Genomic DNA, 72,089 nt, shown 5'->3' with positions numbered 1-72,089 from the left:
CACTAAAGTCAATTTATAAGGTTATGCCTTATTTGGTTTTTCATAAAGTAGTTCAGGAAAGTCCAGAATGCACATATGGCCTCGAGATCTCTTGGTAGACAACTGATTCACAGGGAGACTTTGAAAGTTTCTTCCCTCAAGGACCAACTGAACTGCATTTCTCTGACTCCTTGCTTGACTGACATCAAGGAGAGAAAATTGGGCTAAAGGGGACAGATGGTGACGAGAGGAGAATAATAACAGGGTAGAAAGCTGAGCGGGCAGGAGGGTGAAGGTATGGAGTCTTAAGAGGAGGCTATCCAGGAGCTAAGACCTGTGCGGTGGACCAGATATCTCCTAGAAGGTAAAGGAGGTCAGGGTCACTTACAGATCTGATGTCAGATGGTGATGTATTTGAAGCAGGCTCTGTGACTGTGTAAGACGCAATCGTTGCTTTAGCTCCAAGTTAGTCCTTGCCTTCTTCAAAACATCATGTGTCCTGGTCACTGAAAGAAGAAAAGAGCCCCACAAAGAAGGAATTTCCAGCTAGGCTCTACTTGCTGGGCATGCATTTTCTAGAGCATTTTCTTCTCACCCCTCAATCATGGCCTATTGCTGACCCCTTTGTCCCTGCTTCCGCTGCAACCACAATTGCTGTAGTCTAGCCTTCACCACACAAGATCTAAGGTGCCAGGACTTCCTTCTCATATCATTAGCGTATATATGTCACACAGAAAAGCAAAAGTTAGCAGATTGATATGTTTCTATTATTTAGGAAAAAAATGTTTGATGGATGGATATTCCACATGAATGTAACTTCCAGTAAAAACTTGTGAGGTACAGTTTCATAAACCACCTTTATGTATAATTTTCTATGTGCTTTCTAGTACAATGCCTTGTAGTGAAACTTCAATATGCACAAAATCACATGCATATATAAAATACATATACATATGCATATATGTGAAATATGTATATGTTAAAATATTTATCAAGGGCTAGGGTGCAGTTCAGTGATAGAATGAAGAAAAAGAAACCACTCTATAGAGTATGGCAGGTCTGGCACACATAGAAGAACTTGGGTTCAAATTCTCTGTATTACAAAAGTTCATCAAAATGTAAACTATCAATAAAAGGAGTTCCTGCTAAGAGGAGAGTGGGTCAGAGCCAGGTTCCAGTTCAGGCCTCTGGGGCTGGGAACAAGAGGAAGAGCAGGGACTGAGCCATGCTGCTGCATCTCAGCTGGTACATGGGAAAACAGTGACAGGGAAGCCCTGTCAGGAGGAAGTGAAGAGGAGACTCAACACCACACCCACCATGGCAGCTCCAAAAGGGCAAGGCAGCAACCTAATGTATGCTGAGCACTTCCTGCCAGCTGGGTACTGTGCTTAGCAGTTTATAGATATCTCTTACTTACAGGCCACAATAAAAAGTCCATGAAATAGTCCACTTTCATCTGACACTTGAGGTCATTATCTGAAAAATGTGTATTCAGCGCAACAGAGAAAATAAGGATTAACATGACCCAAGAATATCTGGCATGAGAATGTCAAGGCTCAGACTTAGAGAAACCTGAGCAGAAGTGATTGAGGATATGGCCATGGAGGTGATTGGAGAGCGTGAATCAATTGGTGTCCCCAAAAGACAAAACAGAAGACACAGAGTGGAATGTTGTGTCAAGAGGCTGGGGAGTGGGACCTCTGTTAACACTCAAATTAAAACTAGGGAGGCAAGATAGAGGCTGGATATTGAAGAGAGCCAGAGAAATCTGGTGAACATGCTTATCTGAAGAGGCAGGCAAGAGACTGGGGCACAAGTGGATGTCTACCACGTGGAATAAATGTGCCTGCCACCCAGCACATTCCCACAGCCCTGGTTTCCTTAGGGACAGGAGCATTGTGCCACATACTGAGGTCCCCCTAGGTGAAGAAAAGGAAGCCCTTCTAGAGAGTGTGGAAGGTCTGTGATACTGAGACGGAGCCTAGTGAGGTGGAAGGAAGAGCAACTAAAAAGCCAAGCACCTGATTAGGTCTCTAAGCCGTGTAAACCCAGCTTGTCTATTAATAAGTCTCAGTGCCCCTCTTTGCCAGTTGGATCATGTAAAATATAAAAATGTAGTAAAACCTGTCCTACTATAAATGACATTGGAAAACACAGGCTCCAGGCCAGTATGTGTCTCCCACTTATAGCCAAACTTCCATAGAAATTTGTTTTTGCCTTTTTAGGTTTCATAATGATTTTCTTACCTATATTTCTTTTTTAAGATTAGAACTGTGTAGTTATACATAGTAGTGGGTTCATTCGGACAAAATCATACACACATGCAATTTGACTTCAGTTCATGATTGCCCCCTTCCCTCTCTCTTTTTTCTCCCATTCCCCCTAACATTTCCCAAATCTTTTTCATCTACTCTACTAAACTTCTTTTTGCTCATCTATTAATTTATATTTGATTGCTTCTTTCTACCTATGCATAAAGGTGGCGTCCCCTGTGGTATATTTATATGCCCACGTAACAACTTTTTAAGAATTCATTCTGGGGCTGGGGTTGTGGCTTAGTCGAGAACACTTGCCTCAAATGCCTGAGTCCCTTTGATCAATCCTAAGCACCAGGTTAAAAATATATATAAATATATTGCGTTCATCTATAACAACAACAAAAAACAATCATCTGCATTGCCTCCCCTTACCCATCTCTGCACTCTGCCTCTCAATCTTCTCCATTACTGCTCTTTCCTTTATCTGTATGATATCCTATCCTGCCCTCCCCATTTCCTTTGTTTTACTCTAGTTTCTGCATGAGAGTAAACATTCAAGTTTTGAGTTTTTGTGTTTGGCTTATTTCACGTAGCATGATATTCTCATTGCTATCCATTTACCTGTAAATGTCATTATTTCATTTTCTTTTATGCCTTTGAAGAACCCCAGTGTGTGTGTGTGTGTGTGTGTGTGTGTGTGTGTGTGTGTTTACACACATATCATATATATGTGTCAGAATTATAAAATTTATTTATCTATTAAGGTGATTCCATAATTTAGCTATTGTGAAATGTGCTGCTATAAACATTGAGGTAGCTGTCACTGTAGTATGCTGATTTTAGAAGTTTTGGCAAAATACCAAGGAGTGGGCAGATCCTCATAGGATGTTTACATCTCTAGTTTTTTGATGAATCTCTATAGTGGTTTCTGGACTTGTACTAGTCTGCAGTCCCCTTAACACTATACAAGTGTACATTTTCCCCACAACCTTGCCTGCATTTTTTTATGTATATTCTTGAACATTGCAATTCTGGAGTGAGATAAAATTTTAGTATTGCTTTCATTTGCTTTCCCTAATTGCTAGTGATGTTGAACCTTTTCTCATCTATTTGGCTATTTGTAATTTTTTTGTTAAGAAGTTTCTATTTCATTTTTTCTACTGCCCATTTACTGATTGGGTTATTTGGGATATTTTTGTATGAAGTGCTTTGAGTTATTTATATATTTGGGGTATTAATCCCTAATCAGATGAGTAGCTAACCAAGATACTTTTCCCATTCTGTAGGCTCTCTCTTCACACTCTTCTTTCTTTCCTTTGCTGGGAAGAAGTTTTGTAGTTTGATGGCGTCCCACTTATTTATTCATAGTTTCAGTTCATGTACTTTTGAGGAAGCTGGTGCCAGCAATAATATATAGAATGTTGTCCCTACGTTCTTTTCTAACAGTTGTAAGTTTTCTGGTCTAATTCCTAAGTGTTTGATTCATTTTCATTTGAGTTTTGTGCAGGGTGAGAAATAGGGTTTTAGTGTTATTTTTCTACATAGTTATCCAGTTGTCCCAGAACCATTTATTAATAAAAAGGCTCATTTCTCCAATGTATATTTTTGCACCTTTGTTAAGTACCACAGGGCTCTAAGTATGTGGATTTGTCTCTGTCTTCTATTCTGACCTATTGGTCTTTGGGTCTATTTTTGTGACAATATCATGCTTTTGTTACTAGAGCTCTGCAGCATTACTTATTGTCGGGTGTTTTGTATTTAACAGTGGTACCAATAATAAAAAACAAACTGAAATAGAAAATTAGTTCAAGAATTAGATAGTAGGAGACAACTATGTAGGCTAATATATTAACATCCCAACTTGAAGTGGTGGGAATTACAATATATATATATTTAGGAATACAGTATTTTTCTTTTGGCAGAGCTATTTTTGTTTAATACTTTTACTTTATTTATTTTTACGTGGTGCTGAGGATCCAATCACTGCCTTACACATGCTAGGCAAGTGCTCCGCCACTGAGCTACAACCCCAAATCTAGGAATACAGTATTTTTATTGAAAATTCTTTTTGAAAATATTATTTTTACATAATAGCATATTTTGGCATACTATACATACATAGAATAATTATAACTTGTTGAAAATAGGATCCCCCATTATTGTGGTTGCACATGACGAAGAACTTCATTGTTTGTATATTCATACATGAAGATAGGAAAGATGTGTCTTATTCATTCTCCTGTCTTTCCTATTACATGTTCCCCCCTTCTCTTCATTCCCCTTTGTTTAGTCCAATGAACCTCTAATCTTTCACTCCCTTGTTGTGAGTTAGCATCCACATTCTGCCTTTGGGTTTGGGACTGCCTTATTTCACAAAGCATGATAGTCTCCAGTTCCATCCGTTTACTGGTGAATGATATAATTTTATTTTTCATTATGGCTGCGTAGTATTCCATTTTGTATGTATACCAAATTCTTTATCTATTCATCTGATGTAGGACACCTAAGTTGGTTCTGTAGCTTGACTATTGTGAATTGAGCTGCTATTAAATATTGGAGTGGCTATGTCACTGCGGTATGCTGATTTTAAGTTGTTTGGCTATAAAGTGAGGAGTGGGATAATGGGGTCAAATAGTGGTTCCATTCCACGTTTTGTAAAAAAGCTCCACACTGCTTTCCAGAATGATTGTACCAATTTGCAATTCCACCAGCAATGGATTAACTGAATCTCTTTCCCCACATCCTTGCCATCATTTACTGTTGCTTTTATTTTTAATATTTACCATTCTGAGTGGGGTGAGTGAATTCTCAGTGTACTTTTGATTTACATTTTCTAATTGCTAAGGTTTTAAATACTGCAACCTCTGGATCAACCAAGTTTAGGCAGCTTTTCTGATCTCAGGTTTTTCTGTACTAAATCTGTGTTTCTCTGTGTTCTCCCCTCCATTTGTGGGGAATCTTTGCTGCTTTCGGTACCCATGTGGCAGGTGCGTTGGCGTCTATATATTCTTATTCTTTGTTTTTGTACTCAAATTTCTGATTCCCTAGTCCAATTGAATGTACACTATTATATTTTGTGAAATTCCTTTTTCATCAACCTCAGTAAGTGGATATATTCCTGCTGCTAAGCTATGGATTCAACCTAGGTTTTGATATATATATACACACACATGTATTGCTCAGCCATAAAGAAGAATAACTTTATGATATTTGCCAATATATGGATGAATCTGGAGACTACCATGCTAAGTGAATTAAGTCAATCTCCCCAAATACAAGTATGAAATGTTTTCTCTGACATTCGGAAGCTAATCTACACTAAGGATTAGGAGGGAAGAGGGGAAGAATACAAGTTCCAGTTATTAGACAAAGGGAAATGAAGGAAAAAGAGTACGGCAAGGAAAGGAAATGAATGGTAAGAAAAGGAATGAACCTGACATAATTTTGCTGTGTACATATAGGAACACAATGCAGAGAATGTCACCTTGATGTACATCAAAAGCCTGGGGTCCTAATTAGATTAAGATATATTCCATGCTTCTATATGATATCAAAATGGGCTCTACTCTCATGAATAACTAAAAAGTAATAAAAAACAGAATAAAAAATGACACTTTAATTTGCATGTTTAAGTTAACAATCCAGGGGGCTGGGTTTGTGGCTTAGTGGTAGAGCACTCGCCTCGCATGTACAAGACCCTGGGTTCGATCTTCAGCACCACATAAAAATAAATAAGTGAAATAGAGGCATTATGTCCAACTACAACTAAAAAAAATATTAAAAAAAAGATAACAACCCAGGTTTGAGTTAGACTTGTTCCCTATGAAAACCCCCAGAGAGAGATCCATGTGCTAGTAACTTCGGAAAGACTCATTCCCAGCAGAAAGAGGTAATGAAGTCAAGGAAATCAGGTACAGAAGGCAAAAAAGTCTAGAAAGTATAGAATTTAAGGGAAGGTAGCATGTGTCTGAAAGATGCTCTTCATAAGGTTGGGACCCTAATCTGACTGGGCTTCCCTGTGTCAGTTATCAAGAATATTAGGAGACCAGGTGTGAGAACAGAGCAGAGTTCAGAATGTAAACAGGAAGTGTAGATGGAAGGGCAGGTCAGGGCTACAAGGCCATGGGAAATACAGATAAGACCCAACAGAGGCTCCATCTGCTGTTGGAGACAAGCACAGGTGAAGAGAAATCACTGCAGAAGGATGAGCTCCAGTCTTATAGAGTTAAAAGGAGTCAAGTGCATCCCAGAGCCAACATACCTGAAGCCTGAAGGCCAGGGAATCTGCATGCTAGTTTCCTCTTGCTCATCAGAATTTTTCTTACAATTATCCTTTGTTTGCAGACAACTGTGGCATCATTGAGGACATGCTCTGTAAGTATGTGCAAGAAAGACAGGATTTGTAAAATCCAATAGCACCCAGATATATTTGCCAAACACTAGAAAATCAGAGTGGAGGTAGGTTGTGCTTTGGGGAAGAAAGAGATAATAAAAATCAAGCAAAATCAAAGGAGAAACAAACACATTATTAAAGAAAGGAAAACTCATCCTAAGGAATTAAAAAGTATGCATAAGAATGATATACTTCATGTATACCCATTATATATGATAAAGCACATGTATAAACAATGTGTAATACACACAGGAGGGATCTCTATATTTATCTGATGGACAACTGCTCCTTTGGGCTCTTGATTCCACCTGTGCATGGGAAACTTGCATCTATGATATGTATGGGCTCACATGTCCACTCAAAGGCCCTTGGGCCTTCTCTGAGGAAGTTGAAAGGAAAAGAGGGTTCAGTAACAATCCCAATTCTTCCTTTGCTAACCACTCCTGGAAAACCCATTTTTTATGTCCCTGCAAATTGACCCAACCTAGCGACCCAGGCACAGTGACAGAAATCATGTGTCCAATGGACATGTCATCTTTTGTACATGTGCCTAGGTATTCTTGGGTGGGTGGTGCCCATACAAAACTTCCTAAAATAAAGTAATCCAATTGACAAAGAGGGCTTTGAAGTAACAATGTGTTACAGCAGAAGGAGCTACATCCTCATAGAGAAAGCTAAAATGGGAAAGTGCATCCCAGAGCCACAGAAGCTGTCACCACTCTACCCGAAGCTTGAAGTGCTGGGAATCTGCATGCCATTCTCCACTTGCAGAAGAGTTGTTTTCTTTTCATGATCTTCTCTTTCAGGACACTCATGGTATCAGTGAGGACATGCAGCTCACATCCAGGTGTTTTGACAGCCAAGCCCCCAAGGGCATCACCCTCAAGTGTGGGAAGGTTCTGCAGTTCAATGCAAGTATCCAAATTCAGTTCTGAAAATAAAACAGGAACTGTTATCCTGTGACATACCTATTGACCCCAAAGAGTCACCTAATCAAGAAGGCAGCCTTGCACAAGAAAGTCTAAGTATGGATGTGTAGCTTATAGAGACTGATACTTTCAGGGCTGGGGTTGTAGCTTGGAGTTAGAGCACTTGCCTCAAATGCATGAGGCCCTGGGTTCTATCCTCACTACCACATAAAAATAAAGACATTGGGACTGATACTTTCATTTTGTTGATGATTCTGGCATATCCAGTATGATAAACTTGACAGGAGGCAAGTGTGCTTCCAATTCTTGAAAATATTCAAGAAATATGGAAGTTATAGACACCTATAGCTCCCCAATATAAAAGGCAATCATAACACACACATGTATTGCTCAGCCATAAAGAAGAATAACTTTATGATATTTGCCAATATATGGATGAATCTGGAGACTACCATGCTAAGTGAATTAAGTCAATCTCCCCAAATACAAGTATGAAATGTTTTCTCTGACATTCGGAAGCTAATCTACACTAAGGATTAGGAGGGAAGAGGGGAAGAATACAAGTTCCAGGTATTAGACAAAGGGAAATGAAGGAAAAAGAGTACGGCAAGGAAAGGAAATGAATGGTAAGAAAAGGAATGAACCTGACATAATTTTGCTGTGTACATATAGGAACACAATGCAGAGAATGTCACCTTGATGTACATCAAAAGCCTGGGGTCCTAATTAGATTAAGATATATTCCATGCTTCTATATGATATCAAAATGGGCTCTACTCTCATGAATAACTAAAAAGTAATAAAAAATAATAAAAAATGACACTTTAATTTGCATGTTTAAGTTAACAATCCAGGGGGCTGGGTTTGTGGCTTAGTGGTAGAGCACTCGCCTCGCATGTACAAGACCCTGGGTTCGATCTTCAGCACCACATAAAAATAAATAAGTGAAATAGAGGCATTATGTCCAACTACAACTAAAAAAAATATTAAAAAAAAGATAACAACCCAGGTTTGAGTTAGACTTGTTCCCTATGAAAACCCCCAGAGAGAGATCCATGTGCTAGTAACTTCGGAAAGACTCATTCCCAGCAGAAAGAGGTAATGAAGTCAAGGAAATCAGGTACAGAAGGCAAAAAAGTCTAGAAAGTATAGAATTTAAGGGAAGGTAGCATGTGTCTGAAAGATGCTCTTCATAAGGTTGGGACCCTAATCTGACTGGGCTTCCCTGTGTCAGTTATCAAGAATATTAGGAGACCAGGTGTGAGAACAGAGCAGAGTTCAGAATGTAAACAGGAAGTGTAGATGGAAGGGCAGGTCAGGGCTACAAGGCCATGGGAAATACAGATAAGACCCAACAGAGGCTCCATCTGCTGTTGGAGACAAGCACAGGTGAAGAGAAATCACTGCAGAAGGATGAGCTCCAGTCTTATAGAGTTAAAAGGAGTCAAGTGCATCCCAGAGCCAACATACCTGAAGCCTGAAGGCCAGGGAATCTGCATGCTAGTTTCCTCTTGCTCATCAGAATTTTTCTTACAATTATCCTTTGTTTGCAGACAACTGTGGCATCATTGAGGACATGCTCTGTAAGTATGTGCAAGAAAGACAGGATTTGTAAAATCCAATAGCACCCAGATATATTTGCCAAACACTAGAAAATCAGAGTGGAGGTAGGTTGTGCTTTGGGGAAGAAAGAGATAATAAAAATCAAGCAAAATCAAAGGAGAAACAAACACATTATTAAAGAAAGGAAAACTCATCCTAAGGAATTAAAAAGTATGCATAAGAATGATATACTTCATGTATACCCATTATATATGATAAAGCACATGTATAAACAATGTGTAATACACACAGGAGGGATCTCTATATTTATCTGATGGACAACTGCTCCTTTGGGCTCTTGATTCCACCTGTGCATGGGAAACTTGCATCTATGATATGTATGGGCTCACATGTCCACTCAAAGGCCCTTGGGCCTTCTCTGAGGAAGTTGAAAGGAAAAGAGGGTTCAGTAACAATCCCAATTCTTCCTTTGCTAACCACTCCTGGAAAACCCATTTTTTATGTCCCTGCAAATTGACCCAACCTAGCGACCCAGGCACAGTGACAGAAATCATGTGTCCAATGGACATGTCATCTTTTGTACATGTGCCTAGGTATTCTTGGGTGGGTGGTGCCCATACAAAACTTCCTAAAATAAAGTAATCCAATTGACAAAGAGGGCTTTGAAGTAACAATGTGTTACAGCAGAAGGAGCTACATCCTCATAGAGAAAGCTAAAATGGGAAAGTGCATCCCAGAGCCACAGAAGCTGTCACCACTCTACCCGAAGCTTGAAGTGCTGGGAATCTGCATGCCATTCTCCACTTGCAGAAGAGTTGTTTTCTTTTCATGATCTTCTCTTTCAGGACACTCATGGTATCAGTGAGGACATGCAGCTCACATCCAGGTGTTTTGACAGCCAAGCCCCCAAGGGCATCACCCTCAAGTGTGGGAAGGTTCTGCAGTTCAATGCAAGTATCCAAATTCAGTTCTGAAAATAAAACAGGAACTGTTATCCTGTGACATACCTATTGACCCCAAAGAGTCACCTAATCAAGAAGGCAGCCTTGCACAAGAAAGTCTAAGTATGGATGTGTAGCTTATAGAGACTGATACTTTCAGGGCTGGGGTTGTAGCTTGGAGTTAGAGCACCTGCCTCAAATGCATGAGGCCCTGGGTTCTATCCTCACTACCACATAAAAATAAAGACATTGGGACTGATACTTTCATTTTGTTGATGATTCTGGCATATCCAGTATGATAAACTTGACAGGAGGCAAGTGTGCTTCCAATTCTTGAAAATATTCAAGAAATATGGAAGTTATAGACACCTATAGCTCCCCAATATAAAAGGCAATAATAACACTAAAGATCTAGACAGAGCTTTTAATCAGATAGAGATTATCAAAGTTAAGCAAAATCATAGTAGAAGGAAAACTATATGAAAGTAGAGAACTGGGGAAGAAACATCCCTGGAATATTTTAAATTTTACTCTGACTGACTTATTTTATATACAGGCATTATTACTAATAGAACTACTGTATATGCCTAACATATAATGGATACATCTGATGAACAGAATATTATGAACATTTACATGTGGAATTGTATAATATCAATATTCTGGCCACTAGAAGTCAGAAATAATTTAGAGACCTGAGGGAAAAAAAGAGAAGTTTGAAAAGCAGATGTTCAAAAATTCCCTGTGAGACACTGCACTACATCCCCAGGCCTATTTTGTATTTTATTTAGTGATAAGGTCTGAGTTGTTTACTGCCTTGCTTTTTTCTGAGGCTGGCTTTTTAAATTTTTTTTAGTTTTAGGTGGACACACAATATCTTTATTTTTTTTTTTATGGTGCCGAGTGTTGAACCCAGTGCCTCATGCATGCTAGGTGACTGTCCTACCACTTGAGCCACATCCCATGCCCTCTGAGTTGGCTTTAAACCCAAGATCCTCCTGCCTCAACCTCCTGAGCAGCTGGGATTATAGGCTTGTGCTTGTAATCAAAGGATCAAACATGAGCAAGAACACTGTAGGAGAGATCAGTTGTCCTAGGTTGTAAGAATAAGGTCATGCAGAGCCCTGATATGCACACACATAAATGGTACCTGTGAGTAGGTTACAGTCTCTACAACTTCCCTGCTCTTGTTAGTTCTAGGTTTACCATCCTGAATTTGTCACTGGACCCTCAGAAGTATAATTAATAGGAGTGCATTTGTGTTTTAATGGGGTAGTCATGAGCTGCAGCTAGACAAACGGAGACTTCATGCTCACCCAAGAGAGCAGCACTGAAGCACGGGGGCTGGTGGATATCTGATGATTCAGAGTGACTGGGGCAAGTGTTACAGCCCTCATTCAATACGTCCTGCAGGATTTCTTTCTCCTCCTGTGGGGCTTGTCTCAGACTGGAGGGATAAAGAGTACGATTAAATGAGAGTAGTAAATATGAGTCCCAGTTGGTCTAAATAGAGGCCTAAGGGAGTGGTCACAGAAGAACAAGAGGGTACTCCTTTCAAAGAGAAAGAAAATGATCCTCCTAGGATGTGGGCAGGGTGCACGTGTCTTCATGACAGGAGATAGGAAGAGGGGCTCAATCTACTGACTAGAAAAGAGCTGAGGACAGAGACTCCACTCTCCCTGTGTGATACAACCATGAGCCACAGCATACACAGAAAATGGACTTTATGTGTTTGTGTGTGTGTGTGTGTGCACGCATTTTTATATGTGTGTGTGTGTGTGTGTATGTGTATTCCCCCCACCCAAGGCTATGACATTCCTGCCAAAAAGTCTTATCAACCAGAAAGAAACCAGATTTATATCTCATACTCAATGGACCCATACAAGACAGGAGATGTAGATTCTGTGAGGTAAAAAAACAAACAAACAACAACAACAAAAAAAACCGAAACATTCAGTTAGTTTGATTACTTCTAGTTGGATACAGACAGGAACGACAGAGAAAAGAAAAACACCTCCTTAAAAGATGGACCTTTTCCGTGATTGAGGAATGCAGTCATACCAGCAGCTTGTGTTTGCCTTTGCATGTGAATAGTGTGGACACTTTGTACCTCTTGGTTTGCTCATCTGGGGACCCTCCTCATATTTAACCCATCCTCTTCCAGGCTCTTAACACTCATTGTTACCTGGGAGCCAGCAAGTCCTGTTCTTTTCCACTCTCCTCCTCTGCACCACTCCCTGAAATCAAATTCAGAAACATCCAGTCAGTCAATGAGTAGTTTCTACATCACTCACTACAAACACAGGGGAAGCCTGAACTGAATGGAGAATCATTAGTCCCAGACCTTTACCAACACGGCTGTTATATGTCTGTGGATCTGATATGGTACAAGAGAATACTGTTAAAAAAGGTTTGAGCTATTCTTGAGGATGAAAAGGCATTTTCATGTCTCCAGTAGAAATCAGTAACTGGGAATTAACCTATGCCCACCCTACACTTCCCTGTAAACTAAAAGTGGCTGTAGTCTTTGTGTTTCATTATTCCATTGTTAGTAAACTGAAGGCAAAATAACAATATCTTTACTTCTGGAAATGATGGATTTCCTTTTGATGAAAGAAAAGAGGAGAAAAAAATTTGGAGAAAATCTTTTTTCTCAGAGGGGAAACAGACAATCATACCTCACTTTAGTGACCATAAACCTATCTGCAACTTACGATATTTCTGGAACTGGTTGGTAAGGGTATACACGGTAGATTGACATAAGATGAATTTTTCTTCCAGATCTCGGAAATTCCGTTTGTGTTCTTGTAATTCAGCTTGTAGTCCCCGTATGATTTCTTTAAGTTTCATCTGAGGCTCTCCATCAAGGTTCATTTCAACCCCTCCATCAGGGGAAGGGCTGAAGAATACTGCCATGTTTGTACAGTAAATGTACAGCCAGGACCTGCAAAGAAAACCCAAACATGTTATGGGTTAAAAACAAGAGAATCCAAGAGCTGGCTGCAGTGGCAAACGCCTATAATCTCAGAGGCTCAGAAGGTGAGACAGAAGGATCTAGAGTTAGAAGTCAGCTTGAGCAACAGCAAGGTGCTAAGCCACTCAGTGAGACCCTGTCTCTTAATAAAATACAAAAAAGGGCTGCATATGTGGCTAAGTGTTTGAGTGCTTCTGACCCAAATATTTAAAAAAATAATAAAATAACCCAAGTAGAATTCATCAGGACTAAGGGAAGACAGCAGCTGTCATGATTCACTTACTGTTGAGAAACAAGTACTCAGCAGTCCACAACACTTGAAGCTCCTTCACCTTTCAAACAAGGATTCACACACCTGAGTCTACAGCGTGGACTCAAGACAGAAATGAGGAGGTAGGGCTGAGTGCGCTAGGTAACAGTCTAACAGAATTAGAAGGTTGGAGATGTCATGGAATGTGGGAGCCTCTGCCTTCCGATTGGCTCATGATGGCTGATCCACTGGTTTCTTCAGAAGGTCAGTACAGACGTAGACCACCACTCATTGGGCAGTCTCAGTACTTGTGTACCCTCATGCCAATATTACCAACTTTTCTTTGTTCCCTTCTCCAAACACCATATTTCACATTACTCCTATAGGTATATGTTGAGAATCCTTGAAGTAGAAATGGTTTCCCAACAAGTTAAAATTATCTACAGGACTACCCAGTGGTCACCTCATTATTTCCTTAATAATAAAGTGGATCATAAGGTTTTTCCTCAAGGGAACAATGCAAAACTGTCAATGTAATAGAGCCATAATGTTCTTCTCTGAATATGCCATTATTTCAAAATCCACTAAAAATACAGAACAAAGAGTAAACCATGAGTGTTTGAAATTGTTTTCTGCACTCTCTCAATATTATTTTGTTATACTCCGTTTTTATTGTGGCTTCTTTTCTCTCACTGGGACATCTGTTGGTGTACAGGACTCTGAAGGAATTCCTTACTTATTACAAAAGTTCCAATTGGCTCAGGCAATAGGAACATGGAAAGGAGAATAGAAACATGGAGGGGAGCCATGCTAAGTCTTTGTGAACCCTCAACTGTGGGACGCTCATTGGAAGAAGTTTTCCAGATCCCTCTTACTAAGTCCAAAGCAGATAATGTCCAGTGTTGACTCTGCTCTTCATGGCAATCCTCCCTTCACTAGGTCAGGCTACTGGTGTCTGCAATCAATGTTCTCACCTACTGAGAACCATGGCTGAATCTGAAGCAGATACATTAAGCTCTTTTCAGTAAGGATTGGATACCCTTCCTAGCATGCTGCAGGGAAATGAGCCCAGTGCTTTACCTGTCCAAGCTCAGCAAATGCATTCATTTGCTTTAACTCACTTATAATGTAAGTTCTCTATATACATGGAGATTTTACATTTTATACACACCACAGGGTAAACTGAGGAGCAAAGCAGGGGAGTTAGTTTATTCTGCTCCTATGAACACAAGAGTCATCGACTCTCATCCACTTGAATGTCAGAAAGCCAGGCTTTTAGCCACACCTTCCTCCCTTTGGACTGCAAACCTGAAATTTACTTCAATTATTTACCTGCATTTGAAATGAAGTTTGAGTAAAAACAAGAGTTGAACTTTGAGGAATGACAATATTAGTTTGTTTTGAAGTGGACAGAAAATGCTGAGGTCTAGAGAAAACATCACAATAATCTTCGCAAGGAAGAACTTATGTGTCTTACTTACCCTGCCTCTTTCTCCAGCTGGCTAGAACATACTCAGTATCTATTGATGTCATCAAAATCATCTTCGGATCTTGAGAATATGGATTTCTATGAGCCAAACTGGAGAGCAGGTGTTGGTCTGAGAAGTCATCCATCATTATGCTGGGACCTGTTGGAAACAACTAGTAGGGGGATCAACCTAACTACCAACATTTTTTTGATACAGCACTGGCTACACTCACCAATGAGTCCACTATCAGTTCTTTCACTTGCTGTTTACAAGACTGATAGTTCTGTATAAGCTAAGATTATGTTCGACCCATCTCTGTGTTCACAGTTTCCAGTGAGGCCCAAGCACTGAGGCAGGTTACACTCAATGAATGCATAAAAGTGGTTGCATACCACAGTTATTACAATGAAGTCCCTTTACAGTGTCATCTAAAGCCTTCTAGTTAGTGTCCCCTTCAATGAGTCCACAAGTGCCACATACAGAGTCCTGCACATAACTCTGCAGATGTGAAGTAAAGAAAACTGTCTTGAGAACAGTTTGTTTCCCACCTATAATCCACATTGCACTCTAGGGTTTGTAATCAGTGCTTCTGTCAGTTTTAATTTTCAAATGTAGAATTTTCTGTTACTAAAAACAAATTAACAGCTTTCTCACCACACATCCAAAACTAGTTATGATAAAGATATAGGGATTTGCTAAGGGGATCCATTCTAGATCTGAATAAGGTTTTTGTCCATAGAATTATTTCTCAAAGGCATATTAAAAACAATTTAACTTTAAAAATGAGTACCTAAAATAAAAAGAAAACCCAGTTGCAGGTGCCCTCTGCTCTTTTTTGTAATACAAAGAACTTTGAACTTACAACAGTATATGTGAATGATTAATTAAAAGTTCAATACCTGAATACAAAGAAAGAAAAACACAGCTTTAAAAAAATTGAATAAAAGACACTATGGGGTTAGAAATGATGGTAGAGGGGCTGGGGTTGTGGCACAGTGGTAGAGCACTCGCCCCACATGTGCGAAGCCCTGGGTTCGATGCTCAGCACCACACATAAATAAATAAATAAAGATATTGTGTCCAACTATAACCAAAAAAATAAATATTTACAAAAAAAGGAAAAGAAACAATGGTAGAATGATTTGGCCATTACTAATGCATGGGCCCACATGATTACATGAGTTTTGTAAATCTGCTTCATGGACAACCAGATGAAGGAGAAATTACACTTCACTGATTTGGGATGTGTCAAAGCGCATTCCACTGTCATGTGTAACTGATCAGAACAAATGAAGAATATATTTGAACAAATTAAAAAGCAGAAAGCAAGCTTACCAAAGTTCTGGGGCTGGTGTAAGTAGCAGATGCTCCTCTGCTGTCTGCATGTGTGGAAATTCTGGCTGGTGCGTGGGTCCTGGTCACAGGTGCTTGTGTCTTGATGCCAACAGCAATCCTTGTGAGCACGCAGGCATGTGTGTGAACACAGACAGCAGCTTCCACTTCGAGGGTCCTGAGGGCCATAAGGCACCTTGCTGGGAGATGTACATCAACGAGTGTCATTCAGAGCCCTGCCACATATATGTTCCCCATGATAAACAAAAACTAAATAATTTACAACTAGAATGCCCACACCACACAACATTCTCAACAAAATATTTCATGAGGATGAATTAAAAACAAAACAGGAAAGGGAGGATCTACACTAAATACACAGTCAACCAAACTAGAAACTAAGTCACATTAATAAGCAGATATAAGTCAAAATGAGTGGGAACCCAGATCATATCTCAATAATAAACTTGAATATTAACAGCCTGAACTCATCAATCAGAATATGCAGACTGGCAGATTCATTTCATGGGGAAAGACATCCACAGGCTGAGGGTGAAAGGATGGGAAAAAAACGTCACATTAATTGTGTAAACAAGCTGGGGTTTCCATGCTCATCTCAGATAAAGTAGACTTCAAGCCAAATTTAATTGGAAGAGACCAAGAAGGATATTTCATACTTCTTAAGGGAAGTATGTATGAGGAGGACATAACAATTATAAACATTTGTGTCCCAAACAATGGACGTCTGCATGTATCAAACAAATCCTTCTCAATTTCAATAGTAAAATAGATCATAACACAATAATACTGGGTGACTTTAACACACCTCTCTCACTACTAGACAGTCATTCTAAATAAAAACTAAATGAAAAAACTATAGAGGGGCTTGGGTTGTGGCTCCATGGAAGAGCACTTGCCTAGCATGTATGAGGCACTGGGATCAATTCTCAGCACAGCATATAAAATAAAATAAATAAAATAAAGTTCTAAGAAGTAAAAATAAATATTTTTTAAAAAGAAACCATACAGGTCGGCGCTCGGACGGCGGGCCGGCGGCGGCGCTGGCCGCGAGCTGCTGGGGCCGAGCGCGAGCCCGGCCCCGCCCTCGGCCGCGCGGCCGCCCAGCAGGGTGCGGGTCCTGTGCGGGTCCCGGCCCGCCGCCGCCGCGCTAACCCCGCCTCCCCTTCCCCCTCTTGTCGCCCCGCGCGCAGGGCTTCCTCAGCCGCCGCCTCAAGGGCTCCATCAAGAGCACCAAGAGCCAGCCCAAGCTGGACCGCAACCACAGCTCCGCCACATCCTGCCGGGGTTTCGGAGCGCCGCCGCCGCCGCCGCCGCCGCCGCCGCCGCCGCCAGCGCCGCCGCCGCCGCCGCCGCCGCCGCCAATGAGAGGCCTGTGAGGCGCGTCCCTCCGGACTGGGAGACTACAAGTCAGGCCCGGACTTGATGGAAAAAAGAACTTTATAAACAAGGAATCCAATCTCTCCAACATTTTCGTAGGAGCTGCTTAAAAGTCAAGCAACAAAAACCAGCAAAGTTTTGACTGTAATTTACAACGGCGTTATTGGAAACTGGGAGGTGAACAATTAGAAGATAACCCACCTACCCCCAATTGGGCAGTTTGCTCCACACTGATAACTTTCCTACAACGATAGGAAAAGCTGGTCAGTGCTATTGGCAGATTAAGGTTTCGCAGCAGTCCCGGACAATTTTTAAAACTTACCTAGTGGTCACAAATGAAAAACATATTCAACACACAGTGCGATTCTTTCCTTGATACTATGCACGAGGTTTAAAAGTTTCGTGTTATTTTCAAACTTTCTTAAATGATCCCATGAAATAAAAGTCGATAATAGAAATTCAAACAATACGGAGCAAAGAATGAGCTTACAGGAAGAGAGAAGCAAATAGAGGTAAATCGAAAATCCTTGAGCCAGAAATCTCCAAAGAGCTATTTGTAAATTCAGTTACCTCCTGAACTCCAGCCAATAGTCTCTTCGGCTCTGGAGCGCCCCCCGCGTACCGGTGGTCCTCCGCCGCCTCCGCTTCCATCATCGCTCGGCCTCGGCGGCCCCAAGTCCTGCCTGCCCCGGGGACTGCTTCCGTGCTGCCGGCGGAGGAGCAGAGGCGCCCCGCCTCATTCAGGATTTGGTTGCCGGAGCCGAGCCATTTAATAGAAGCCTGCCGTGAAACAAAAAAGTCGAAAAATCTCCCCGGTCGAGCTCTCCATCTCTTGGTTCTGGCTTGCCGGTCCCAAACAGTTAAAATGATGTTGGCCAGGCTGAGGGCGATCAAGCTCTGTGCGACTGCTGGGTGGAGTGGCTGGAGAGAGGCTTGGAAGGGACTGGGAAGCTAGGGCGCAACTCCTGGGTAGTCGCCTGCTGGACTTCTCCGCCCGCATGTTGCACTGCGCGCTTCAGGTCCAGCTAGTCAGCCTGGCCGAGACTTCCAGTTGCCCGGCAGTCGAGGTCAGTCACCGTGGCACTGGGGCGCATCAGGTCCGGAAGCCCCAGCCTTCCTGGCTGTCACTGCCCTATGGCCTTTCCCCGGCGTGATGGCGCTCCTCCCTCCTCCCTCTGCAACCCCGCGGGTCCTGGGTCCGCTCCATACCCCCAGTCTGGGAAAAGGCCCGGCACTCCAAAGTTTCGGGAGGGGGCGCCGATCTGGTTTAAGAGACCAAGTAACAGATGGAGGAGAACTCGTGTTTGAAAAGTTTTTGAACAGAACATTCATTCGCTCGATTGGACGTCTCCGGATGTAACCGAAGGGTCATTTAATCTGGATGTCAGGTGAAAGCAAGGCCTGGCAGTGTGGCGCACCTCAAAAGGAATGAGAACATCTTTTTATCGTATCTGTTTGCCATATTCTAAAACTAATTTCAAAGAAGGGGTTGAACTGAGTATGCCCTCCAAAAACATTTCACGTCCATTGTCGTGTTATGTGTCTTGTGTCACACCCACCTAGGTTCCCTGCAAATCTTTTCTCAGAAACCCTTTGACCATGGCTTAGTAGTTGGTGTCTCCTATGGTCCTTGGGAGAGAATTTCCTAATTAGATTATTCCATAGAAGACCCGTCTCCATAAGGAAACCTTAGGGTCTTGGTCCCACCCTCCAATTTGTCCTGGCGTTCCCATTCCCGAGTTCTGTGGGTCAATTCCTGCCCTCTCCGGAAGAGGAGATGAGATTGAGGTCCACCGAGGGCAAAAACCCGAAGCCACACCCGACCTACTTCCAGCAGCCCCTGAGGCGAAGGAAGCAACCAGGCTGGCCAGCGCCTTGTGGGTGAATATCCTTCTGCTGTACCCACTTGGGGCATTTAGTCCTCTCCCTGACCCCATCCTATACTCGCGGTGTGTAGGCTTCAAGGGTTCAACATCCACGCTAAGAAAATCCCAATAAGACCGAGAAAAAAAAAAAAAAAAAAGAAACCATACAATTATACAATCAATAATTTATACTTAATAGAAATATATAGAATATTTCATCCATTAACGAGTAAATATACTTTTTTTTCAGCAGCACTTGTCTTCTTCTCTAAAATAGGCCATATCTTACACTGAAAAGCAATTCTTAGTAAATACAAAAAAAGCAAAGAAATTACCCAGCATTATATCATATTAAAATGGAAGAAATTAGGAATCAGCGCTCAAGTAAAAAACAGAAGCCACTCTACCAAAGGGAGACTACATTATACATTACTTAATGAGGAATGGATAGTCAAATAAATCAAGGATGAAATAAAAAAATTGTTAGAGGTAAATGAAAACACTGATATGACATATCAAAATCTCTGGGACACTAGGAAGGCAGTACTAAGAGGAAAGTTTACTGCACTGTGCATGAATAAAGGACCTAACACTACATCTCAAAGCCTGAGAAAAAGAAGAACAAATCAATACCAAAAGCAATAGAAGACAGAAACTAATGAAAATCAGGAAAGGCAGCAGAATACAACAGACACTAGTATGGAAGTATGTATAAACGTGGATGTATAACCAATGTGATCCTGCAATCTGTACAAGTGGTAAAAATAAGAATTCATAACCCACTTGAATCAAATGTATGAAATATGATGTCAAGATCATTGTAGTGTTTTGAGCAACCAATAAAAAAATAAAATAAAATCAGAGCTGAAATCAATGAACTCTAAAGGAAAAAAAATTGAAAAAACACAAAGTTGGTTCTTTGAAACAATAAATAAAATACATAAATCCTTGGCCATGCTAACGAAGAGAAAAAGAAAACTAAGATTACTAAAAAAGAAGATGAAGCAAGTAATATCACAAGGGACATGTCTAAAATGCAGAAAGAAATTAGAAACTACTTTGACAATTTGTACTCCAAAAAAGTAGAAAATATAGAATACATAAACAAATTCCTAGAGTCATAAGACCTACTCAAACTGAATGAGGAGGTCATACACAATTTAAATAGATTAATTGCAAGTAATGAAATAGAAAACACCATCTAAAGCCTACCAACCAGTCTGGGGTTGTGTGGTAGAGTGCTTGCCTGGCATGTGTGAGGCACTGGGTTTGATTATTAGCATCACATAAAAAATAAACTAAAGGCATTGTGCCTATCTAAAACTAATAAAAATATATTTAAAAAAGCCTACCAACCAAGAAAAGCCCAGGACCAGACGGATTCTCTGCTAAATTCAATGAGACTTTCAAAGAAGAATTAATACCATACTTTTCATAGTATTCCATGAAACAGGAAAAGAGGGAAGCCTTCTAAACTCATTCTGAGACTAACATCAATACCAAAACCAGACAAAGACCCTTTAAGAAAACTTCAGACCAATATCCCCGATGAACATACATGTAAAAATTCTCAATAAAATTCTGACAAATTACACACAAAAAATACTAAAAACATAGTTCACCATGATCAAGTGGGGTTCATCCCAAGGACCCAAGGTTGGTTTAACACGCAGAAATCAATAAATGTAAATCATCATATTTTGTTGTTATTACAATATTTGTGTCAGTGGTATACTACATCATGAAATCACTCAAAACCGATGTTGAGTCCCCCTTAACACACTGGTTCCATCTACTCCCCATAGTTTCCTTGAAACCTCCTTGGGGGCATTCAGTCTTTGGTCATTTCAACTCACTCACATTCAGAAGCTTTCACCTGGCCTACGGCTAACAGGGAAAGGTCAGGGGATTTCAGGGTCTAACCCAATTCATCACTAGAGTCAACAGAATTGAGCTGGACTCCTGAGAACAGAGTAGCCATCCAGGACTCTACCCAAGAATTCCCGGACTCACCTGGAGGATGACACCCAGCTGCAGCTCCCAGCAGAAGTCCTCTCAGCAGGAGCCACCTAGCAGCTGTGCGGCACTCCCAGGTCTTCTGTGGCACTCCCAGGATCCTGCGCGCGCTCCCAGGGTCCTCCATGGCGCTGCCACTGTCCTCTGCAGCACACAGGAGAGGCTGTGTACCCAGGGTGCGCGGGGCGGAGGCTCTGGCCGCCACAGGGAGGGCGACCTGTTGGGCTTCTTACCAGCTCTCCAGGTGAGCAGCAGACCCTCAGAGGTATGGACGCCGGCACAGGAGCAGGACTCACAGAGTAGGGCTTCGAAAGTGAGAAGCCACCTGGTGAAGGACGGCCCAGAAGCCAACTCATGGGAACTGCCCTTTGGAGCGGGTCTTGAGGGTTGTGTTCCCCACAGGCGCCTGGGCCTTCCGGGGTCCTGGAGAGTGCGGAGCACGTGCGTGCCTGTGCGTGGGGGGCGGAGCTAGGCGTCGGCCACATCCGGGGTAGGCAGGCGGGTGGGCGGGGAAACTTTCAAATTTGGGCGGGAAGCACAAGGCTTCAGAACCAGCAGGATGTGGTGCCCAAGGGTGTGCGACGGCACTTTTAAGTTCCCATCCTTTGGAGGCCTCGCCTGCGTGGTTTTATTAGTTGCTTCAGTCAAACTCTGAAACTCATCTCCCCCACAGAAGGTAGTAGTGCAGCAACTGAGTGACCGAATAGCGCTTAATAATAATATCTTCGGAGCTGGAGTTGTGGCTCAGTGGTAGAGCGCTTGCCTGGCATGTGTGAGGCACTGGGTTCCATTCTCAGCACCAAGATACAGGCCCATTTTTTTTTTAAAAAAAAGAGATCTTTTAAAAAATAATAATATAGTCATTTATTTATCGTTTTATTGAAATGCTAGTGAGAGCATACTGTTGGGTGTTGGACACAAAACAAATACGGGCCCTGTCCACCGAGTTTCTAGACTAGTGAGCCAGTGCTTTTCAAAGTATAAAATCAAGCATTCATTAAGCTCATACGTATGTGGTAAATACCAGGGAAGGGTGAGGTTTTCTTGTTCTCTGAAGGAAACAAAAGTTGTGGTTCTGTGTTTCCCTTAGAAGAGTGATGGACGCAGAGGAATGGAGAGGGTGCATATATGAAGCGTACAAGTCTGAAAGAGTGGATATCCAATCTAAGTATGAATTTATGTACTAGACTTTGTGTGTTCAGCATATCTCGACTGATGTTGATATGTTTAATTGCATGCCTGTCAACAGTGTGTTCACATTGATATTCAGCTGCAGATAATCTATCAGGAAAAACCTACAGGTGGACATGAGTTATTTTAGGGAAAATAAGTAGACAGTAGGTTTCAAGTTTGAGAGGATGGGATCAGATATGCAAAAGCAGAAGTGGGGGTGTTTATAATCTGGTATGAAAGTAGCCATTTTAAAATTTGTGAATGCACAAATAAATATGCATATATAATATATATGCAAATATATTTTTGATAATTGAATATATAGGTCTTGTTACCCATGTATATTCACAATTTTATGTATGCTTTATATTAATGTAGATTCAGGTATACGGTTATATTTAGGTTTAGTGTTAAATTTTCTGTAGGGTAAGGGTTAGGGTGAGTGAAAAAAATGCATATGGAAAACTAAGAATACTCATTAGAATAACCCATGAATACATGTATGAAAATATAAATAAATATGTTTTGAACTAGGGAAGGTTTTATTTTTTTATTTTTAAAAAAATTTAGTTGTTGATAGACCTTTATTTTATTTATTTATATACAGTGCCGAGAATCGAACCCAGTGCCTCACACATGCCAGTAAAGTGCACTACCATTGAGCCACAGCCACAGCCCTGAACTGAGAAAGGATTTAATGTGACACATATGAATACAGGTTTTTTAAAATAGTGCTTCTCTGCCTTCAACACACACACTTGCGCTGCCACTCCCTTGTCAGAGCACAGCCTGTGCAAGGCACCTGAGGCTGCTAGGGCTGCTATATAACCTGAAGGCTGCAGGAGGAAGGGGACCCAATAGGGGGTCTGGCTGCCCAAGCCTCTGGGGACCAAGTTGGCGGTCACTTCTGAAGGCTCCCTCTCTTAGCCCTTGTTCGCCCATTCCTGTTGCCTGGCTGGCCTGGGTGACTATCGCCCCAGTTCCTACACTCCATGGTGACGATTGATTAACTGGGAGAGATGGACTGCAGTGTGCTCAAAAAGCCTATGAAGTTGTGCGAGAACCGCTAAGGCAGAGGCTGTAGCTGTGGCGGCCTCAGAGGCAAAGAGGTTGGGAGATGGTGGTTGCCCTGGGTTGCATGTGAGGGGTGGAGACTGCAGTGCCTGGCGGCAGCTGGGCTGACACCAGTGGCAGCCCCTGAACCCTGGGGCTGGGGAGCGCCAGCAAGGGCTTGCTGCTCGACTTTTTGCACACCTTTCCTATCAGACAGAGGTTCTGTCCACCTTCTTCAATACAACACCCAGGAAAATAGGCAGGCCAAGGGCTCCAGGATCCTGGAGTCCATCCTGCACGCTCAGGGGGAAGTGCGCCCTCTTGTGCTCCAGTCTCTACTTGGCTGCCATCCTCTACTTTGAGTGGAGCCCAGGCGCCAGGGGCTCAGGGAGGACCTCACCTTGACTCTAGTAGTGCGGACACTCCATCCTAAGCCCCAGTGAAGAGACGTCTGCTTGCTCAAAGGTGGCTGTGAGAAGTTTTCCTCTGCTTACCCAGAATTCTGTTCCAAAACCAGCGCCCCGGCAGACTTCTCCCCAGTGCCATGGAGTCCTTTCACCTGCATTGCAGCTCCACTGGAGCCGCTCTGCACAGGCTGCGGGGACCCTTGGAGATTCTTCAGTTCCTCTACTTCCAGGTTGCCTTCCACGCTGCCTGGAGAGACATGCTGCACGCCCTAGGGATCACAGTCCTATTGAATGTCTCCTCCGAATGCCCAAACCACATGCAAGGATGCTACCAGTACAAACGCATCTGGCGAAAGATAACCACAAGTCCAACATGGGCTCCTGGTTCATGGAAGCCATGGAGTAGGACTGTGCGGTGAAGGACTACCGCAGTCCAGGGATGGTGCACTGCTAGGAGGGCATCCTCTGCTCTGCTACCATCTGCTTGGCTTAGCAGATGATAAAGGAGCAGCTGAGGCTAGAGAAGGCCTTGAGCCGCATGGAGCAGCTGTCCCAGGTGCTGGCCACATCCTGCTCCTCCAGGCCTGCCAGCCCTTCAGGCCCCTTAGGGGTACTGCAAGCCCACTCCCACCCTTACCTCACAGTTTGTCTTCAGCTTCCCTATCTCCCTGGGTGTGCAATTGGCCCCCAGCAGACTGCAGGACCAGCACAACCCCAACCTTACCTCCCCAGCACTCAGAGCCACTCACCTAACCCCTGAAACTAAGGTTGCTGCCAGGGATGCCTCTGTGGGACTGAACAAAATATAAATTTGTATCAAGAGTATATAATGAGTCTAATGTCTACTATGGTAGATGTCTTTTTCTCCATTTATCATACCTTCTACTACTGCATAGACTGATAATATATAAGTGCAGTTTCCAAGTCTCATCTGGAGTAAGGATTGCAGTTGGCACTGATTCTTCAATGAGATGAATTCATGTGAGACAAACCTACATGTGCATACGGACTGTCGCGACCCCCTTGCCCGCAAGGAAGACGCAACACCGGGAATCTTCTTACAGCTGTTTATTCAAGCTCTCGAGAGTTCTTCTTCTCCCCCAGAAGCCCCTCCCAGCCTTAATAAAGTATCCAAACACCCAATGCGAAGCTGCCACGTGGAGCTTTCTCGTAGGGTGTCAAAGAACCATGTGCCAACTCTCCCAAAGAAGGAGTTGTTTATCACAGACCACCACAAGGCCAGCGCCATCTTGTAATGGCGACCACAGTCCGCAGAAGCGGCTCGCCACAGTTCCCCCTTTCGTTTACTAAAAACAAAACAGGCAAGAGTAGAGGTGAATCGCCATTACTCATACGAAGCCTTCAACCAGGAACCTCATCAGACCCAAGCAGGTCAGGACGTTCCCACATGACCGTTATTGGCTGAATATGAAAACAGACACCACAAAGCTGTTAAGGCCCTGTGAGCTGGCCTCCTTGACGTGCATACAAATCAGGGCTGGATCCAAGCCCTGGGGGCCGGGGGGAATCCACTGCCAGCAGTTTTTTCCTTCTGTTTATAGCACGTCAAAGGGAATCAAGTAGCCCCTGTCTTAGGTCGTTCACTGTCCTTACATTGCTTACCCGTCTTTGGGGAGGCCCCATTCCCCTGTCTTAGGTTGTAGTGCAAGCGTGAAAGTTGCCCGTCTCTGGGTACTACAAGATCAGCTCGTTGTTGCCAAGGCGTTTAATGGTATCTACTCAGCCAGTCATGATTAGGTCTCTGAGGCTGAACTGTGGCTGTATAGAAATACAACGACAAACAAGTTGGCAACACCCTAAAAGAAAGGCACGGGTCATAGAGCGATAGAAAAGTACTAGCGTGGAAACCCATCTGTGTGCAATGGCAGTAAAGCCGGCAGAGTGCAAGGGCTTTCCAACACTAAGAGAATAACAAGGAAGGACATGTCATTCCCAGTGCAATGTCCGTAAAACTTGGGGTGCAACGACCATGTCAAAGGTTTACTGTTTAATTTGTGCAAGCCAAACTTGAGGTGAGTTGCCAGTTTCCAAAGCTGCAAGAGCTTGTATAATCATAGCTTTATCGCGAGCATTGCGGGCCTTAAGGCGGCAGAGAAACCACAAGCAGAGAACCATACCGAAGCAACACATTGCGCCAAAAATGCCTACCCCCACCCACTCTTTAAAAAAGGAAAAGGCAGAAGATATCCAATCAGTGAATTGACCCAACGTTATGGGATCAACGTGGGTACTATTCAAGACAGCTATCTGGGTTAGTTGAGACTGGATCATGTCTTCCGCTGTCATGGACCAATTTCCGGCCAAGTATTCTCCGATGATACGGGAGGCATTCCTGGAATCATTAAATCTGACAGAGGTTATGCATAAATGTGCACGTTGATCAACACAGCCCAAAAGCACCAAATCAGCCAATTCTTCTACCTGAGCTTGGAGTAAATCTATTCTTTGGTTGGCAGCTAAGATCCCTGACAAAATATGTTGATTAATTGCATTTTGGGACTCAAGTATCATAGAAGTTTGTTGAACAACTTGATTAACGGAGGCAGCAGTCTGCACTTGATTGGCCATGGCCACTCCGGCCGCGACCGCTGCAGCAGCAGATACCGCCACGGCTGTCACTATAGCAGCTGTGATTCCAAAATCCCTGCGGACTCTAAGTAGCTCAACAATGGGGAATTTATCAGGGTCCGCAATAACTGGGATTGGAACAAAGGTTGGAATTTTTATAACCACTGCTACAGCCGAAGAACCATCCCAACATTCAGATAAGAAACAATTAACATTAAAACAATCCAGCATTTCTGACGAGGTGTCATTAGCCAAAAGGAGTAAGAACGGAGATTGAACACAAACCGCTGCAGGGGGCAATGTGGCATTATCCAACAGAGAGTTGAACGAAACAGATGTGAGTCTACTACCTCGCTCACTCTCGTAAACAGTGCCAAAAACATTAGCCAACCAACTTTTGGCTCCCAGCAATTGAGCCAGTGCAGAAATATCAGCTGAAGCCCCCTTTGTGTTGGAAATCAGCCATTGAAACCAGGACCAACCCACTCCTGTAGAGGAGTTGGCACTGTTGCTAAAGTCATAAACATACCTCTTAAGAGAGGGGGAAAGGGAGAAACCTTTAGCAACTTGACGTTTCTCCCAAGAATAATCCTGACAAGGCGTGAATGTTGGGGGGAAACCAAGATTAGGGGTACAGTAAGGAGAAGCCTTAAAATGAGTGGCATAAGGAAGTCCACTAGAATATGGGGGCATTGGAATTAGTACCTCGGAGATACTAGCCAAGGTAGTTATGGTTAAAGCAGAGCTATTTACGGAGGTTCCTGAGCCTGATTGTTCCCCTGAGACTACTTGGCCCAATACAGTACTGAGAATGCTCCCTGAGACTTGACTGGACTGCAATGGATTGTCCCAGTTAGTCAAATTCTTGGTCTTAAGACGGATACAATGAGCGTTCCCAAGGCTAAAACAAAACACTCCTGTGAGATTAACTTGAGATTGATTGTAAATGCGTTCCACGTCCCCTCTAGGAGAGGCACAGGGCGCAGACATCTCACACGAGGTAGAGAAAAGAGTGGGAAGGACACTGGAATTACCGTGAACCGGCATCGGCATTGGCCAAGCCCGTGCCACCGCCCACCATTGCATTGGTGTCGTCTGTGTCATCGGCATCAGCACCAGAGCCAGAGCACTCAGCAGAATGAAGATCCTCATCGCGGGATTGCCGTGGTAATTCTTGTTGCTGAGTAGCTGGCGTCAGGACTCTTCTTGTCAGGCGTTCAGGGACCCACAATGGTTCCGTGCGATCCTGGGGAAAAACACATACGGATCCTCGTGCCCATGTCAGCACGGGGTCGGGGCCGTTCCATTGGCCCGTAAGAACATCTTTCCACTTAACATAGCCAATCACAGAGGGCTGAGGGAACACATGTCTATCGGCCGCAGAGCGACCATGAATATCCAAATTCAAAAAATTAATAGTAAAGAGAGCTAAGGACAAGCATTCTTTAGGAGTATGTCCAGCTCCTATTCCCCCTTTTTGTTTTTGTAAAGTTTCCTTTAAGGTGCGATGAGCACGCTCAACAATGTCTTGTCTTTGAGGATTGTAAGGCAGACCATGAGTAAGTTGCACTCCCATAGTAGAACAAAAGGACGTGAATTGTCTGCCAGTATAAGCAGGTCCATTGTCAGTCTTAAGGGACGTGGGCGCACCCCACGCCGCCCAGGCTTCCAGGCAATGAGTGATGACATTACGTGTCTTTTCTCCTGATAACGCAGAAGCATGAATAACTCCAGAGTACGTATCAACAGAAACATGGACATACTTGAGGTTACCAAAGTCAGGTATATGTGTCACATCCATTTGCCAGACAACCAGTGGCTTTAACCCCCGTGGGTTCACTCCATAAGTAGGGGGATGAAGAAATGTGACACAATGGGGACAGTGCAATACTATCTGTCGAGCATCTGCTCTAGAAATGGAAAAACGCCTGCGCAGTGTTAAAGCATTAACATGGAAATTTTGGTGAAACAATTTAGCCTCTTCTAAGGAGGAAGCCAAACAGATCAACTGACCTCGAGTGGCTGAGTCCGCACAGGCATTACCCTGTGATAATGGACCAGGGAGAGAGGTGTGAGCCCGGATGTGCATTGGATAAAAGGGAGCAGTGCGGCTACAGATAAGCTGTCGAAGCTGATTAAAGTAAGCAGATATATTACGGGCATCACTAATAGCTCCCACAGCCTCTAGGATTTTTAGTGCTTGCACCACATAGATGGAGTCCGAAATGAGATTAAAAGGAAAAGAACACTGTTTAAACACCTCAATAACAATTTGCAGTTCTACCCATTGTGGATTTCCAGGAGTAAATTGATGCTGGACAGGGGGAGAATCATTAATGACATAAGCTCCCATTCCAGACTTGGAACCATCAGTAAAAATATTAACAGCCCCCGGAATTGGACTGGATGAAGTTACTTTAGGGAAAATAATAGGATGTTCCTTAACAAAATGGAGTAACGTTTGAGAAGGGTAATGATTATCAATATCCCCTTGAAACGAACAACATAGAATAGCCCAGTTATCTAGAGTAGCACACAAAACATTAAGTTGAGCTTTAGTATAGGGTATAATAAGAGAAGAAGGTGATTGTCCGAAAAATTGAATGCTTTGTTGAATCCCTTTAAGTGCTAATGCTGTAACAGCATCAGGATAATATTCTAAGGATTTTCCTGGGGATACATGTGGGTGTATCCATAGCAAAGGTCCATCTTGCCATAGTACTCCAGTAGGCTGTCGCATAGTGGCAAGCACACATAATTGAAAAGGTTTATCACTCTGGAGCCTGCATAAAGTGGCATGTTGTATAGCTTCTTCTACTGTCATAAGGGCTGCTCTAGCCTCTTTGGTGAGGCTACGAGGGGAAGTAAGATCTGGATCACCTTTAAGAGTAGCATACAAAGGCTGTAGTACAACATTAGAAATATGTAAATATCCTCGTATCCAATTAATATCTCCCAGTAGTTTCTGAAAATCATTTAGAGTTTGAAGATCCTGAGTTCGTATGGTGATTTTTTGTGGTTGTAATTTGTCATACCCAATTGTTGTTCCCAAATACTTAATAGAATCTCCTGTTTGAACCTTTTCAGGTGCTATATGTAGCCCACATTGTGTTAACAACTTCACGAGGTCGTCATAGGCCTCATGAACTGTTTGTTCTGATTTAGCAGCCAATAATACATCATCCATATAATGAATGATCTTGATGGAGGAGTACTTTTGTCTGAGGGGCACAAGTGTCTTCCCTACATACATCTGACACATTGTGGGACTATTAGCCATTCCCTGCGGCAACACTATCCACTCAAACCTTTGATCTGGTTCCTCGTGGTTACACGAGGGAAGGGTAAAGGCAAAACGCTGCGAGTCTTTAGGATGTAAAGGAATAGAAAAGAAACAGTCTTTAATGTCAATAACAATAATGTGCCAGCCTTGAGGAACAGAAGAGAGCAGAGGCAGCCCTCTCTGAATGGGCCCCATAGGTTGCATTTGAGCATTAACCGCTCGTAGATCATGTAGTAGGCGCCACTTCCCTGATTTTTTCCTAATGACAAATATGGGAGTATTCCATGGAGAAGTAGAGGGTTGGATGTGACCCAAGTCAAGTTGTTCTTTAACTAGAGCATGGGCTGTTGTCAGTTTAACCGAGGGAAGAGGCCACTGAGGCACCCAAACAGGCTCCTCGGTGAGCCATGTTATGGGTATTTGAGCCTCAGCGGCCCCTAGGAAAAACCCAGACCAAATCTGTCAAGCTTTTGATGACCTTGTACAGGATGCTTACGTCCCTGTAAATGTTTTTCTAGTCCTAAACCTGGCCTATACCCCATATTGTGTATAATTTGTTGGGACACTGGGGAATAGTCATTACTAAGAGTGAACCCCATGTCTTTCATCAGGTCACGGCCCCATAAAGAGATAGGTAAATTAAGTACATAAGGCTGAAAAGTACCATGATGTCCTTCCGGGTCCTTCCAGGAAAGATGTCTACAGCTAACCTGAGGAGCCTGGGCATATCCAAGTCCTCTCAGAGATTGATCAGAAGTCTGTACTGGCCATCCCTTAGACCAGTCTTTAAGTGCAATGATGCTACGATCTGCACCTGTATCAAGTAAGCCCACAATTGATTTACCTTCTATGCTTAATTCCAAAGTAGGGCGATTACTCATATCTAGTGACAAATAAGCACAATTCCCTCCGGTGGTACCAATCTCATTCTCTGTCCGTGACTTTGAGTCTGCAGGGAAATGATCATGTAAACTAGGCAAAACCAGTAATTGAGCAATCCGATCTCCTGGGGAGATGGACACAATGCCTTTTGGAGCTTCTACCATAACCTTTACTATCCCTACAGTATCAGGACTTATGACTCCAGGGAAAACATGAAGACCTTGCAAAATGGAAGATGCACGTCCAATTAGCAAACCTACAGTGCCAGGTGGTAGAGGCCCTTTGAACTCAGTTTCCACCAATTGGACTCCCATCTTAGGTGTTAACACGAGTCTGGAGGTGGAACAGAGGTCCAATCCCGCGGCACCTGTAGTGGCTCTCCGCGTTTCATGGGATGGCGTAGAGATGGCCATGTCTCGGGTTCGGGTGTGACATTCTCCACTGCCCCATATATTTGCGGGCCCTGGGGTCGGGGGCCCCGTCGGCCGTTTTTTGGCCCAGCTGAAATAAGCTGTCCATGGATGTCCCTCACTGATGTACACTCTTTTGTCCAATGCTTCCCCCTTTTGTACCTTGGACACAATCCCGGTGATCGAAGGCCAGTGGAAGGGCCACCGTGAGGAGGTCCAGTAAAATTGACATTTTTGGGACACTCACGTCTGATATGACCGGGTTGACCACAATGGAAGCATGTTCTGGCGGCAGGATTGCCCCCTTTTGCAATCCGAAGGACAGCAGCTGCAAGACCTGTATTAGTTAAAGGCCCTCCAATCTCTCTACACACTTTCATCCATACTTTTATGTCTTTGTTCTTATAAGGAGCGATTGCTGCTTTACATTCCTTGGTGCATTGTTCAAAGACCAATTGTTTAACAAGGGGCATGGCTCTATCAGGATCCCCAAAAATCTTTCCAGCAGCATCCACCATCCTTGTTACGAAATCTGAAAAGGGTTCTGTAGGGCCTTGTAAAATCTTGGTCAAATTACCAGACACTTCTCCTCTATTTGGAAGTGACTTCCATGCCCGAATGTAAATGTTATTAATTTGATCATATACCTCAGGAGGGAATCCTGTCTGTTGATTAGCAAATCTACCTTGCCCCAAAAGCATGTCCTTATCCCAATGAGGATGTCCTGCTGCATGGTTTTGGGCGGCCTGCTCTATTGCGCCCTCTAGCATAAATGCTCTCCAGTCCAAATACTTGTCCGGAGAAACACAAGCCCGAACAAGGCTAGCCCAATCAGAGGGAGTCATACAGAATCTAGACAGACTCTCCACCTGAGTTAATGTGAAGGCGGCATCCACCCCATAAGTGCGTACAGACTCTGCCAGGGTCTTCACAATTTTGAAATCTAAAGGCTCCGAAAATCTTCCCCTATTCTCATCCTGAAAAACTGGATAAGCAAGACCCATCTCAGCGTTAACAGCCTTCCATGTTTGAGCATGGAAAGCTCTCCCCGAAACACCCCCACCATACGGCGGTGGGTCCGGAGGATCACATTTCTTGAGCCCCGGTCTATCTTCGTTCCCTTCTCCAGCAGCTAAACTCCCTAGCTGGCGAGACAGCCTCCCAAGCTCCTCCTCCTCATCCTCCTCTTCTTCTGACCCGCTTCCACATGGGGGTGTGCGCAGCGCACTGAGATCTGGATACAAGCGTCTCCTCCCCTGCTTCTCGCTCCGCACGCTCCCATCCTCCTGAGATATCGCACTGCCTGCTGTCTCCGATTTCTCCTCATGTAACTTTTCTAAAACCTCCTGTCCTTTAGCAAGTGCGTCATGACATCTGCCATCTGTGAGGCAACTACGGACTATCTTCCAAAGGGGAATCACCCCACCCTCCAATATGCCCTGCTCACAAGCAAAGTCAAGATCCTTGCCCAATTTATCCCAACAAGGCATAGTAAGGCTGCCCGAATATGCAAACCACGGTGCAGCAACATCTACTTTCTGCAAAAATCTCTGTAAGATACTATGTTTCACTTTCAGGCCTTTGGAACGTAACAGGCCGTCTAGTGCCAGAAGAAGCGGGCTTGAAGATGTGACACCCATGACACAGCAACAGAACAGATACAGAGGACAAAACGAAAGTACACAGAAACAAAAGAAAAGTACACAGTGCAGCTGCAATAAAATATGAGGCTCTCTCTGTCTTTGTAGAGGAGCTGATTCCGCTTTGGTCGCGGGTCCCACTAACCGGGACTATCAGGTCCCGCCCACCGGGACTATCGTGTCCCACTCACCGGGACTGTCGGGTCCCACCCACGGGACTATGGGGTCCCACTTACCGGGACTGTTTAGTGCACCACCTCTGACGACTTGCAAGTTTTGATTTTCCCGGGTCTCGGCACCACTTGTCGCGACCCCCTTGCCCGCAAGGAAGACGCAACACCGGGAATCTTCTTACAGCTGTTTATTCAAGCTCTCGAGAGTTCTTCTTCTCCCCCAGAAGCCCCTCCCAGCCTTAATAAAGTATCCAAACACCCAATGCGAAGCTGCCACGTGGAGCTTTCTCGTAGGGTGTCAAAGAACCATGTGCCAACTCTCCCAAAGAAGGAGTTGTTTATCACAGACCACCACAAGGCCAGCGCCATCTTGTAATGGCGACCACAGTCCACAGAAGCGGCTCGCCACAACGGACGATTCAGGGTAGGAGTGGCATGTAGGGAATTTATGTTCTTGTGAAGAAAGTGAGTATCCTGATCAAGCTCTGGAGTTGGGTTTCTGGCAGCAAGGTGTTAAATGGCCCAAGCTGGGGAGTAGTGTCCACTGGAATATTTCTGTGCTGTGTTTGGACCTTTCTCCTTACTCCATTTTTTTTCTAGCTGTGCAGCATCCAAACAGAGGTCTCTATCCTTCCTAGAAATTTTATAAACTATGGAAATATCTTAAATATATCCCTTAATGTAATATAATTACATTAGATTATATAATTACATGTAATTATATGTAATTAATTATGTAATATAATTCTCCTCTCTACATATAAGACCTGACTGATGCCTTATTTGTGAAGATTGAGTTGATTCACCTAAAACACAACATTGCTGTGTTAATGAGCTTTGATGAAAACTACCTGAAAGAATAACTTTTAGAGGAGAGATTTATTTTGGTTCACAATTTCAGAGTGTTCAGATCATCATTGGCTGGCTCCAAGGCAGAAATATTATGGTGGAAGGATGTGATGGTGGAAAGCTGCTCAGCACATGGGAGCTAGGGAGCAGAGAGAGGGGAAGGGACCAGGACATATAGAGCCCAAGGTCATGCTCCCTCTGACCTTCTTCCTCCCATCATGACTCACCTGCTTACAGTTACCAACCAATAGTTCATTCAAATTTTTAATTCATCAAATGGATCAATCCAGTTGTTGTAATCCAACTGTTTCACCTCTGAATATGGTTGCCTTATTTAACACTCGAGTTCTTTAGGGGACATTTCTAGGTCCTTACTATAACAATTGACTTGCCCATGGTTAATATTTTTTTCTATTATTATCACTACTGCTACACATAGAGCAACTACCACAAGATGTGAAGGAAGAAAGAATCCATTAGTAATAGCAACAGCAAACCAAATACTTAGACAAAAACCATTAGAAAGCTGTGCAAGATCTATTGGAAGGATAATTTAAAATACTGTAATGCACAAAAAAGAGACTTGAATTGATTTTTCTTAGACTCAATATCCTTCATTTTCACTTCTGCCTACAAGATTCATAAGGGACTATAATTTCAACAGAAATAACATGATTTCTTCAATTTTAGAACAAGACAAGCTGATTTAAAAAAAATCAGATTGACAAAGATTTGAAGAAAAAGCAAATTTACTTACTAATGAAAATATAAGACAAATTCATATTCAAAAGAATTGATACACAAAAGTGAATGAGAATGACAAACACACAATCAAAACCTTTGGTGGACTACCAATTTATAGGATGAAACCTAAAATAAGGTTTCATCAAGGACAATTGTGTTTTCCCCCCTTTTTAAACAGCTTTTTAGCAGTAGATGGACACAATACCTTTATTTTCCTTATTTATTTTTATGTGTTCCTGAGGATCAAACCAGGGCCTCACACATGTCAGGCAAGCTCTCCACCACAGACTCACAACCCCAGCCCCAAAGGATAATTACTTTTAGTTTAGTCAGTATAGAGTGATATTCTTGATAGTGACTGTAGTGACTGTCACAATTGGTTTATTTAGAACACTGTATATATATATATATATATATATATATGTGTGTGTGTGTGTGTGTGTGTGTGTGTGTGTATAAAATTTTCTAAGTAGATTACACTATTCTTTGCCTAAAGAAAATAGCAGTCACTGATATTGTCAAGAGTAGAGCAAAGGGAAGTATCCTAAAGATGCACTGTTTAGAATAGAACCTGATATTACAGAATACATAGGGGTAGCTTTTTCATTTTTACACGTCTCTTTGGCAGAGTCAACACCAGTAGTGTAGTCACAAATGTATATAGGGTATTAAAGTCCCTCTCATTCCACAATCCTCCACACCTCCACACCCCTCCCTTTACCTCCCTCCCCTCTGTCCAATCCAAGGTTCCTTCATTCCCCACCACCCTGCTTTATAGATCAGCATCTGCTTACCAGAGAAAACATTCAGTCTTTGTTTTTTGGGGTATGGCTTATTTTATTTTCTATTCTTAACACTTGTTCTAGGGACTAATATAGAAATGGGAAACAAAGACAAAAAAAAAAAAAAGAAACTATTTATACAAACTTTGCTTTAAAAGAAAACAAAAAGCCACTGAAAGACTGTTACAGTTTCACCCTGCCTGCCATCAGTGATGTTGGCCTTCAACGTATGGCTACAGCAACATAAATAAACCTCTATCTTACATTTACGCATACTAGGAGCACTCTGAAGACACAAAGGAGGCTTCAGTACAATTGGGGCCTGGCCCACACCACTAAGAAACAAGTAGAGGCTGCCATATGCAAGACTTTGCATAGGCTTGGTGTGGACATCAGTCTCATATTCCCCTGAGGGAAGTTAGATTAGCAAAATGGCACAGCATATTTAATGTGGAGGAGTGGGGGCAGTAAAATTTGGAGAATGAGTGAATAAAGGAAGCAGATTGTGCTAGGCTATAAATGAGAGGGCCTCTTAGCAAGTCATCAATTTCCTTCCTCACATGGACTCAAAGAGGTGAGACCTGATGGTGCAGTGCAAAGTCCAGCCTGGCTTGGCCTAGAGGAGCTACATGGTCAGGTGTGGATCTGTGAAAGGTGCTAGCTGAGTCTCACTGACACTGTCCAGCAGGGCCCTGCTGCTCACTAGGGTGCTTCTAGAACTGCCAAGGAGCTCTACATTGGAACCACATGACCCTTGTGTAGGAGGCAACAATTTCCCCAGAGTTGATTTTCTGAGGAGAGCTGCTGAGGTGAGAACTGTGTTGTGACAGGTGCTGTGTCACTGAGGCTGTTCAGAAGCAGTGTCTCGAGGTTTAGCATGCACTCTTAGGTGCACTTTGTCTTAGTGAGAGGCCTGGTGGTATTTGACTACTGGTATTCCATCACTGCCAGGAAGTCATTCTGCCTTTCTGACTACCCTAGTAGGAGACATTTCTGATCACCTCTTCAGACCTGCACCAGATTTGAAGGAATAGGGCCCAGGTGCTCCTTAGCAGATAGACAGTTGTTCAGATGTGGTGAGGGGGTTAGGCCTAGGCTTCCTCGTGTTTAAGGGACCTGTGGTGGCTTTGCTTCTTTTGTGGCTCCTGGAAGGCAAGAGTCTCAATGCTGGAGCACACAGAAGGACCCTTAAGGATTTCACCTGCAAGTAAACAAAAGAATCCTGTTCAGATGGAACAGTTAGACCCCACTTATGATGCCCAGACACTGGAATTAGGGCAAAGCATGCAGGAAGGTATAAACATGGTGGGAGGTGGTAAAAAGAATGAGTCAAGGGGATGCACTGGGTCTGGAGGAGATTCCAGGTTCCAGCTTAGAGGATAAGCTTCCCTGTGCACCCAAATCCCTGGTGCCCCAGCCACAGCCCTACTGCATATCATATGGTCAGATCCTACTACTGTCCTTTTATTACCCAGTTCATACTACATGTTATATGGTCTGAAGAAAAATAAAGGCCTTTGTCATATTCTAGGAAAATAAGGATGGAGCATGAAACATACACATGTAGAAACAGCCTGTACTGAAGAGGACATATTGAGGCAAGTTCCCCTGTTAAGTGTGTGTCTCATTTTTCTTAAGGAGAAGTCAAATTGGCAGGGACTTCAGAGATTATCTAAGTCTAGGTCCACCTTTAACAGATGAAGGGTAGTAGCTCACAGAGGCAAAGGGGCCAGCCAAAGGCATACAACCAGTTAACATTAAGCCTGGAGTTAGAGACCAGAAATCATGAACAAGGAGAGGGTGGGCTGCACACTGGAGGGAGCCAGCAGGAACTGGAGGCTGTGGGTTAACTTGGCAGCGATAGGAGGAGGCTGTACAGAGCCAATCCTCTAAGTGTTGTGATAAGAGACTCAGGAAAGAAAGCAATCCTCAGAGAAGATCCAAAGGGAATTAGAAAGCAAGAGCTAGTTGATATACACCCCATGCTTGATCACACTCTGTGTGTCAAGGCTCTCAGGGTACAACTTAGGAACATTCCTAGAAGGCTCAACTGCTCTGATGTTTACCATATAAGTTTAAAGGTTTAATGTCTCATATTTAAAACAATCAGTTACACATCAAGTTTCTCTTAATAGGATTTCTAGGGAATTATTAGCACAGCATTTAAATAAATGTAGAGAATATCTGATATATATATAAATAAATTTCCCTTAAAGTGTCTTTTTTTCATTATCAGTTTTTTCTTTTATATCCAGGAGACCAAGTGGATCTTCCTTCATGTTTTTGAAAGAAAATGAGGTGTTAAAATAAAATGCTGTTCTTAACCTAATTTTGTGCACTAAAGTCAATTTATAAGGTTATGCCTTATTTGGTTTTTCATAAAGTAGTTCAGGAAAGTCCAGAATGCACATATGGCCTCGAGATCTCTTGGTAGACAACTGATTCACAGGGAGACTTTGAAAGTTTCTTCCCTCAAGGACCAACTGAACTGCATTTCTCTGACTCCTTGCTTGACTGACATCAAGGAGAGAAAATTGGGCTAAAGGGGACAGATGGTGACGAGAGGAGAATAATAACAGGGTAGAAAGCTGAGCGGGCAGGAGGGTGAAGGTATGGAGTCTTAAGAGGAGGCTATCCAGGAGCTAAGACCTGTGCGGTGGACCAGATATCTCCTAGAAGGTAAAGGAGGTCAGGGTCACTTACAGATCTGATGTCAGATGGTGATGTATTTGAAGCAGGCTCTGTGACTGTGTAAGACGCAATCGTCGCTTTAGCTCCAAGTTAGTCCTTGCCTTCTTCAAAACATCACGTGTCCTGGACACTGAAAGAAGAAAAGAGCCCCACAAAGAAGGAATTTCCAGCTAGGCTCTACTTGCTGGGCATGCATTTTCTAGAGCATTTTCTTCTCACCCCTCAATCATGGCCTATTGCTGACCCCTTTGTCCCTGCTCCCTCTGCAACCACAATTGCTCATGTCACAGGAGGGTTGGGCCCAGTGCATCAGACTCTCCCCTCCCAACATTCCAGTGCCTCTGTGGTCACTGTTTATCTGCAGCACAAGTGGGACATCTGCAAGACCAGCCCTTTCCTCTGCTGCTCCACAGCTCAGGGGCACCTACGCTGGCTGACAATGAACTGTTCCATGTTCTCCTTCTGCTGGTTGGCAGTCTTCAGACGCTCAGCTGTGCTCTCAAGGAGCTTCTCCTGTTTGGATACTTGGGCTCGCAGATCCAGGAGCTCCCTCTCCATTGACTCATCCTGGGGAAGAAGGACAAGCTCTCAGACAACAGTTTGGACACCAAACATATCCAGTTCTTTGTGGTTCCTGCCAATCAGACGTAGAACTCTATAATCTTCTCAGCACTTGCAGACTGAGTTTCCTTCATTATAGCTTCTCAATCCCTCAGTTCAGAACAGTTGGAAAAAAGACCACAGGTAGGAATGTTGAGAACCTGAAAGCCCCCAATCAAGGATCAAGGAGACCCTGACTCCAGACCCACAGCAACTCCCAACTGTGAACAAGACCTCCAAATCAGTCCTTGCAGAAGTTTTTTCTCACCCTTCTTCTCCCATCAATGCAGGATTTGGAATTTCAGAGATACTATGTCTGGGACACAGGGCTACCTGATGACAGTGTTCACATTTCAAAATGTCTGTATGAATCTGAAGATGGCAAAGTGCTTCCTTGTAATTAGCATAGTTTTTCCCCAAACATACCAGTTACATTAATATGGAAATAAAAACTAGGGAGCGGATCCAGATACTAGCCCACCCAAGGCAGGACAATTCTTTAGGGGCTCTACCTTTTCCCCAGACTGGAACAGAGATAAAAGGTGTGTTGGGATTCTAGGAGCATGACTGAAAGAAGCTGCAGGATCACAGTGACTTCCTTTGATCTTTTGACCAAGAAGCCCTGAGGAACGGAGAAGCTTCAAAGGCCCCTGAATTTCAGCTCAAACTTCAGATTTATTGGAAGCAGATATTTATAGATTACCAGGGCATCTATGTCTGTGCTTCTCCATTTCCTTTTCTTCTCTTTGAATTATTATCTTGGAGTTTGGGGAGTGAGGACAAAGTAAGGTAATCAGAGCTTCAATGAAAACATTCACCAGGGGTCTCCCTCCAGGATGCTATATTAAGATCCAGCACAACCTATGTAGCTCCTGACCCTCAGAAAGCCCTGGAACTGAGAATACAGAATCTCATGGGGCAGAAGAACAAAGCTTATACCAGAAGACAACACTGGCCTCTTACCACTTTGCCAGGCAGCCCAGGGCCGTGGAAGCTTGGTAAAGCTGCTCTCCAGAACTTGGTCAGGAGCGAGGCTGACTCATCTAGGATATGCTGCAGGGCATGAGCACTGCTTCTTAGCTCATGGAAACATTTGCTGCTTGGTGCCTGTGGAAAGGTGGGAGGGAGGAATGGACATCACTGAAGTTGAGACATCTCAGGGCTCATGACATTGCAGCCCTGCACAAGACTCAAGCTTCCTTTGTTGATGAGGCACAAAGCAGGGGCTGCTTGAACCTGGAAAACCCTAGCTCATCCCTTTGAGGTCCCAGGACTTAAGCGTGGCTCCTTTTACCTGGAATGACTCCTCACCTGGACACCCTATATAAGGCTGTCAAAGCTCATTACCATGTCATGTCCTCTACAGACCTTTTACCTTCCTCGCATGCAATAAAAGACCCCTCTGCACCAGTGAACTTGAGGCACAAGAGGTGACTTCTCACATTGGGCCTGTGGCCCCTTAGTTGGTTTATAAATAGGGGTCTGTGTCTTGCCCTGAAGTGGGGGTTACCTGGATGCAAGGCTCTGTCTATACATCCATGGGTCTTTGGTGGCTCAGACAGCACAGCCATTGGCCCTTGTTGTCTCTGAACAGAGATGCACTCTGAGAAGCATTTGCAGATTGCCTCCCTCCCATTGCCAGGTTCTTACTCTTTCCACATATAAGGATGCAAATCCCTCACTACCTGTCCATCTGACTGATTTTAATCCACATGGGCCAGCATGACTGTAACAGATAATGAACCATGAGACAGTGCTGATTTCAACATCATATGGGCATCAAATCTTAACAAATACTTTGCTGAGGATGGTGGCAACACTGCACAGACATCTCTGTGGCTCTGAGGGAGAATATCTAGTTGGCTTCCTGTACCACAGAGTAGAACATAGAATGAATCAGGAGATAGGGAAGCAAGGGCTTGGCTAGAATAATTGGAAGATGCTTTCTCTGTCATTGGGAGATGCAGGCCACAAAAGTAAATAGAGGAGAAGAAACTAGAATTAAGGACAAAGGGCACAAAGAAAGGGTGAACCCAGGAGCTACAGGTGTGACTACCTCTGAGCTCTGAGCTTCAAGGCCCAGGAAGTTGCATGTGGGCCTCAGGAGAGACTGGATCTTTTCAACCAGCTGTTTCCCCTCCCCAATCTGCTCTCTGAGAGCAGTATAGTCATCGATGTGGCCTATGATGTGGCAGCCATGCTTGTTGGCGAAGGAGCCATCCATAGAATCACCCTCTAGCTTCAGAGAGTTCTTCATTCCTGAAGGATCATTTGAATCCAGCTCTGAAAAAGAAAACCACAATAATAAGGATCTGCTGTTATTCATGATAATATCCTCAGTTCCCACCAGTGCAGAGACAGTGAGAGAGCACAGGTTCAAGAAAGGCAGCCTTCAGAAATGCAGGGTGGCTCAAGCCCATAGACACCTTTTGGTTTCTTTATTTTTATAATCTTTCTTACATCATTACATAATGATAAACTTTCCAGAAGACAAATTTTGTTTTCATTGACAAGTGGGCTATTCAGGACAATATTATAAACATGAAAGTTTTCTGGATAGAAAGGCACAGACAAGTGAATAAGAATGTGTACAGGGCAATGACCAAAAGAGAGCAAAAGGACAACTGTGGCAAGAAGAAGAATGAGAAGAAAGGCAGCCACAGAGGAGTCAAGGAACATGGACGATGCTTTCTCTGTCAGGAAAAAGGATGTCGCACACAGAAAATTTTCTAAATTCCCATGACACACAGAGGACCACCAGCTATTTGCATTAATAATTTTCCTTCATTGTGTCCAAGCCCTTTAGTTGTCATATTTATACCATTTGTCCTGGTGACAATGACAGTATCTGAGCCAGGAGAAGAGAAAGAAGAGCTGTGGAGGACCAGAGTTAGAAATCTATGCCAACACCCCAAATACAGAGGAAATACCTGAATCTAGGGAGTAAAAACAACCAGTGTCAAGGACATCACAAACAGCCTGCATCCCATATCATGCACAGTCTAGCCTTCACCACACAAGATCTAAGGTGCCAGGACTTCCTTCTCATATCATTAGCGTATATATGTCACATAGAAAAGCAAAAGTTAACAGATGGATATGTTTCTATTATTTAGGAAAAAAATGTTTGATGGATGGATATTCCACATGAATGTAACTTCCAGTAAAAACTTGTTAGGTACAGTTTCATAAACCACCTTTATGTATAATTTTCTATGTGCTTTCTAGTACAATGCCTTGTAGTGAAACTTCAATATGCACAAAATCACATACATCTATAAAATACATATACATATGCATATATGTGAAATATGTATATGTTAAAATATTTATCAAGGGCTAGGGTGCAGTTCAGTGGTAGAATGAAGAAAAAGAAACCACTCTATAGAGTATGGCAGGTCTGGCACACACAGAAGAACTTGGGTTCAAATTCTCTGTATTACAAAAGTTCATCAAAATGTAAACTATCAATAAAAGGAGTTCCTGCTAAGAGGAGAGTGGGTCAGAGCCAGGTTCCAGTTCAGGCCTCTGGGGCTGGGAACAAGAGGAAGAGCAGGGACTGAGCCATGCTGCTGCATCTCAGCTGGTACATGGGAAAACAGTGACAGGGAAGCCCTGTCAGGAGGAAGTGAAGAGGAGACTCAACACCACACCCACCATGGCAGCTCCAAAAGGGCAAGGCAGCAACCTAATGTATGCTGAGCACTTCCTGCCAGCTGGGTACTGTGCTTAACAGTTTACAGATATCTCTTACTTACAGGCCACAATAAAAAGTCCACGAAATAGTCCACTTTCATCTGACACTTGAGGTCATTATCTGAAAAATGTGTATTCAGCGCAACAGAGAAAATAAGGATTAACATGACCCAAGAATATTTGGCATGAGAATGTCAAGGCTCAGACTTAGAGAAACCTGAGCAGAAGTGATTGAGGATATGGCCATGGAGGTGATTGGAGAGCATGAATCAATTGGTGTCCCCAAAAGACAAAACAGAAGACACAGAGTGGAATGTTGTGTCAAGAGGCTGGGGAGTGGGACCTCTGTTAACACTCAAATTAAAACTAGGGAGGCAAGATAGAGGCTGGATATTGAAGAGAGCCAGAGAAATCTGGTGAACATGCTTATCTGAAGAGGCAGGCAAGAGACTGGGGCACAAGTGGATGTCTACCACGTGGAATAAATGTGCCTGCCACCCAGCACTTTTCCACAGCCCTGGTTTCCTTAGGGACAGGAGCATTGTGCCACATACTGAGGTTCCCCTAGGTGAAGAAAAGGAAGCCCTTCTAGAGAGTGTGGAAGGTCTGTGATACTGAGACGGAGCCTAGTGAGGTGGAAGGAAGAGCAACTAAAAAGCCAAGCACCTGATTGTCTATTAATGTCTCAGTGCCCCTCTTTGCCAGTTGGATCATGTAAAATATAAAAATGTAGTAAAACCTGTCCTACTATAAATGACATTGGAAAACACAGGCTCCAGGCCAGTATGTGTCTCCCACCTATAGCCAAACTTCCATAGAAATTTGTTTTTGCCTTTTTAGGTTTCATAATGATTTTCTTACCTATATTTCTTTTTTAAGATTAGAACTGTGTAGTTATACATAGTAGTGGGTTCATTCGGACAAAATCATACACACATGCAATTTGACTTCAGTTCATGATTGCCCCCTTCCCTCTCTCTTTTTTCTCCCATTCACCCTAACATTTCCCAAATCTTTTTCATCTACTCTACTAAACTTCTTTTTGCTCATCTATTAATTGATATTTGATTGCTTCTTTCTACCTATGCATAAAGGTGGCGTCCCCTGTGGTATATTTATATGTCCACGTAACAACTTTTTAAGAATTCATTCTGGGGCTGGGGTTGTGGCTTAGTCGAGAACACTTGCCTCAAATGCCTGAGTCCCTTTGATCAATCCTAAGCACCAGGTTAAAAATATATATAAATATATTGCGTTCATCTATAACAACAACAAAAAACAATCATCTGCATTGCCTCCCCTTACCCATCTCTGCACTCTGCCTCTCAATCTTCTCCATTACTGCTCTTTCCTTTATCTGTATGATATCCTATCCTGCCCTCCCCATTTCCTTTGTTTTACTCTAGTTTCTGCATGAGAGTAAACATTCAAGTTTTGAGTTTTTGTGTTTGGCTTATTTCACGTAGCATGATATTCTCATTGCTATCCATTTACCTGTAAATGTCATTATTTCATTTTCTTTTATGCCTTTGAAGAACCCCAGTGTGTGTGTGTGTGTGTGTGTGTGTGTGTGTGTGTGTGTGTTTACACACATATCATATATATGTGTCAGAATTATAAAATTTATTTATCTATTAAGGTGATTCCATAATTTAGCTATTGTGAAATGTGCTGCTATAAACATTGAGGTAGCTGTCACTGTAGTATGCTGATTTTAGAAGTTTTGGCAAAATACCAAGGAGTGGGCAGATCCTCATAGGATGTTTACATCTCTAGTTTTTTGATGAATCTCTATAGTGGTTTCTGGACTTGTACTAGTCTGCAGTCCCCTTAACACTATACAAGTGTACATTTTCCCCACAACCTTGCCTGCATTTTTTTATGTATATTCTTGAACATTGCAATTCTGGAGTGAGATAAAATTTTAGTATTGCTTTCATTTGCTTTCCCTAATTGCTAGTGATGTTGAACCTTTTCTCATCTATTTGGCTATTTGTAATTTTTTTGTTAAGAAGTTTCTATTTCATTTTTTCTATTGCCCATTTATTGATTGGGTTATTTGGGATATTTTTGTATGAAGTGCTTTGAGTTATTTATATATTTGGGGTATTAATCCCTAATCAGATGAGTAGCTGACCAAGATATTTTTCCCATTCTGTAGGCTCTCTCTTCACACTCTTCTTTCTTTCCTTTGCTGGGAAGAAGTTTTGTAGTTTGATGGCGTCCCACTTATTTATTCATAGTTTCAGTTCATGTACTTTTGAGGAAGCTGGTGCCAGCAATAATATGTAGAATGTTGGCCCTACATTCTTTTCTAACAGTTGTAAGTTTTCTGGTCTAATTCCTAAGTGTTTGATCCATTTTCATTTGAGTTTTGTGCAGGGTGAGAAATAGGGTTTTAGTGTTATTTTTCTACATAGTTATCCAGTTGTCCCAGAACCATTTATTAATAAAAAGGCTCATTTCTCCAATGTATATTTTTGCACCTTTGTTAAGTACCACAGGGCTCTAAGTATGTGGATTTGTCTCTGTCTTCTATTCTGACCTATTGGTCTTTGGGTCTATTTTTGAGACAATATCATGCTTTTTGTTACTAGAGCTCTGCAGCATTACTTATTGTCGGGTGTTTTGTATTTAACAGTGGTACCAATAATAAAAAACAAACTGAAATAGAAAATTAGTTCAAGAATTAGATAGTAGGAGACAACTATGTAGGCTAATATATTAACATCCCAACTTGAAGTGGTGGGAATTACTATATATATTTAGGAATACAGTATTTTTCTTTTGGCAGAGCTATTTTTGTTTAATACTTTTACTTTATTTATTTTTACGTGGTGCTGAGGATCCAATCAGTAAGTGCTCTGCCACTGAGCTACAACTCCAAATCTAGGAATACAGTATTTTTATTGAAAATTCTTTTTTAAAATATTATTTTTACATAATAGCATATTTTGGCATACTATACATACATAGAATAATTATAACTTGTTGAAAATAGGATCCCCCATTATTGTGGTTGTACATGACGAAGAACTTCATTGTTTGTATATTCATACATGAAGATAGGAAAGATGTGTCTTATTCATTCTCCTGTCTTTCCTATTACATGTTCTCCCCTTCTCTTCATTCCCCTTTGTTTAGTCCAATGAACCTCTAATCTTTCACTCCCTTGTTGTGAGTTAGCATCCACATTCTGCCTTTGGGTTTTGGGACTGCCTTATTTCACAAAGCATGATAGTCTCCAGTTCCATCCATTTACTGGTGAATGATATAATTTTATTTTTCATTATGGCTGAGTAGTATTCCATTTTGTATGTATACCAAATTCTTTATCTATTCATCTGATGTAGGACACCTAAGTTGGTTCTGTAGCTTGACTATTGTGAATTGAGTTGCTATTAAATATTGAAGTGGCTATGTCACTGCGGTATGCTGATTTTAAGTTGTTTGGGTATAAAGTGAGGAGTGGGATAATGGGGTCAAATAGCGGTTCCATTCCACGTTTTATAAAAAAGCTCCACACTGCTTTCCAGAATGGTTGTACCAATTTGCAATTCCACCAGCAATGTATTAAGTGAATCTCTTTCCCCACATCCTTGCCATCATTTACTGTTGCTTTTATTTTTAATATTTACCATTCTGAGTGGGGTGAGTGAATTCTCAGTGTACTTTTGATTTACATTTCTCTAATTGCTAAGATTTTAAATACTGCAACCTCTGGATCAACCAAGTTTAGGCAGCTTTTCTGATCTCAGGTTTTTCTGTACTAAATCTGTGTTTCTCTGTGTTCTCCCCTTCATTTGTGGGGAATCTTTGCTGCTTTCGGTACCCATGTGGCAGGTGTGTTGGCGTCTATATATTCTTATTCTTTGTTTTTGTACTCAAATTTCTGATTCCCTAGTCCAATTGAATGTACACTATTATATTTTGTGAAATTCCTTTTTCATCAACCTCAGTAAGTGGATATATTCCTGCTGCTGTGCTCATGAGACAAGGTAATGCAGCTTTCCACTATCTCACCATCTTCTGGTCTTGCAATACAGCTTTTTATCCAGGATGATTGCTCATCAGTTTTAACACTTTTCAGGTTGATGCCATCCCATTTGTGGATGTTTGATTTTATTTCTTGAACTTTAGGAGTGTACTTAAGGAATTCAGTTCCTGAGCCTCGATGTTAGAGTGTTGGGCCTACATGTTCTTCTGGTAGATGCAGGGTTTCTGGTCTACTTCAAAGGTCTTTGATATGCTTTCAGTTCAGTTTTAAGAGAGAGGGACTAAATTTCATTTGACCACATATGGATTTCCAGTTTTTCCAGCACCATTTGTTGAAGAGGCTATCCTCAGCACACTATAGTGATATAGTCACATCAATGTTTTTAGCAGCACAATTCACAATAGCTAAGCTATGGATTCAACCTAGGTTTTGATATATATATATACACAAACATGTATTGCTCAGCCATAAAGAAGAATAACTTTATGATATTTGCCAATATATGGATGAATCTGGAGACTACCATGCTAAGTGGATTAAGTCAATCTCCCCAAATACAAATATCACATGTTTTCTCTGACATTTGGAAGCTAATCTACACTAAGGAGGGAAGAGGGGAAGAATACAAGTTCCAGGTATTAGACAAAGGGAAATGAAGGAAAAAGAGTACCGTAAGGAAAGGAAATGAATGGTAAGAAAAGGAATGAACCTGACATAATTTTGCTGTGTACATATAGGAACACAATGCAGAGAATGTCACCTTTATGTACATCAAAAGCCTGGGGTCCTAATTAGATTAAGATATATTCCATGCTTCTATATGATATCAAATGGGCTCTACTCTCATGAATAACTAAAAAGTAATAAAAAAATAATAAAAAATGACACTTTAATTTGCATGTTTAAGTTAACAATCCAGGGGGCTGGGTTTGTGGCTTAGTGGTAGAGCACTAGCCTCGCATGTACAAGACCCTGGGTTCGATCTTCAGCACCACATAAAAATAAATAAGTGAAATAGAGGCATTATGTCCAACTACAACTAAAAAAAAATATTAAAAAAAGATAACAACCCAGGTTTGAGTTAGACTTGTTCCCTATGAAAACCCCCAGAGAGAGATCCATGTGCTAGTAACTTCGGAAAGACTCATTCCCAGCAGAAAGAGGTAATGAAGTCAAGGAAATCAGGTACAGAAGGCAAAAAAGTCTAGAAAGTATAGAATTTAAGGGAAGGTAGCATGTGTCTGAAAGATGCTCTTCATAAGGTTGGGACCCTAATCTGACTGGGCTTCCCTGTGTCAGTTATCAAGAATATTAGGAGACCAGGTGTGAGAACAGAGCAGAGTTCAGAATGTAAACAGGAAGTGTAGATGGAAGGGCAGGTCAGGGCTACAAGGCCATGGGAAATACAGATAAGACCCAACAGAGGCTCCATCTGCTGCTGGAGACAAGCACAGGTGAAGAGAAATCACTGCAGAAGGATGAGCTCCAGTCTTATAGAGTTAAAAGGAGTCAAGTGCATCCCAGAGCCAACATACCTGAAGCCTGAAGGCCAGGGAATCTGCATGCTAGTTTCCTCTTGCTCATCAGAATTTTTCTTACAATTATCCTTTGTTTGCAGACAACTGTGGCATCACTGAGGACATGCTCTGTAAGTATGTGCAAGTAAGACAGGATTTGTAAAATCCAATAGCACCCAGATATATTTGCCAAACACTAGAAAATCAGAGTGGAGGTAGGTTGTGCTTTGGGGAAGAAAGAGATAATAAAAATCAAGCAAAATCAAAGGAGAAACAAACACATTATTAAAGAAAGGAAAACTCATCCTAAGGAATTAAAAAGTATGCATAATAATGATATACTTCATGTATACCCATTATATATGATAAAGCACATGTATAAACAATGGGTAATACACACAAGAGGGATCTCTATATTTATCTGATGGACAACTGCTCCTTTGGGCTCTTGATTCCACCTGTGCATGGGAAACTTGCATCTATGATATGTATGGGCTCACATGTCCACTCAAAGGCCCTTGGGCCTTCTCTGAGGAAGTTGAAAGGAAAAGAGGGTTCAGTAACAATCCCAATTCTTCCTTTGCTAACCACTCCTGGACAACCCATTTTTTATGTCCCTGCAAATTGACCCAACCTAGCGACCCAGGCACAGTGACAGAAATCATGTGTCCAATGGACATGTCATCTTTTGTACATGTGCCTAGGTATTCTTGGGTGGGTGGTGCCCATACAAAAGTTCCTAAAATAAAGTAATCCAATTGACAAAGAGGGCTTTGAAGTAACAATGTGTTCATGTTTATTATCCAAATATGATTAATCTTAGTTACATTTTCTGGAGAGAACATTCTACAGAGACACCAGGGCATGGGACAAAAAAAGGAATTTATTGATCTTGATCCACAGGCAGAAAAGATCATGAATAGAAATGGTGAACATCATATTTTTCTTTGCGGGGGGACACCAGAGATTTAACTCAGGGGACTTGACCACTGAGCCACATCCCCAGCCCTATTTTGTGTTTAATTTACAAACTGGGTTTCACTGAATTTCTTAGCACCCCACTGTTGCTGATGCTGGCTTTGAATTCATTCTCCTGTCTCAGCCTCCTAAGCCACTGGGATTTTTGGCCTGAGCCCCATGCCAAGCACAGTGGACATACTTTAAAGACAGAATCAGTCAGAGTCTCTGAAGTGCTCATGATGTGCTCCCTCTTAATTGCAACCTACATGCAAATATATGGCTGACACAGAAAAGGCAACAATGAAATAAACCTGACCAGGCCATAGGAAAACAGCAAAGGTTAAGATCCACCTGACCTCTGTACCTACTCTGAAACAAAATGGGTCTCCTGCCTCTACATGCATATATCTCAGACTACACAGTAGAGTTGAGTGCAGAGAATTTTTGCTTTCTCAGGGAGACAAGTTAGATTCATCTAAATTATGATAGGAGTACTCACTGGCTTCATCCACAGCAGAACTGACTTTAGGCTCAGCTGATGGGAAGACAGAGCTTCTGACAAGTTCTTGTGTGTTAGATGAATTAGGATGATCCGAGGGTAGAAAATAAGTTTTCCCCAGCAGGAGGTCATCCTCTTTCTCCTCCTGCAGTTCACCATTGGGAATGCTGAGTCAAGGAAGAATAACAGAAAAAAATCAAGCTGGTTTAGAAGCTACAACCTCCCAGTTGGTCCTGATTTAAAGATGAAGGGTGGAGTCCCCAAACAGATCCCTCCCTTCAAAAGTGATCCATAAAATTATTTTCATCTGATGAACATAGTTCAGGTGCCATGGTATGAGAGAGAGAGGGAGAGCACCAGTGTCCAGTGTACTGGCCAGATTACAAGCTGATGAGAAAGGAGGCTCAACTTCATCTATAAAGTACAACTACAGAAGGATCATACAATGAGAAGAAAAGCTGTAGTTGAACCTAGGGCAGGACTGATATTGACACTTACATATAGATGGCCAGCAAATACAGCCTGGTACATGAGAGAGTGCCCAAAGAATGTGTGCCTTCTAGAACTTTTTCTATCCATTTTTTTGACATAATACTTTTTTTGAGGGGTGAAAGGGGTAGAAAGGGAGCATATTTCTGCTTTTCTTGCTATGACATACCTGTCTGCGATTATCAGGCCACAGTATAGAAAGATACTATGCCTCTAATTCTGATTATTCAACTTAAAAATAAACAAGTGATTTTTGTTAAAAGGAAGAAATGCCCAAGACTGACTGTGCAGTTCTTCTCAGTCACACTCACTGTACCAGCACCAGGAAGATAAAAGATAACCTGGCTAAAGGGCTCCATCACACTGGGCTTAGTCAACATCACCACTGCCAACAGTAGTCTTTTTTACATTTGGTCATCAAATGTGTCTACTTTTGACCTCATGGTCTATTCTTTCAGGTTATCCTTAACCCCTTATTTTGCCCTTTCTTACAATCTCCAGATTATTTGTTGTTACCTGGAATTCAGTGAATTTTGGTCTTTTTCATCATCATTTTCATGGTTTTCTGCAAACAATTCAAAAACATCCAGGAGTCATTACATAGTGCTGTTTCACCCATCTCAACACAGAGCCCATGTGGGTTCTTCAGTCACCTTGGCTAGACAGGAATAAGATCTGCAGGAAATCTTGAGAGTTATTGCAATTTAGATCAGGAATGAGCAGAAGAAGGAGTCATGGAAAATGGAGTGGGCTAAGGGGTGAAGACAAAATGACTCCAGACCTGTTTGGGTCTGCCACCTACAGCCCAGATGAAGTTCAGTTGTCATAATCTTTCCCATCAGTTTTCACAATTTTCCTCTGTGTGTACAAGATAAGAATCCAGGGTTGACTTAGTCCTGTTTGCCAAGGAGGGTCCAAGAAGGAGCCATGTGCCAGAAGAAAGAGGCAGCGGAGTCAAGGAAGGTGGTTAGATCAAAAGTGTGTGATTCCAGGGAAGGTGGCATGTGTCTGAAAGATGCTCTTCATGGGATTAGGACCCCCAATTAAGCTGGGCTTTCCCGTGGCAGTTACAGGGAATATCAGGACAGCAGATGTAGGAACAGAGCAGACTTCAGAATGCAAACAGGAGGTGGAGATGGAAAGGCCTCTCAGGGTGGGAGACCATAAAATAGAGACATAAGACCAGACAGTCTCCATCTGTTTTGGAAAGAACCAATGGTGAAGAGAAATCACAGCAGAAGGAGCTACATCCTCATAGAGAAAGCTAAAATGGCAAAGTGCATCCCACAGCCACAGGAGCTGTCACCACTCTACCTGAAGCTTGAAGTCCAGGGAATCTGCATGCCATTCTCCACTTGCAGAAGAGTTGTTTTCTTTTCATGATCTTCTCTTTCAGGACACTCATGGTATCAGTGAGGACATGCAGCTCACATCCAGGTGTTTTGACAGCCAAGCCCCCAAGGGCATCACCCTCAAGCTTGGGAAGGTTCTGCAGTTCAATGCAAGTATCCAAATTCAGTTCTGAAAATAAAACAGGAACTATTATCCTGTGACACAACTATTGAACCAAAAGAGTCACCTAATCAAGAAAGCAGCCTTGCACAAGAAAGTCTAAGTATTGATGTGTAGCTTATAGAGACTGATACTTTCAGGGCTGGGGTTGTAGCTTGGAGTTAGAGCACTTGCCTCAAATGCATGAGGCCCTGGGTTCTATCCTCACTACCACATAAAAATAAAGACATTGGGACTGATGCTTTCATTTTGTTGATGATTCTGGCATATCCAGTATGATAAACTTGACAGGAGGCAAGAGTGCTTCCAATTCTTGAAAATATTCAAGAAATATGGAAGTTATAGACACCTATAGCTCCCCAGTATAAAAGGCAATAATAACACTAGAGATCTAGACAGAGCTTTTAATCAGATAGAGATTATCAAAGTTAAGCAAAATCATAGTAGAAGGAAAACTATATGAAAGTAGAGAACTGGGGAAGAAACATCCTTGGAATATTTTAAATCTTACTCTGACTGACTTATTTTATATACAGGCATTATTACTAATAGAACTACTGTATATGCCTAACATATAATGGATACATCTGATGAACAGAAAATTATGAACATTTACATGTGGGATTGTATAATATCAATATTCTGGCCACTAGAAGTCATAAATAATTTAGAAACCTGAAGAAAAAAAGAGAGACATTTGAAAAGCAGATGTTCAAAAATTCCCTGTGAGACACCAGAACACTATCATCCAACTGAGCCTGTAGGCTGAGTCTTGACTGGGATTGTGGGATCATCCTAGAGAGTTCAGCATGAAGAAAAGATGGTGAACCTCCCTAAATTATCACATGTGCTTCAAGAACTACACACCAGTGACACACACTGAGCCCATGCCAGGGAGTGCCCTACATGAGGCACAGGTGTTTCTCCTCTTGCATGACCCTCAGAGGTTTGTAATGAGTGCAAGGTTGCCCACATCTGTCAGATGAGTGTGCTACCTGACATGAGAACCACAGGCTCCAGAAGCTGATATTGAGGGAGACAGAGAATCAAGATGAACACAACCCAGATTAAGGGGGCAGGAGGGACTGAAACTCAGTCTTCACATCTGAGCAGAATTGAGTCCTTGTGAGGACACTGGCAACATGGCTGTGGAGACAGAAGAATGGAGAGGATGGACTCAGTGTGGAATCATCAGGGAGACCAATTTGTGCACTTTCTGTGTGAAGGTGTCACATTAATTCAAAGAGATGAGGAAAGGAGAAAAGTGAGCTGGATATGTCAGGACACAGACTTGTGGGCCCAGGATTGATACTATTACTGAAAAATTGCTCTATATCAAATGAAAATGTCTTTTGTGAAATTATATTTATCAAATCTCCAGAAGTTATCTGAGGATTTGAGATTACAGAGTCAAAGCTTTCATTAAAAATTTTTATTTTTATTGAACTGGTACTATGGAAATTATTTTAATAAACAATGAAAGAGATGAAAGCACCTAAGATATGCACTTGGTAAAGGCCAGCCCAGGACCTGAGAGTGTATCTAACCCTAGGCCCCAGGCTCCAGCTCACATCACTATATCAGAGAATCGCAGCTTTCAGTCTGACCGAGAGAACATGCTTCTTCACAGCAAAGGAAACAATTAATAACGTGAAGAGAGAGCCTACAGAATGAGAAAAGATTTTTACCACATGCACCTCAGACAAGAGTATTCAATCCTCAGGATGTATTAAGAACTCAAAAAACTAAAAACCCAAAAGAAAAAAAAAACATTAAATAACCCAATAAACAAATGGGCAAAGGACTGAACATGCACCTCACAGCCGAAAAAATACTAATGGCCAAAAGATACACGAACAACTCTTTATCATCTCTAGCAATTAGAGAAATGCAAATTAAAACTACACAGAGATTCCATCTCACTTGAATTAGAATGGCAATTATAAAGAATTCAAGTAACAATAAATGTTGGTGGGGAATGGAGTGAGAAAGGTTCTCTCATACATTTTGGGTAGGACTGAAAATTAGAGCAGGCACTATGGAAAGCAGTAGGAAGATTCCTTAGAAAACTTGGAATGAAACCACCATTTGACATCATCAACAGATGAATGGATAAAGAAAATGTAATGTATATAGAGAATGGAATATTACTCAGCCATTGAGAAAAATAAAACAATGGCATTTGCCAGTAAATGGATGGAACTGGAGATATCATGCTAAGTGAAATAAGCCAATCCCAAACACCAAAGGCTGTATGTTCTGACTTGTAGATGCTAACCAGAAACAAGGGAGGTTGGGGAAGGGAATAATAGAAATCTACTGTATTGGACAAAGGAAAATAAAGGGATGGGAGGGGAGAGAGAAACAGGAAAGACAATAGAATTAACTGGACCTAACTAGCCTTGTATTTGAATACATAACTAGGGTAAATTCACATCATAAACCAAAAGAGCGGGATCATCGACAGGATAAGTTATACTCTACTAATGTGTAATTTGCAAAATACATTCTACTGTCGTATGTTACTAAACAAGAACAACAACAACAAAGGCAGGTGTCCAGAAAAGAGTGTCCCTGAAGAAAAATCATCCACTTCAGATGGCTTTGAAGAAAAAAATGAGTTCAAGGCTATTTTCTCAGTATTATTAAACTCCATCACTCCATCTGTTTGTAGAGAGGACATTCTATTGAGACTCAATGACGTGATTGAAATAAAAAGATTTCTTGATCTTTCTCTCCAAGGAGGAAAGATCATGGAAAGAATATAGGATACCATGGAAAGGGGTGTCGAGTGGTTGTATAACATTCCCTCTCTGCATTTCGGAAGCCTATGATTCCTTGTGGTCTATGTACCACCTACAATCCATACACATGTACAGTCTGTTGCCACCTGGAGGCTCTTAGCAGCTATAAGCAATGCAGCAGAGGAGCTGGCTCCTTATTGTAAATCAATTGTATGAAACTGTGAAGAGAGATCGGGTCCATAATCCTTATATTTTCCACATACTACAGAGGCAAATTGGACATTCTTCCTGATATAATTGTGTTCTATGTCCCTAGGGAAATGAATAGATGTCCTCAGAAATTAAACTGACTGGAGGTTTCCAGCAGCCTCATGTCAATCCAGGTCAGGCTCAGGAAGAACTGGGTACAAGGGGGCCTGCTGCCCACTACTGTGTTCTCCACACACTCTCCTTGAAAATCCCTCATTGTCACCACGATCTGCTTCAGTTTTCTCAAAATTTCTTCAATCTGACTGTTTGGCTCCATCACCCTGAGAACACACCTCATCATACTCTCATTACTGGTGTCTAGATTCTTCCACTCTCCTCCTCACTACCTTCTCTGGTTGTGAAGTCCCCCAAAGATCAACTCTCCCATCAGGTTTACTTTTGTTAAGATACAGCTGCACAGTGTTACCCATGCTGGCCTCACACTCCTGGCCATGAGAGAACCTCCTGCTGGGACCACTGAGCCCAGCCTCACTAGCCTTCTAACTCACTGTCCTGCTCTTACCATGTTCCCTCTCTGCTTGTGAAAACTGTATTCCTACATCCCCCTGAATAATTCCAACTCCCCATCTTGCATTTGAAGTCCTCATTCCTGGCCCCACAAGGTTATCCAACATCACATCCCAACACTCCCATACACCATCCTTCCTTGTCAGGCTGCCTCCTCCCTGACTCTCACTCTGCTTCACTGTCTTCCAGCAATCAGGTCTTTGTCTACAGATGCTGCTCCCTGCCTCTCATGTACTGTGTGTCCCCAAGTCTCAGTTCATCCATCATTAATCATCTGTCACTGAAGACACTCAGTACCATGCATGAGAGATCCTCTTGACCTGAAGGAGAAAGTATCTTAAACCAATATACCTGTTTGTGAAAGCAATGGTGAAACAGAGAAAAAAGGAGATTAGACCTGGAAGGATTGAAAATGGCCACTGACACAAGAATCTCTTCATGGACTCTTGGCAACGTGGACAGTTTCTTCACAAAGGTCTTGTATGCCATGCTTACTACCAGCCACTCTATCATTACATAATTTTGGTGGGAAGGAGAACTCCTTTTACATGTCCAACCCCTGACATCCTGGCCCATTCCTTTTCATGAAATCCTATTTAGTCTCATTATATCAAAAACAAATCTCCTCCCCTTCAATCTACTTCTTTCAGTTCCTTGAGGCTGGATCCCTCAATCATTGTGTACAATATTTTTTCCCACTGTGTCTAAACCTCCAGCCCCTCCTATATATAGTGTCTATTATGAAAAGTGGCCAAATCTGTGAAGTCCCTTGGGAAAGTCTCACCTTCCCACAAGGATATTACATTTAAACTACCTTGAACTCAGACTGAAGGGCTTTGGGGTAATTTAGTCTCAAGGTGGCTGTAGCTCAATGTAGACTCACTCTCTCTACCACTTCTGTGAATGACCACAGAGCCAGGTCTACCCTCTAGGTCATCTGCAATAAATATTTTAAATCGGGTTAGAATTTTGTCATGTTTTCTGTTGCCTGCTTTTAGCAGGGAGGAACCCTGCTGACATTTTTCAAGGCTCACAGTAGAAGATCCTCTACAACTATTGGAGCCATTTATCAAATTCTGAAAGTATTGTTACATGCCATTAGTGGGCAAGATGGGAAAGTCCTCAACAAAATATCAAGCTGTAGCTTAGTTATATTCATGTTGTTTCTGCAGGGCTTTCTGTGTACACAGAGGACAGGTCTGAGTAGAGAGGTCAGCACCACTACTGTAGTTACAGCTGTGTCCTGTTCACAATATACACATTAGGGTCAGAGAACCCACACAGGATGAATATTTGTACAATTAGAATGCTCTTTTTCTTCATTTCAGATTCATGTATAAAGGTGACTGTGTCCAGCTCTATTTGGAGGGAATGGATGAGGCACTGGCTCTTCCCAGGGACAAAGTATACTGATTAATAGCTCAACAACCCATGTGAGAGGCCTTATGAATTCTTTGTTCCAGAGAAGCAATGTCTCTGTTTCTGTTTGAAATTGTCTCAAAAACATTTGTAACATACAGAATTAGGAATGGGTGAACACCCAACCCAGCCTCATCTTTGAAAGATCAGGCTGCACAGCAGTAAAAATATGTTGGCTGAAGAGTCAGGCAGACATGGGCCCTGTGTTCCCACCACACACTAGTGGAGATTTGGGGGCAGTGACCATGCTGAATCTCAGTGTCCGCAGCACTACTGTAGAGACACCACCAACTGTGGACAGTGTCTCTTGAGGATTTAATGGAGTAGTCTGTATACAGAGATCACCTGGCAGTGGTTATAGTTCACCACATGTATTTTATTTCTGTTTCTGAAATGTTGTGACACTGAGATTAAACCTTTGCATCACTGCACCTCAGTGGAAATGGGAAAAAGAAAAAGATGGTCACACCTGAAAAGGCACTGACTAAAGCAAGGGTTGGGAAATGAATTTAGTCAGTTAATTTTACTATAAAACATTCAGATACAGGGAGACATCACAGACTTCTGCTCTTCCTAAAAACTGATTTAATGAGTAAAGACTCAAGAATTTCAAAAGTTTATCTGAGGAAAAGTTGAACTCTACCTTGAGAGAGGAAAGAAGAATATATTTTTTTTCTCTACATACTCTATAAAGCTACTATCACTCAGGGCTCTTGTTCAACAAGAGTGACAATCCTGGAACTTGTGGAGAGAAATGCTCTCTGCTGTCTGAATAACTGGGCCAGTTCCCCATCATGTACACTGGCCATTGACAATTTACATGAGAACATAACTCTCAGACGGAACAGATGATTCAACATGTAATCTCTGGAGGAAAGAAACATTTGTGCTCCTTTGGGTTGAAAACTACAGCAATGTATGGTGGAACAGAAACAGGAATGATTGATTGAAGGATAGCCTTCTCAGAGGAAGCTGAGAAACTGAGTCAACACTCAAGAACCATAAGAGACTTCCATATGATTTTTGAATATTCTATCTCATGAAAAGAAGAGAGGAAATCATTAGAAAATAAATGCAATTTCCAAGGACACTGCAGAAGGAATGATTTAACCCCTTTAAAGACTGAGGTCTGACCAATCCCTCCTGGAACAAGTTGTAGTGATGTCTGTGAGGTGCTTCTAATCCCCTCCTCCTAACTCCAGTCTACTCGCAACTATGGCTGGCACAGTGCAGACCAGGATTAAAAATAAACTGACCTGGCAAGAAAAATAACAAAGCTTCAGATCCACCTGACCTCTACACCTGCTGGGAAACAAACTGGGTCTCCTGGCTCTGCAGGCATGTCTCAGCCTAGATAGTGGAGTTGAGTGCAGAGAATTTGTGATTTACCAGAGACAAGTTGCATTCATCTGAATTAGGATAAAAGTACTCACTGGTTCCATCCACAGTAGAGCTGACTTTAGGCTCATGTGATGGGAACACAGAGCTTCTGACAAGTTCTTGTGTGTCACATGAATCAGGATGACCAGAGTCCCCAAAATATTTTTCATCCAGCTGGAGGTCATTCTCTTCTTCTTCCTGCAGTTCACTGTTGAGACTGCTGGGACAGCTGAGGCAGGGAAGAACGAAAGATGAAATCATGGTGGTTTAGAAATTACAGTCTCCCAGCTGGTCCCGATTCAAAGCTGAAGGGTGGAGTCCCAAACAGGTGCCTCCCTTCAAAAATGATTCAAAAAACCATTTTCATCTCAAGGACATAGTTTAGGTGCCATGGTATGAGAGAGACCAAGGGCCACCATTGCTCAGTGTACTGATAACAAGATAACAAGCTCAAGAGGAAGAGGGCACAGCTCTGCCTATAAGGTACAGTCACAGAAGGATCACACAATGAGAAGCATAGCAGGGGCCAACCTTGTGCATAAAGCATGGTGAATTTTAGACACAAGTGTCTGATCAATAGTCTCCTGAATTGAAGAGTCTCAGAGACATTTTGCCTTCTTTGCACATCCATATTATGACATGATATCATTTTTGTTCTATCTACTTTTCTTGCTATGGAATACCTGTTGATGAGCTCAGGCTAACAGTACAGAAATGATTTTTGGATCTCATCCTGAGTTTGACCTTTACAAAGGGAACATATGATTTATTTAAGATCTAGAAGTGCCCAAGGCTGCTCAGTTCTTCTTGAGCAGACTCACTCTTACAATACCATAAAGAAGACAGAGAACTTTGCTAATGGGTTCCATCATCTTGGATAGAATCAACAACTTCACTGCAATCAGCACTCCTACTGTGCCTTTAAGAAACTTTGACTACATTTGACCTTATGCTCTGTACTTTCGGGATTCCTGCACCCATTTTATTTTACCCATTTTTTCTAGCCCCTGGTCATTCATTGTTACCTGAAATAAAGTGACTCTTCTTTATTACTGTCCTCATTGTCATGGTGTTCTGTAAACATATTCAGAAATGTAGAAGTCATTAAATAACTCCACTTTACTCATTCCAGTACAGACACCTCCCTCAGAAGAAGACATAATTTATGTATATATAATTCAGGGAGCAACTAAGGGACTTAACCTGGAAGAACTCACATGTTGAGTTTAAAGAAATAGTCTGAGATGCTATGCTGATCCATCATGCACAACGTCTCTGACTGGGTGGATCATTATTATGGAATGCTCTTCATGTAACTGGACAAAGTCAAAATGCATTTTGGTCTCCTGATCCCTGGATACTCTTCCAGGTTCTTCTGAATTTCACTAACCGCAGCTTCCTTCCTTCCACAAAGCTCATTCCAAGACTTAGTGGCTCTGGGCCCCCTCACAATTCTCAAACAGAACCAGTTTCATTCTCTAGGAAGAGGATTAAAATACCTGAGCCTCATTTTTCTCAATACTAGGGATTATTTTTAAGGATCTCAAAGTTAACTTTGGCAGTGTACTAGAAGGAAATTCCTCTTTCAGAACTTTTCTGATATAAACCAACATTTCCACCACCTGATTCTAGCATTTTAATGTAAGCAAGATTAACCATTTCAATGTTCTTTTTTTTTTTTTTTTTTTTTGGTACTGGCGATTGAACTTAGGGGCACATGACCACTGCACTACATCCCCAGGCCTATTTTGTATTTTATTTAGTGATAAGGTCTGAGTTGTTTACTGCCTTGCTTTTTCCTGAGGCTGGCTTTTTAAATTTTTTAAATTTTTTTTAGTTTTAGGTGGACACACAATATCTTTATTTTTTTTTTTTTATGGTGCCGAGTGTTGAACCTAGTGCCTCATGCATGCTAGGTGACTGTCCTACCACTTGAGCCACATCCCATGCCCTCTGAGTTGGCTTTAAACCCAAGATCCTCCTGCCTCAACCTCCTGAGCAGCTGGGATTATAGGCTTGTGCTTGTAATCAAAGGATCAAACATGAGCAAGAACACTGTAGGAGAGATCAGTTGTCCTAGGTTGTAAGAATAAGGTCATGCAGAGCCCTGATATGCACACACATAAATGGTACCTGTGAGTAGGTTACAGTCTCTACAACTTCCCTGCTCTTGTTAGTTCTAGGTTTACCATCCTGAATTTGCCACTGGACCCTCAGAAGTATAATTAATAGGAGTGCATTTGTGTTTTAATGGGGTAGTCATGAGCTGCAGCTAGACAAAGGGAGACTTCATGCTCACCCAAGAAATCAGCACTGAAGCACGGGGGCTGGTGGATATCTGATGATTCAGAGTGACTGGGGCAAGTGTTACAGCCCTCATTCAATACGTCCTGCAGGATTTCTTTCTCCTCCTGTGGGGCTTGTCTCAGACTGGAGGGATAAAGAGTACGATTAAATGAGAGTAGTAAATATGAGTCCCAGTTGGTCTAAATAGAGGCCTAAGGGAGTGGTCACAGAAGAACAAGAGGGTACTCCTTTCAAAGAGAAAGAAAATGATCCTCCTAGGATGTGGGCAGGGTGCACATGTCTTCATGACAGGAGATAGGAAGAGGGGCTCAATCTACTGACTAGAAAAGAGCTGAGGACAGAGACTCCACTCTCCCTGTGTGATACAACCATGAGCCACAGCATACACAGAAAATGGACTTTATGTGTGTGTGTGTGTGTGTGTGTGTGTGCATGCATTTTTATATGTGTGTGTGTGTGTGTGTGTATTCCCCCCACCCAAGGCTATGACATTCCTGCCAAAAAGTCTTATAGACCAGAAAGAAACCAGATTTATATCTCATACTCAATGGACCCATACAAGACAGGAGATGTAAATTCTGTGAGGTAAAAAAACAAACAAACAAACAAAAAAAACCAAAACATTCAGTTAGTTTGATTACTTCTAGTTGGATACAGACAGGAACGACAGAGAAAAGAAAAACACCTCCTTAAAAGATGGACTTTTTCCGTGATTGAGGAATGCAGTCATACCAGCAGCTTGTGTTTGCCTTTGCATGTGAATAGTGTGGACACTTTGTACCTCTTGGTTTGCTCATCTGGGGACCCTCCTCATATTTAACCCATCCTCTTCCAGGCTCTTAACACTCATTGTTACCTGGGAGCCAGCAAGTCCTGTTCTTTTCCACTCTCCTCCTCTGCACCACTCCCTGAAATCAAATTCAGAAACATCCAGTCAGTCAATGAGTAGTTTCTACATCACTCACTACAAACACAGGGGAAGCCTGAACTGAATGGAGAGTTATTAGTCCCAGACCTTTACCAACACGGCTGTTATATGTCTGTGGATCTGATATGGTACAAGAGAATACTGTTAAAAAAGGTTTGAGCTATTCTTGAGGATGAAAAGGCATTTTCATGTCTCCAGTAGAAATCAGTAACTGGGAATTAACCTATGCCCACCCTACACTTCCCTGTAAACTAAAAGTTGCTGTAGTCTTTGTGTTTCATTATTCCATTGTTAGTAAACTGAAGGCAAAATAACAATATATTACTTCTGGAAATGATGGATTTCCTTTTGATGAAAGAAAAGAGGATAAAAAAATTTGGAGAGAATCTTTTTCTCAGAGGGGAAACAGACAATCATACCTCACTTTAGTGACCATAAACCTATCTGCAACTTACGATATTTCTGGAACTGGTTGGCAAGGGTATACACGGTAGATTGACATAAGATGAATTTTTCTTCCAGATCCCGGAAATTCAGTTTGTGTTCTTGTAATTCAGCTTGTAGTCCCCGTATGATTTCTTTAAGTTTCATCTGAGGCTCTCCATCAAGGTTCATTTCATCCCCTCCATCAGGGGAAGGGCTGAAGAATACTGCCATGTTTGTACAGTAAATGTACAGCCAGGACCTGCAAAGAAAACCCAAACATGTTATGGGTTAAAAACAAGAGAATCCACTAGAAAAGCAATTTGTAAATCAATGGAAATGTAACTGATGTGACACAGCAATCTGTATACGGGGTAAAAATGGGAGTTCATAACCCACTTGAATCAATCTGTGAAATATGGTATAATAAGAACTATGTAATGTTTTGAACAACCAACAATAAAATAATTAAAAAAAAAAAGAACAAAAAAAAAAAAGAGAATCCAAGAGCTGGCTGCAGTGGCAAACGCCTATAATCTCAGAGGCTCAGAAGGTGAGACAGAAGGATCTAGAGTTAGAAGTCAGCTTGAGCAACAGCAAGGTGCTAAGCCACTCAGTGAGACCCTGTCTCTTAATAAAATACAAAAAAGGGCTGCATATGTGGCTAAGTGTTTGAGTGCTTCTGACCCAAATATTTAAAAAAATAATAAAATTACCCAAGTAGAATTCATCAGGACTAAGGGAAGACAGCAGCTGTCATGATTCACTTACTGTTGAGAAACAAGTACTCAGCAGTCCACAACACTTGAAGCTCCTTCACCTTTCAAACAAGGATTCACACACCTGAGTCTACAGCGTGGACTCAAGACAGAAATGAGGAGGTAGGGCTGAGTGCGCTAGGTAACAGTCTAACAGAATTAGAAGGTTGGAGATGTCATGGAATGTGGGAGCCTCTGCCTTCCAATTGGCTCATGATGGCTGATCCACTGGTTTCTTCAGAAGGTCAGTACAGACGTAGACCACCACTCATTGGGCAGTCTCAGTACTTGTGTACCCTCATGCCAATATTACCAACTTTTCTTTGTTCCCTTCTCCAAACACCATATTTCACATTACTCCTATAGGTATATGTTGAGAATCCTTGAAGTAGAAATGGTTTCCCAACAAGTTAAAATTATCTACAGGACTACCCAGTGGTCACCTCATTATTTCCTTAATAATAAAGTGGATCATAAGGTTTTTCCTCAAGGGAACAATGCAAAACTGTCAATGTAATATAGCCATAATGTTCTTCTCTGAATATGCCATTATTTCAAAATCCACTAAAAATACAGAACAAAGAGTAAACCATGAGTGTTTGAAATTGTTTTCTGCACTCTCTCAATATTATTTTGTTATACTCCATTTTTATTGTGGCTTCTTTTCTCTCACTGGGACATCTGTTGGTGTACAGGACTCTGAAGGAATTCCTTACTTATTACAAAAGTTCCAATTGGCTCAGGCAATAGGAACATGGAAAGGAGAATAGAAACATGGAGGGGAGCCATGCTAAGTCTTTGTGAACCCTCAACTGTGGGACGCTCCTTGGAACAAATTTTCCAGATCCCTCTTACTAAGTCCAAAGCAGATAATGTCCAGTGCTGACTCTGCTCTTCATGGCAATCCTCCCTTCACTAGGTCAGGCTACTGGTGTCTGCAATCAATGTTCTCACCTACTGAGAACCATGGCTGAATCTGAAGCAGATACATTAAGCTCTTTTCAGTAAGGATTGGATACCCTTCCTAGCATGCTGCAGGGAAATGAGCCCAGTGCTTTACCTGTCCAAGCTCAGCAAATGCATTCATTTGCTTTAACTCACTTATAATGTAAGTTCTCTATATACATGGAGATTTTACATTTTATACACACCACAGGGTAAACTGAGGAGCAAAGCAGGGGAGTTAGTTTATTCTGCTTCTATGAACACAAGAGTCATCGACTCTCATGCACTTGAATGTCAGAAAGCCAGGCTTTTAGCCACACCTTCCTCCCTTTGGACTGCAAACCTGAAAATTATTTCAATTATTTACCTGCATTTCAAATGAAGTTTGAGTAAAAACAAGAGTTGAACTTTGAGGAATGACAATATTAGTTTGTTTTGAAGTGGACAGAAAATGCTGAGGTCTAGAGAAAACATCACAATAATCTTCGCAAGGAAGAACTTATGTGTCTTACTTACCCTGCCTCTTTCTCCAGCTGGCCAGAACATACTCAGTGTCTATTGATGTCATCAAAATCATCTTCAGATCTTGAGAATATGGATTTCTATGAGGCAAACTGGAGAGCAGGTGTTGGTCTGAGAAGTCATCCATCATTATGCTGGGACCTGTTGGAAACAACTAGTAGGGGGATCAACCTAACTACCAACATTTTTTTGATACAGCACTGGCTACACTCACCAATGAGTCCACTATCAGTTCTTTCACTTCCTGTTTACAAGACTGATAGTTCTGTATAAGCTAAGATTATGTTCGACCCATCTCTGTGTTCACAGTTTCCAGTGAGGCCCAAGCACTGAGGCAGGTTACACTCAATGAATGCATAAAAGTGGTTGCATACCACAGTTATTACAATGGAGTCCCTTTACAGTGTCATCTAAAGCCTTCTCATTAGTGTCCCCTTCAATGAGTCCACAAGTGCCACATACAGAGTCCTGCACATAACTCTGCAGATGTGAAGTAAAGAAAACTGTCTTGAGAACAGTTTGTTTCCCACCTATAATCCACATTGCACTCTAGGGTTTGTAATCAGTGCTTCTGTCAGTTTTAATTTTTTAAAATTTTTTAATTTGTATAAAAGTTAAAGGTTGACTGAAGAAAAGACTTACACATTGACTTATGCTTGTCCTAAAAGATAGGTGTTAGAAAAGCATCCATGTGCCAGTGATTTACGAAGACCATGCCTCCCAGGAGAAAGAGGGAGTGGAGCTGAGGGAGCTGGGAAGAAAAGACAAAACAGCCTACAAAGTGTGTGATTTCAGGGACAGTGCCATGTGTTTAAAGGATAATTTTTATAGTATTTGGACACTGAGTTGGCTCTGCGTCAGTGTGGCAGTTACAGAGAAGAGCAAGACAGCCGCTTTGGATACAGAAAAGAGTTCGGAGTGAAAACCATAGAAGTGAGCCAACCTTATGCATAACCAAAGTTGAATTTTACACTCTCCTATCAAGTGAATATAGCTTCCTGCATGTGGAAAGTCCCACAGAACTTGTGCCTTGTAGGCCTCTTCCTGTCAATATTTTTACACCATATGATATATTGGTGTTGTTTGTGAAGCTGCTGTTTTTGCTATGGCAGAACTGTCCAGGATCTTGGGATAACACTGCAGAAAGAAGTTATTCATGTCATTCTCATTGTAGTTCTTTTAAAGGAACAACTGACTTTTTTTTAAGGGAGAAAGTCCCCAAGACTTCTCAGACAGATGATAAAAATGCTCAACAGAAAACAGGCAATACAGAGTGGTTTAGCAAGGGAAACCAGTGACACCAGCAGACGGTTTTTACCTTTGCAGCTATTTTGGCCTGTTTGTGTGCTCCTTTTTGTCTGACAATTACCCTCCCAGGATGATTCCCTGGGGGCCAGTGATTCAAGTGATGCTTTTTCTTCATCATGATGCTCTTCACTATTTCCTACAACTGAATTTATAAAAGCCCCTTTAGATATTAAGCAATTCTACCTCACTCGTTAAAAACTAAAGGAAGGTAGGAATCAAGAAAAGAAACAACGGATCCCCTTCCTGGTTACCAGAATGGATGGAATAAGTACATTCTGTACTTTTGCTCTTCCTTGGGACCTGCAAAGACAGACACAAAGAATAACAACAAAAACTTATCCTTATGTCCTGTTACCAACCTGGTACCAATTTATTCACAGGGTGAGTGTATTCTTTATGTGATGAAAGGAAACTCTGAGGAGTACACTCAAGGAACTCTTGGGGTGTATCTTCTGAGAAATGGAAAGGTGTCCTCTCCTTAGTCACTGGTCAGATATCCCTTGTTTGGTCAATTAATAGCATCATACTCTATTTTTTGAATCTGGTGAACAGCTGAAACCATTCATTATCCCAATGATCAAGAAAAACTTAAAGACTGGCTTGTAGAACACTTTCTTCAAGACTCAGACCTTACTCCAGAAGCTAGTTTCTTTGTAGATTTGAGATTATTTACAGGGACTGAAATAATGTGTGGGATCTATAGACCTTCCTTGAGGAAAGATCTTTTGTGCTACTGAGCAAACAGAATAATTTCTATTAAAGGGAGTGGAGTGTGTCAGGGTCTAGTCCAGGCCTTCAGGAATAATTCTAACACATTCATGAGGGACCATACAAAAATATCTCCCATGATACAATCAAGAGCACTAACCTATTTGTACACTCACCAATCCTCAAAGTAGACTTACTATTCAGGATCAAAAATTAGCAAGGACATTATAGGAGAGATCACCTGTTACAGCTTGGAGGAAAGAGACCATGCTGATCTCTGCTCCACACATGCATCAGTGGTGCCTGTGGGACTGTTGCAATTTCCACAGTCACACCACTCTGGTGATTCCTGTGTTCACCATCCTGAATTTTCACTGAACCCCAACAGAAATCTGACTGATATCAGTATAATTCTCTTTTAATGAACTACTCCCAAGCTGCATCAAGAGAAGTGACTTCATACTCACTAAGAGGTCAACACTGGAGCAGGGATGTTGGTGGATATCAGGTAGTTCACAGTAAATGGAGGATGTCTTATGGGTCTCATTAATGAGTCCTTCAGGGCTTCTTCCACTTCCTCCTTTTCCTCCTGTCCCTCTTTTTCAGCCTGGTGTGATGAGGGTATTGTTAAATCAAGAAAGTCAGATGCAAGAGTCCCAGGTGGTTCTCAAAGAGGCCTAAGGGAGTGGTCACAGAAGGTCAGGGGAACTACCTTCTAAAAGAAAGAAACTGGTCCACCTAGGATAATGGCAGAGTGCTGCTGCTTTCGTGGCAGATCATAAAAGAAGATGCACTGACTAGAAAATGAGCTGAGGATGATGGATTCTCAATGCTCCCTATTTGATACAAGCATGGCCCACAGCACCAACAGAAAACACAACAGTGGCTCCAACTTTTCTATAAATTGCATTGATTTTTACACACTTCAGAAGTCAATGCACTTGAAGCACTGCAAAATCCAAAAGGTTTTGTGCATTCTAGGATTCTTTCTCTATATATTGTGAATAGATATCATGGTTTTTATGGTTCCATGGTATGAAATCCCTGCCAATATGCTAAAGCCACCCATGCATAAACCAGATATATATCTCATCCTCAATTTATCCATACAAGAGTGTAGACATAGATTCTGAGTTTAAAAACTTTAGTGAAGCTGATTATTTCTACCCTCATGAATCCCAGCATAGGAGAGTTCCCCCACCCAAAAAAAAATCTTCTCAAATAAATGGGTGAATTTAGTGTGTTACTTTAAAGCTGAAGAGGATAACTTGGGCTGTAGCCATAAAAAAGACTTGGTGAAACTAATAAGAGCAAAAAAAATTACAGCAAATTGTTGGAAATTGTCTCGTAAATTAGAAGCAATAATGCAATACCTTTCTTCCATCAATCACTCAATCAATGTACCTATATTTATACATAGGTGCGAGTGTATACATACATATACACAAATACACAGGTATTATATTTTATATCTTATTGTGTACTTAGCTTTCAAAAATGAATTAAAGCCAAATTCTGTTTTATAGATTTTGTTGTTAAAAATGGAAGTGTACTTTTTATTTCTCATTTGAAAAAACAAATAGAACTTAAATCATATTAGATAACACATTATCCTTTACTTACACTTATCCTTTACTTACACTTATCCTTATCCTTTACACCAACTATTAGGTAGTAACCAAAACATCTCTATTACACTTAACTAATTTTTTCAACCATTATCTGTAAGAAAGACATTACACCAAACATAGCTACAAAAAGGAAGTTATATAAGTGGTGGAATCTTGAATAATTACATTAAGAATGAGATTTACTTATATATACAGTTATTCAAAACAATTGTTTAATATTTTTTTCATTTTATATATGGTTGTCCTTGATGTGTACAGAATGGTTCCTGGAATTTTACAAATGTACACTGATGCTCAAATCCCTTAAACCATATGGTATAGTATTTCCATATAATATACACACACACTTCCTGGTACTTTCAGTCATCTATGGATTTTGCATAAACCAAATACAATGTAAATGGTATCTAAATAGTTTTCATACCATATTGTTTATGGAATGGCAAATAAGCCTGTACATATTTAGTACAGCTGCAGCCATGAGAGGCCAGACTACATACATAGTAAATGATCTGCAGTTGATTGCAGCCACAGATGTGGAAACTGCAGATACAAAGGACTCAAGTTGCTTTAAGACCATTTTATGTATCTGCATTTGCTTTCATAAAAAAAAAAAAAAAAGCTTTAGCTTAAGATTTTGGGGAAGTTTTACTACTTAATTGTTTTATGTCCAATGAACATGTAAACTTAGTTGCTTGTAAAGTGGGATTTTTTAAAATAATTCTCATTTTTAGAATTAAAAGACACTGATGATTTTACACTGAAATTTCTTAATGCTATTAATTAGGTTTGCTATCCTTATATGCATCCATGAAAAAATCCATAAAATGTGTTTATGTAGGTTAGTTAACAGCTAGATTAACTTTTCATTATTTCTAATGTTTACAAAGTGAATTATATAAGAATCTGTATGATTTAGTATGAATTTCCTATATTTGGTTTCTGGCAGTTATATAATCTCTCATATTTCTTTGAAGGACTCATATACATATACTACACAGTATTCACACCAAGCTAGAATGCACTGAATGCAAAGATTATTGTTTTTTGAAGAACTGAAAATTCAGTTTGTCAACAAAACATTGTTCTATGTGTGAATGCATATTTTATCTATAAAAGTACACAGCACCACTTTTATTAAAACATGCCTGCCGCAAACTAATTAATCTATTTTAGTGCTCCACACCAATCTTATCAAAGTCTTTGTTTAACACTATCTTCTTTCCTTGGTAAAGTTACTAGATCAATTGGATTCAGTGTTCCAAATAATCAACTAACATTATGACAAATCAAATTTTTACAGTAATTTGAAAAGAATTAAATGTGGACTGTATCCATTCTTGTATTTTTCTTTTTTTGGTCTCATCTTGACAATGAGTCTCTGAATATTATTTAATGACATTAGCAGTCATGTTATATCTAGAATGAAACAGTCTGGGCTTAAGCCACTTCATGAAGGTTAAAAAGACAATTTTAAAATAACAACTTGAATAAAATGGATACTAAGATAACTTAAAAATAGTGTAGGCAGATTTTAGAAAACTTATGGAATATTCATGAACTATATGCAATTATAGTATATAAAACCAATTTACATGGCATAAAATTCAGGCCATGAAAAACAGTAGGTAATGTGATTGCTCCCCAAGGGAGAAATAGGAATGAAGTTTAGCATCATAATAATTGACTGCAACAGAAGATATTTTTTTATTTATTTATTTATTTTTTAGTTCTCGGTGGACACAACATCTTTGTTGGTATGTGGTGCTGAGGATCGAACTCGGGCCGCACGCATGCCAGGCGAGCGCGCTACCGCTTGAGCCACATCCCCAGCCCATCAGAAGATATTTTGAGACTCATAATACTATTTCCATTGTGAAAATAGAATTGAACTATTTTATTGGGGGAGATTAATTAAGCATTGTGAAGTATATAGAGCACCTGTACTTAGTTTTAATTAAGTATTATTGATTTGATGTTTACCTGGTGAACTTCCAAGTACAAACTCCAGGAAAATGAGGAATTTAGCAATACAATCTTAAACAACTTAGTGTACACAATGTGGGAGAAATGGTGAAATAAAATCTAATGGGCTAATTGAGAATTTTGGTTATTGCACTGATAAAATATTTAGAAATTGTTTGGCTCAATTTAAAATAATTTGGCAAATAGTAGAGCAGAGGTCAAAACAAATTGCTTTACAAGTCCTCAATCAATGCTTGTGACTCTGAGCCAATAGAAATCAGGGACATAAATTCTAAATAAATGTCAAAGATGACTTTTTAAGGTTGCCAGAAATTGTAATTGTAGGTCAAGAGTTTGGAACATTTTTCTTCTGCTACACACAACTAATTAGATATCCTTAACAAACAGTTTGCTATAAATGCTTTGGGCAGGGCATTATGCATAGGAGTAAAAAGAGGAGAATTAATGATGGTAAATGATTTATATTTCAGACAGAAAACCTGTCACTTCTGTTGTTACTAAAAGATAAATAGCATAAAGTTTTTAAATTATGAATTTGGAATGCACCTTAAGAGGAGTTTAGGCTTAACTGTTGCCCATTTTAGGAAACTGCCAAAAACTTTTGCTCCCTCTGAAACAAACATTTTTATAGTTCTATAAAAGTAAAAATGTGTAACTTGATGATTGATCAAATAGAACGTTAATCTGGTTTAACTTAACTGCTTTAAATACTAAAATGAAAACAAATAATTGTCATTCAGTCAGAGATATGCTCCGTTTTGTAAAGAATTGTTTTACTATGTAAATAGATGTGTATATGTGTGACAACATGTATATGTGTGTGTGTGTGTGTGTGTATATATATATATGCATGCATGTAGGCATATATAAATATTTACCTAATTATCACACTAGTAATATATTCACTTATAGATATTGTATCTGTAATGGCTCTGCACTGGCTCTGATCTGTCTTTCATCTTTCATTCACTGTTGTATTGAGATGTACAGGATATCTGGGCAGGATTAGTCCAATGTTTGTCAGGAAGAGAGTCAAAGTAAACTCCCTGAATCACAAAGAACACAATCCTATGATCCTAGCTATTTTATCTTGGTGCTGGAATGAACTCAGAGAAGAAACTTTACATACATTTATCAAGTACATGATATTTTGCCTTCAGTCCTTTATTGAATTAATTACAGCTTGTCTAACAATTTTATCTTTTGTTTAAACTATGAAATTTAGAAAGCCAAATTATTTTTCAGCAAAAATTATTGGAAATTTCCATTATATTTAGAAAAGAAAAAATGTAGCTACCTGGAAATCTTTCAGAGTCTGTACATTATTCTAATAGAATGTTAAGAGTTGAAACAAGCTAAGTTTTATGTCAGAAATTTGACAAAATTGAGAAAAAAAGTTTGGGCTCCAATCATTCAGGTCAATTTAGTGTTCAGCATTCATTAGTGACCTAGATTGTATATCCATGTATTTGAAAGACTGAAAGCTCTTGAGAAAGATTTCACCTGTGATAACTTTAAATGCTTTAGGAATGAGGTCACTTTCAGTCATAATTTAAGAATTTCTAGTTGATACCACTACTGAGAAGCAATAATATGAAAAGAACAAAGAAGGAGCAGAATCAGAAAGTGGGAATTAAAATTTCTTTATATGATCATTCCAATTATATCTGTCAATTCAAAAGTGGTTTAATAAATTAATGACAAAGGTTTCCTTTATATGGCATGAAATCCTAACTTTCTTAGTTTGAGGGCTACAACCTGGACTTGACTCAAATTATTCTTTCCCATCTAAGTCTTTCTGATGTGCAGGTTTGAAAAAAAATGCAATCATTGAGTTACTGCTGAGACAGATAGCTACTAATCTGTGGAGAAATATACAATTTGTTCCTTTAGATGATGCAAAATTGATTTAGGGAATAATAAACCTTAGCAGCAGAGGCAAGCCTGGATGAGGGGTGAAAACAGAATGTAGAGAAGGGAGCTTTAGGGCCGACTTTTTCTTCTATTAGGTGCAGGGTCTCTGGTTTAATTCCTAGGTCCTTGATCCATTTTGAATTGTGTTTTGTGCATGGTGAGAGAGAGGGGTTTAATTTCACTTTGGATTTTGTGATGATCCTCATGGTTGACTGTATTATTTTCTCAAAATTTCCTTTCCCTCCAGCCTTGCCAGGGTTCATAGTGAACAGAGAATCTTCAGTGACTTTTGACTTAGCTATGGCACTTGTATTAGCTGGTAACACATGAATTGAATTGACAATGTGATCCAAAAAGAGGCTGTAAGAGACTTTGTGAGTTTCCATCTGCCTTCTTACACTCCAGCCTTCAACCAACTGAAACAACAAGCACCCAAACAAGCCGCTCCTCCATAAGCCAGAATCCCAGAGTCAGAGTCACACAGATCAGACCTGAATGCAACCCACAGCCAGAACTACCAGAACAGCCCACAAGGTCATGAACATGAAATAAATGTTGGTTGTTGTAAGTTACTAAGACTTTAGGGTTTGGCAATGCAGCAAAAACTAATCTCTAGCTAGATAAACTAATAAAAGAGAGAAACACAAATTACAAATATCAGGAATAAAAGAGAGAACCACTGTGGTTTCTATAGATATTAAAAGAATATCTATGCATGCCTATAATCCTAGCAATTTGAGAGGCTGAGGCAGGAGGACCACAAGCATGAGGCTAGTCTGCGCAAGTTAGTGAGATCCTGTCTCAAATAAAATAAAAACAAGGCTGGGGATGTAGCTCAGTGGTAGAGCACACCTAAGTTTAATCCTCAGTACCGGGGGAAAAAAAAAGGATATGAAGTATTCAGATTTTTTAAAAGACAAATTAAGCTGATACAAGAGAAATATAAGATCTAAATAGCTCTTTATCCACTAAAGAAATTGTATTTTTATTTAAGAACTTTCCACAAGGGACTATGAATATAACTCA

The 72,089-nt window shown here is 41.3% G+C and overlaps 1 protein-coding gene across 1 annotated transcript; it reads right to left on the bottom strand.

The window, feature by feature from the left end:
- Nucleotides 1-38,457: 38,457 nt before the first annotated feature.
- Nucleotides 38,458-63,633, bottom strand: LOC308656757 (uncharacterized protein; the record flags this gene model as incomplete). Its single annotated transcript, XM_081308129.1, has 11 exons — nt 63,511-63,633; nt 61,324-61,553; nt 60,797-60,848; nt 59,933-60,063; nt 58,659-58,707; nt 57,687-57,862; nt 51,116-51,322; nt 47,872-47,982; nt 40,700-40,926; nt 39,607-39,750; nt 38,458-38,610 (listed from the first exon to the last, which is right to left on the bottom strand). Exons 2-11 carry the CDS (start codon nt 61,523-61,525, stop codon nt 38,458-38,460), a joined length of 1,452 nt encoding a protein of 483 aa, XP_081164255.1. The 5' UTR covers nt 61,526-61,553; nt 63,511-63,633.
- Between the last annotated feature and the right edge of the window lie 8,456 nt (nt 63,634-72,089).

This window comes from Spermophilus citellus (assembly GCF_964194105.1).
Source record: "Spermophilus citellus genome assembly, chromosome: 9".
In the NCBI taxonomy this organism is placed as follows: domain Eukaryota; kingdom Metazoa; phylum Chordata; class Mammalia; order Rodentia; family Sciuridae; genus Spermophilus; species Spermophilus citellus.
This window is presented reverse-complemented; position numbering and strand designations above follow the sequence as displayed.